This window comes from Amia ocellicauda, chromosome 3 (assembly GCF_036373705.1).
Source record: "Amia ocellicauda isolate fAmiCal2 chromosome 3, fAmiCal2.hap1, whole genome shotgun sequence".
NCBI classification, from domain to species: Eukaryota; Metazoa; Chordata; class Actinopteri; order Amiiformes; family Amiidae; genus Amia; species Amia ocellicauda.
In genome coordinates, this window is record NC_089852.1 from 32261035 (window position 1) to 32333123 (window position 72089).

The 72089-nt window shown below is 40.9% G+C and overlaps 3 protein-coding genes and 1 long non-coding RNA gene across 6 annotated transcripts; 2 read left to right on the forward strand and 2 right to left on the reverse strand.

The window, feature by feature from the left end:
- Nucleotides 1–5149: 5149 nt before the first annotated feature.
- Nucleotides 5150–9354, reverse strand: LOC136746544 (olfactory receptor 10J5). The gene is made up of 2 exons (XM_066699116.1): nt 9043–9354; nt 5150–8698 (listed from the first exon to the last, which is right to left on the reverse strand). Exon 2 carries the CDS (start codon nt 6405–6407, stop codon nt 5451–5453), a length of 957 nt encoding a protein of 318 aa, XP_066555213.1. The 5' UTR covers nt 6408–8698; nt 9043–9354; the 3' UTR covers nt 5150–5450.
- Nucleotides 9355–14057: 4703 nt separating this feature from the next.
- On the forward strand, nt 14058–15006 carry LOC136747314 (uncharacterized). The gene is made up of 2 exons (XR_010816475.1): nt 14058–14506; nt 14949–15006. It is a non-coding gene; the product is annotated as an uncharacterized LOC136747314 (long non-coding RNA).
- A 5166-nt stretch (nt 15007–20172) lies between these two features.
- On the forward strand, nt 20173–31273 carry LOC136746546 (olfactory receptor 6N1-like). Of its 3 annotated transcripts, none has more exons than XM_066699120.1 (6): nt 20173–20228; nt 21249–21361; nt 26785–26912; nt 27055–27115; nt 28128–28183; nt 30361–31273. In XM_066699120.1, exon 6 carries the CDS (start codon nt 30405–30407, stop codon nt 31179–31181), a length of 777 nt encoding a protein of 258 aa, XP_066555217.1. In that variant the 5' UTR covers nt 20173–20228; nt 21249–21361; nt 26785–26912; nt 27055–27115; nt 28128–28183; nt 30361–30404; the 3' UTR covers nt 31182–31273. The 3 variants fall into 3 exon arrangements, with proteins under 3 accessions (XP_066555217.1, XP_066555215.1, XP_066555216.1); XM_066699118.1 differs by having other exon boundaries at nt 20197–20306; XM_066699119.1 differs by having other exon boundaries at nt 20197–20306; nt 26785–27115.
- Nucleotides 21125–22128, reverse strand: LOC136746545 (olfactory receptor 6Y1-like). The gene has a single exon (XM_066699117.1). It carries the CDS (start codon nt 22126–22128, stop codon nt 21202–21204), a length of 927 nt encoding a protein of 308 aa, XP_066555214.1. The 3' UTR covers nt 21125–21201.
- Nucleotides 31274–72089: the final 40816 nt, after the last annotated feature.

A 72089-nucleotide genomic window follows, 5' to 3' on the forward strand; every position in this document is an offset into this window, starting at 1 on the left:
GCTGCCACCACCAGGCCAGTTGAGCTCCAAGTGTGCGATTGAACCTCTCAACAAGGCCATCATTCTGGGGGTGCAGTGGGGTGGTTCTGGTCTTCTGAATGCTGAGGTGGTTGTACAGCTCCTTGAACATCTGGGACTTGACGTTTCTTCCCTGGTCCGAATGGAGCTGCATGGGGACTCCAAACCGGCTAAAGAATCCCTCCACCAGGGCGTCGGTCACCGTCTTGGCCTCCTGGTCCGGAAGTGCGAAAGCCTCAGGCCATTTAGTGAAATAGTCGAGGGCCACCAGCACATATCTGTTGCCCCGAGCTGAGCGTGGAAAGGGGCCCAGCACATCCACCGCCACCCAGTCCATGGGCGCTCTGACCACGTGCCGTTGGAGAGGGTGCGTGACTGCTCCTGGGGGCCCTTGCGGGCGGTGCAGGCATCACACCGGCGGCAATAATTGTTGACATCCCGCCAACACTGCCCAAAGTAAAAGGCCTCTCACAGGCGGCGGAGTGTCTTAGTCACTCCGAAGTGGCCGGCCCCTTGGGTGCCATGGTGGGCCACAAGCACCTCCTCCCGGAATGCCCCTGGGACCACAACCTGCCACCATTCCTCCCCGGTGGCTGGCTCCACCCACCTGCATCTCAGCACTCCCTCATGCAGATCCAATCCCAGCCACTGGGACCACAGGCTCTGTAGGCTAACCGTCCGTGCAACGACCTCCTCCCAGCTGGGCTGGCAAGCGCTGGCCACCCATCGTCAGACCCGTCTGAGCTCAGGGTCCTGTTCTTGGCGGGCCTGCCAATCAGGCCCCGATGGCGAAAGTAGGACCCAGCATGTGAGTGTCACCTCTCCCGTCAGCTCCTGCTCCCAAGTCTCCTTCCGTGTACAGCCAGCACAAGGATCAGCAGCACAGGGTCTTCTGGAAAGGCCGTCGGCGTTCAGATGAGCCACTACCTTCCAGTGCTGGATAGTGTATTGGAAGGTCTGTAGCTGCTCAATCCAGTGTGCCACCTGCCCCTCCGGCTCCCTGAATGACATAAGCCAGCATAGCGCTGCGTGATCTGTCCTAATGATGAATGGCAACCCACACAGGTAATGGCAGAATTGACGGGTGGTCTCCACGGGGGAGGTCCAGGGACTGTCCGAGGGCTTGATGATGCTGGTGGCCTCCATCTCCTCTAAAGCCTGGTCAGCGGCAGCTTGACGGGCGACTGGGATCCGACTGGGCCTTTGTTTAATGCGGCGGGCATTGCCGGTGTCAATGTGATGCTGCACAACATGAGTCTGGCCAGTATGTGCAGGGGACGTGGTGAAACTGTGACGGAACTCGAGTAACAGGGCCATACCTGCCTGGCGACCGCAGTAGCAGTGGTTTCGTCAGCGAGGGGGGGTCTCTGAGACATCATGGGGGCAGCCTGGGCCCGCTGCGCTTGCGCCCCTCCTGGTACGAGGTGTGGGCCCCCGGCCTGGACAGGGAGGACCAGTCCCTCTCCAAAGCGCACGGTGCGAGCTCGCAGATCCAATAGGCCTCCGGCCAGCTGTAGATAGTCCAAACCTAGGATAAAAGGTTCCTGGATGGCAGGGACCCAGACCTCGTGCAGGAAGGTCTGGCCCCCGATGTCCAAACGCATCCGGGCCCGTCCTTGCATGGTGGCCTGTTCGCTGTTCGCAGTGATGAGGGCAGCCCACGCTGGCTGCAATCGCTTGCCCTCCCTCAAGAGACCGGGGTTAATAAGGGTGACGGTCGAGCCGGTGTCCAACAGGGCGCAGCAAGGGACACCGTCGACACGGGGGATCACATAACAGTCATTGTATCCCAGGGACTCACCCAGCGACCAGCCATGCCGCTCCGGGGGCGTAGGCTGTTGACCCAGGGCACAACTAGGCAGGCAGGCAGCGAGGCCGACGAGGACAGGGTTGGGACATCCTTCTGGACCGGCAGCGTCCCTCTTACAATGGCCCCAGCTCGTTTCCCGACAGGGGACGTGGCAGTGCAGGTTGGAAGTTACAGCAGTCGCGACGGATGTGCCCTATTTGCCTGCATTGCCAACAAATGCGGGCGTCAGGTTTCTTCAGCACCAGGGGGGTGTCCGCTAGCAGCGGTGCAGGTTGCAGGGTTGCGGGGGCTTGGATGCGCCGGGCGTTGAAGCAGGGCGGCAACGAAACAGCCCGGGGCCACGGTGACGGTTCCTCCAGGATAACCTCTACCAGCTTGGCCTGGTTCAACGCAGCATCGAGTGTTGGGGGGCGGCAAGGCGGACCTGGTGGCGGACCACATCGGGAGCGAGGAGGCGGAGAAAGGCATCTACAGTTAGGCCCTTGTGTACTGCTGGGGGGAACTCGTTGTATCCCCGACGGGTTAGGTGGCGAATATCCGCGGCGTATTGGCCTAAAGGCTCCTCAGGGTGCTGTAAACGGGCAGACAGTAGCTGACGCAGGAGAAGGGCGGGTGGAGCCAAAGTGGTAGGTTAGAGCTTGACTGACCGCTTCATAGTCGAGGTGTTCGTCGTCACCAATGTCGAACAATATCTGCAATGCCTCTCCTTCCAATGTGGCCGAGAGCTGTGTGGCTTTTTGTTCAGCAGTCCAGGAATTGGCCCGAGCCACCATCTCAAACTTGGCCTTGTAGGCCTCCCAGGAGACCTTTCCTTCATAACGCCCCGCCTTCAGCTCCTTCCGGCCGGCCATCGGCACAGGGCAGCCCGGGGATGAGGTCTGCAGTGTAGGCCACGGTTCCGGGGCCTGGGCGGCACCTTGTGCAATCGGGGCCCAGACAGTCTCATGCCCTACTTCCCCGCCGCTATCGGAGGCTTATCTACCCCCCCACTAACACATGCACGCAGTGTTGTTCAGTTTCTGTTGTACAGTCTTTCTATTACCGGCTGTATCAGTGCGGGCTCGGTGGAACTCAATCTCTTGATCAGCTGTAAAAGCTGTGTATCGGCAGTCCACATGTCTTGTCCCGACTTGGTTTTAGGCTGCTCTTCTGTGGACTTACTGAGTGTCTTCCACAGGGGCCGCCTGGTCCTGCAAACCAAGATGGCCGCTCTTCCAGTGTTGTCAACGTTGTCCAGTGTTGTCAACATGGTGGACCCGGTCCCGTCCTGCACCTCCTGGTTGATCTCCTGTCTCCACTGTTGCACCTCTCTCTTCCTCTCCACCTCTCGCTGGATTTCCTCTAATATTCTCCTTGCACTCTCTCCCCTTTGGGTGCCTCCTCGGCGTGGCTCCCAGTAGTTGTTCTCCCTTTGTCGGTGTCATGGCCATTCTTCTTCTCTTCCGCAAGTGTAGTTTGTATCCTTTATTCTGACACCAAATGTAGTGATCTTGCTTTTCTAAAGATTGCTAATAAAATAAGGCACTCGAGATGGAATTTATCCAAAACAAAAACTGTGGTTTATTAATCTGGCACAGAGGTACTGCCCCACATGTAACACCCTTTCACACTCATGCACACACACAAATAGACAGAGTCCCCGAACTGACTCACCCACCCTGCATACACACTTTTACACCCTCCCCCCCACCTTTGGGCTGCCCTACTGGCACATACACACAGACACCCGCCAGGATCACTACTATACATATATATACATATATATATATATATATATGAGAGAGAGAGAGAGAGAGAGAGAGAGAGACAGGTGACGAAGGATAAACAAACAAAAAGTGTCACAGTAAGGTGTTGGGTCACCATGAGCCACCAGAACAGTTTCAATGCTCTTGGCACAGATTCTATGAGTCTCTGGACTATACTGGAGGGATGGAACACCATACTTACAAAAGATATTCCCTCATTTGGTGTTTTGATGATGGTGGTGGAGAGCCCTGTCTAACATGTCGCTCCAAAATCTCCCTTAGGTGTTCAATTGGGTTGAGATCTGGTGATTGCGAAGGCCATAGCATATAATTCACATCATTTCATACTCATCAAACCATTCAGTGACACCTCGCACCATGTGGATGGGGGCATTGTCATCCTGGAAGAGACCACTCCCATCAGGATAGAAATGTTTCACCACAGGATAAAGGTGATCACTCAGAGTAACTTTAATGATTTGTAGTGACGCTTCCCTCTAAGGGGACAAGTCTCAAACCATGCCATGAAAATCCCCCCACAGCATAACAGAGCCTCCAGACCCCCTCACCGTAGGGTCAAGCAATCAGTCCTGTACCTTTCTCTTCGTGTCGCCACACATGCACTTGTCGAGAATATGATGAAGGATGACTCACCTGACCATATCACTTTTTCCACATCTCTGTAGACCACTTCCTCTTGCCATCTTTATCCAAAATCAAGGTCAACTCAGCATTTTTATACATGCCACAGAGCATATGATGATAATTGCTTAATTGTATCATGCAGTACACCTGTTTGGAGGCATCTGCATGTGTTATGTTCCTCCACTCATGTATTCAGGTTTTTACTTTAATTTGTCACATGTCTGTATATATATATATATATATATATATATATATATATATATATATATATACACACACATACACATACATTGAATATGACAATGGTACAAAATCCTACAGCTGGTAAAAGCCATTGCATAGAAGTGGAAATATAAAAACCTGTACAGCATATGGCATGCCACCAAAGTCATATGACTGGTGGTAAATGCGGATGACCAATTGAAAATGTCTCTGTAGGGCCGGCCCCAACTGCACCGAAGCATTACAACCCTTCTGTCTGAAGTACAGTACTGCACATTTTCAAAACAAGTTGTGATGGGACTATCAGTTCAGGAACCACTACTTAAATGCAGTCTTTAAAGGGAAATAAAAAAACATTTAGAATGAAATTAATATATAGTAGTGATTCAGGGTATGCTTTGCATCTGTATTACATACTGTGAATTAGGGCCAGTGATGTGGGACAGTGCCCTGTCTAAATGCCAAACATTTTCACCCAAGGCCATTTGTTCTGCTTCTAACACATCAACTTTGAGGAGAGAATGTTCACTTGCTGCCTAAGATATCCCACCCACTGACAGGTGCCATGATAACAAGATTATCAGTGTTATTCACTTCACCGGTCAGTGGTCATAATGTTATGGCTGATTGGTGTATATATATATATATATATATATATATATACAGACACACACACACACACACACAATGACTTTAACAAAACAGGAGCAACAGTAAAATATTTATTTTTCAGTAATAAAACACCAATAAGCAGTATCTTAATAGATAGGTTAACCTCACCCTCCCATAAGCAAATTTGAAGTATACAAGAGCAATGCATTGTATTTACAGTATTTTGGTATAGTAAAGATGTTTGACAGCATTGTCCTATATGTCACAGAAATTATGTTCAGATACTTTAAATAAAATAAAATAAAATCTTCTGACAAAGTATTATTTTGACTGACAGTTTTTTAGAAGTAAATGTAATCCCCATTACCATGCATTTACCATTTCCTCTTAAAACTAAGTTAGTACCTTGTTGCATCTGGACCTTTGGTTTTCACTCCAATTTTCTTCCTTCTAATGTTAATAATCCCTTTTCGTATCTCAGGCAAGGTCATCCCATATATGAGGGGATTAAGAAGCGGTGGAATGACTAGAAATTCCAACGATAGAATCATAGACACTACCTTGAGGATATCCTCAAATCGACTCAAGGTTATATCAGAAAATATGGCGATGGAGTAGTTGATCAAGGTAATTAAATGTGGGAGACATGTTTGCAGAGCCTTCTTCTTAAATTCCTTGGAACTTTTATAGCAAACAGTCAGTATGGATATGTATGAAAACAAAATAAAACCCAAAGGCAGAAACACAGTGGTGCCTGTAACACAAAATCCCAAAATGTTGTTGGAAGTTGTTGGAATACAAGATAGCCTAACTACTGACCAATTGGAACAAAATACTCTTTCAATTTGGTTTCCACACAAAGGCAGTTTGCTAGAAAATACAATAACAACTGTCATGCAAAATGCTGGATGGAACCAGGAAAGAGCTATTAGTATTGAAATCTTCCTAGGTGTCATTATGCTATTGTATTGTAAAGGTTTACATATTGCCACATATCTATCATATGCCATCACTGTTAAAATGGTGAATTCCCATATTGAATAGGTGTATGTAATAAAAATCTGAGTGAAGCACCCGGCCCGGGAGATGGTGTGAGTGTCTGACAGAAGGTCAGCCAAGAGTCTTGGAAAGAAACCAGCAGTTCCATACAGAGAATTGACAGATAGGTTACACAGAAAAATGTACATAGGCTCATGAAGGCTTCTTTCCAGAAAAATTACTAAAACAAGAATTACATTTAAAAATATCATTAAGAGATAGCACACAAGTGCCAAGAAAAAATACACATATTTTGAATGACCCATGTCTCCAAAAACAGTGAGCAAGAAAGTATTTGTGGAAGACTCATTTTCCATTGCTGCCTTACGGAATGGGCCTGTTGCCTATTGAAGAATAACACTGAAATTAGGAATTGGATTTTGTCCATCAGGGTTTTTTCCTAAATGTATCTGGGATGTATCCATGTTTTAATTTAGAGTAACTGTACTGAAAAGTGTCAAGCAATCAAATCAAATCCAAACATTACATATTTACATACTGTTCTAAAGCTTCTGAAGGAAAGTATTTTCATTATGATTAATTAATTTAAAACAATGTATTTTCTGTATTGTATATATGTACTGAGGTATGCTCTAAAACGGTGCTCTTGAAAACCATGCCTGTTATTGGTTCCTGGCTGTATTTAATCATATAAAAGACAGCTTTTGACAATGATAACATAAAGATATAATTACCTGATTTGTAAAAGACATTGGTAAGGAGCTGATTACAATGACAGTGAAGATGTCAGTGAGCCTTATATCCTGGCTGCTTTGGGCTGCTCTAGTACAGCTGGGATTTTGGAACTGATTAAGGAGTCTATTCACATGTTGTCTGACTAATTTCATGAACTGCATCAGTATCAAAGCACAGGGAGAGTAATTTAAGTTTCTTTCAGTTTAACAAATTAAAACACAGTTAATTTGCCCTGCCTTGTTTACATTTCAAAACATCTACAAAATAAATAAATAAAACAACCAAAATACAATTATTTCCTAAACACACATGACATTTAATTACTCCTATAAGTAAATAAAGCTGTGACATATTTCATGGTGATGTTAAATATAGTTAAAGTGCAAAATATTAAGTCTCCGGTGTACACAGTCTACAGGTGGGTGAATACTTTTTTTCCCTGACTGTACTTGTGCTTTCACAAACTCCCCTCATTTCAAGTGTCAGAAACAACACGTTTGTGATTGTCATGCACAGTGATAACCCTTGCAGCGTGTGCAATCTTCAACAAAGATACAACACTTTTCTCAGTGCTTGTTATGCTCATGTTAGTGCTTCCGATTTCCATCTGCTGTATAATGTACACTAATTAATGCAAGCACCTCAGAAGGAATAAAGTTGAATAAAAGGTGAACAACTATTTTTTTCAAATGTTCTGCAAGATAATAGTTGGCATGTTTGTAAGATTCTATAGAGAAATAAAATATAACATTTACAGCGCGGGGCCAACCCCTGACCCCCTGGAAGTAACTAAACCGTTACATTAACATAACAGAATGAACACAAAACACATATCACACATGAACTTTTTCTGTGAATATGTATTTGTAGGTAAAACAGATGCAAGCCCCATGAGTATTTAGATTTTTAATTTTCTTGCCTTTCTTGTGAAACTGAAAGTTTATTTTTTTGTTGTATGTGGAACTGTAGTAATTATATATATTTTTAAACCTTTCATATCTCAGTCAAATGTATTAATACATTAGATAATTGCGATGCAGTAGAATTACTAGAAATACCCATGATTCGATGAAAGATAATTAATTTGTTGATTTGAGAATCTTGAAAGTATTAAAATCTGGGAGACATGTTTGTAGAACCTTCTTCCTTATTTCTTTGGAACTCTTATTGCATTTGCTACCAATCGTTAACCGAGAAAGGAAGCACTGCCCAATAGGGAGGGGTTACAGTACAACCGAACCGTCACAAGCGAGGACACGCCAAGCTGGTAAGGGAGCCTTCTCCGAGGTGTACCTGCTAGGGGGGGTCCCCCTCGATGAACCAGATCTCGATAGAGGCTCCAGGTGCCCCTAGGGGCCACATCTGGGCTACCCAGAAGCGAAGACCTTTGTCATGCTAAACTGGGAATGGTAATTCAAGGATGGTGTACAAAGTGGGCTGGGTGCTTCACTCAGATATGGTATCTACACTTGTGGAATATGGGAATTTACCATTTTAACAGCGATGGTGTCACTCTTAAGTTTATAGCTCCGACTACACCACTGGGGATTTGCACCCCAGAAATGTTTCCTTTCACCAAATGCTGCCCAGGTTCAAAGTAACTTTGAATGGGAGCCACACCACCGACCAAACACCCCAGCATAGGCAGCACGAGTCTCAAAGCACCAGTAGTTTATTCTCAGATAAGAGCTCTAAAACACAAGTAAAAATTTCACAAAGATAAAAAAAATATATAAAATGGATAGCAGCAAGGGTCCAGTGTATATCTGGAAGTGGCAGTCCAAGAAATCAAGTTGCCAGTCGATCAAATTGGAGTCTCTACAGTCTTGAGCAAGTCAGTCCTCCACAGGCTCTAGCGTTTCCGTTTAGGGCTCCACTCCAGACCATTAGCTGCACTCTCCTAGGCACTCTCCTAAGACAAAAATAAAACCAGCAAATCACCGTTCTTAAGATTATAAAAACCCTGGTTAAAATTAAAATCTTTAAAACCAATCCTAGATTCAGCAATATTCATCAATACGATACGGGAAATAAAACGGTCACTATCATAGTACAACATGCGTGTGCAACACTGGGACCAGCTTAAAACAAATAGCGGGTCCTTTAGTCGTATTGTGTCAGTAACCGTCAGTTCATTAGCATTAAGCCAAACGACTCCCGGGCTGCATTAGCGCTCTCTATATATTGCACAAAAACACCACACATGAAACAAGGGGATAACTTAACTTAGCGGAAGGGCTCGCCGGCTTGCCCTACCTGCTGTATTTAATCGCCTCCCCTCGTATGTTGCAGTCGCCTCGCCGTCGACTGCGCTCTGCTCCGCTTCTCACTCGCGCACCCGTCCGTCCGGTTGGTCGGTGTCAGTCAATCCACACGTGGACCTACAGTGTCTGCTCCGTGCCGCGATACGCCTCTCTTCCTCGTTCTGGCTGCAGTTGCGGACTTCCAGTTCCCCTCGGGTTCCCCTGATGCTCTCCTCTGGTCCGTCGCGTCTGTCGTGTCTATCCCGCCCGCCCATTCTTCCCCGCTTGTCTGTTCCAGTCTTCCCTTCTAAGCCTTTTCCCTATCCTATCCCTCTTGCTTTCTCTCAGAGGGCAATTATACTCCAGGGGGCGGGACAACCCCCCTCCGCCATCCAATCCCCACTCAACAGGACTGAACCAGTATGTCCCATTGGTTCATATTGGCTCTGGGGAGAGCACACCCATTACAAGTCTCCAGGTGTGGCGTATAGTGCATTCAAGTCAGTGGAATTAGTGTTACAAAACAAATCTTGTGAAATATAAGTATACAATAACGAACCATAAAAAAACAATAGTAATAATCAAAATATACAAATAAGTGCAAACGTGAAATAAAGAAAAGTGTTTAATTAATTATGCACCAACGTCACCCTGTGACACTGGCATATGATAGATCTGTGGCAATATGTAAATCTTGACAATACAATAGCATAATTACACCTAGGAAGATTTTAATACTAATGGCTGTTGCCTGGTTCTATTTGTTATTGGTGGTGCGGTGGTTAGTGCTGCTGCCCCACAGCTCCATGGTCCTGGGTTTGAGTCCTGGCTCCCTGTGTCCGTGTGGGTTTTCTCTAGGCACTCTGGTTTCCTCCCATTGTCCAAAGGCATTCATGTTAGGTTAATTGGTTACTCTAAATTGCCTTTAGTGTGTTTGTGAGTTTGTGTCTGTCTGTGTTTTGGGCTGGCATTCCATCCTGGGTGTATTCCTGCCTTGCCTGCCGGGATTAGGTCCGGCATCCCCGTGACCCTTCGCCAGGACAAGCAGTATAAAAAATTGATGGATGGATCATATTTTCTAGCAGACTGCCATTGTGTGGAAACCAAATTGAAAGAGTATTTTGTTCAAACTGATCAGTATTTAGGCTATCTTGTATTACAACAACTTTCAATAACATTTTTTTTTGTAACAGTCACCAGTGTGTTTCTGCCTTTGGGTTTTATTTTGTTTTCCTACATGTCAATACTGGTTGTTTGCTATAAAAGTTCCAATGACTTTAGGAAGTCTGAGGATATCCTCATGGTAGTGTATATCATTCTATCATTGTAATTATTAGTCATTCCACCTCTTCTCAATCCCCTCATCTATGGGATGAACTTGCCTGAGATACGAAAAAGGCTTATTAACATTAGAAGAAAGAAAATTGGAATGAACACAGTAATTCCATGTGCAATAAGACACTAATATTTGGTTTACCAAGAAACATAAGAGACAATTGAGAGACAGACAGTAAACAATAATGGGGCTCACATTTACTTTAATCTAAAAACCTAGCAGCAGAAAGACAGAGGTATTAGAAAGTATCTGGAAGTCATTTCTGTGACATACAGGACAATATTGTTAAACATCTTTACTGTATTAATACGGTGGCCCTGAAGTGTAAAACACAACAACAAAAAGAAAAATGAATTCACAAAAAGAAAAACAACAACAAGAACAAAATTAACAAAAAGAAAATCAACAACAAAAAGGAAAATTAACAAAAAGAAAAAACAAATTAACAAAAATGAAAACACAATGACATTAACTCTAAACCGGAAAGGGACATTATCTTTCAATTCGGACACACTGCCCAAGGGGGAGGGGTTTCTGCGCACTTCCGTAGGAACCCGATCAAAACGTTACTCTATCAAAGCTGCCAATTGGCCCCTGCGCTCGTCACTCGGAACAGGTCCCTTCCACTTCTTGTTCTATAAAGTGTAACGTCAGCGCAGGTTCATCCTCTTTTGCCAGGAGCTAGGACTCCCATGTGACCTTGCAACCCTTGGGCATTTCGCTGGACCCGAGAACATGAGCTCTCTGTATCTGTGATTGTAATAAACATTCAAACTGCGTATTTCGGCTGGCTGGCTCACTTCATAGTGTTGTTCACCAACGTTTTCGCTGACGCTTGAGTTTCTCCAGTGCACACTGTAAGAGCTGTAGTTGCCCTGCACTTGCTGTGCTAGTTGGCAGGTGTCAACTGCTCCTGTGTCTTCAGGTGTGGCGCATGACCCGGCTCCTGCGCCCCGTGATGTATATAGTTTGTTTGTCATGACATGGTCAAGCTGTTGTGGCCTTGCTTCTAGCTGTGGTAGTGGAGCAAGTGGCCACTGCTCTGATGTCCCACATGTGGTGCATGAGCAGGCTCCTGTGCCCTGTGGTGTATATAGTTTGTTTGTACAAAATCTACTTGTCAGTACAGTGGAGCTCTTCCACTCTGTACTATGTTCCTGCTGCCACCCGATATATATTGTTGTTCATTTGTACAACATTGAAGAGTTTGTGTGGCCTCACTCCTAGTTGGGCTAGTGGAGCAAGCGGCCAATGCTCCCATGTTATGCGAAGAGTGCATTAACGATTTCCTGCACACCGCAATGTTATGGTTTGATGGTCATGGTAGAGCCTGCTGTTGTCCTGCATTAGCTGTGCTAATAGGTGACAACTGCTCCCGTGTCACGTGGTGGTGCATGATTTGCGTCCTGCATCCCGCGATGTGTTTACAGCACAGTGGAGCTGGATGCTCTGTACCATTCAGTGAACATGATTTTCCTGTGCTGCGTGGAGGCAGCATGAATGTTCCTGCTGCCACGCTGTGTATACTGTTATGTCCAGTTGTGGCTACTCAGTGAACTAGCCAGCTGTGTGTTATTCAGTGGGTCTGTGGCCCCGCTCCTGCAGGATCAGGGGTTCACTGCCACATGAATGCGCAGAAGGCGGACAAGTTGCCATATTTTGTGCAAGTAGATATACGGCCTCGCTCCTAGATGCATTAGTAGAGCAGCTGGCCTTGCTATTGTAAGCAGAGGGCGTAAGAGTTGACCTCTGTAGTCCCGCTTTGTATATGCTGATTGCAGACAGTCCCCGGTAAAGCGTGACTACGGTCCTCACTCCTGGACAGCCCAGTTTGTTCCAAAGGGGCCTCTGTGACTCCTGTCTGTAGTTGTGTTGCTGAGGCCTCTAGCGGTGCACCTCAGGGCAGGCTCCCTTATCAGCTTGCTGCCTCCTCCCTTGCGATGACTTGGTTATACATGCCCTCCCCCTTGGGCAGTGCTTCCGACTTGAAAGATAACGATAGGGTATTCAACCCCGGTTATCTGAAAAAGGAAGCACTGCCCAAGGGTTGCAAGGTCGTACGGGAGTCCTAGCTCCCGGCAAAAGAGGACGAACCTGCGCTGACATCACGTTTTATAGAACCTGTTCTGAGTGACGTGCATAGAGGCCAATGGCAGCTTTGATAGAGTGACGTTTCAATCGGGTTCCTACGGAAGTGCACAGAAACCCCTCCCCCCTGGGCACTGCTTTCTTTTTCAGATAACCGGGGTTGCATACGGAACCTATCGTTACATAGGCAATGCTGTAGAATGCTTCTGATTGGAGGAATAACATTTCAATCATTGTGGAGCAGAACTGTTTGGACAAGAGCACTTGGAAGCTTATGGTGAGTAATATTTATCTTATTTGACAATGTGAATAATGTGTAATATTTGTATTTTGTCAAATTCTATTCACTAATGCAAATAATGTAATTATTAGAGCGTAGGTTGAGGCAAATTGAAAGAAATTAACACGTAAACAAAGACAGTTTGCAATGTGAAATTATGGACAGAAGCAAATTAAAATTAACTATATGGCAAATCACTTTTCCTGGTCCACCCTAACAAACTGTACATTGTATTAGTGTAGCGTTCCTGAGGCCTTGCTAAGGTTGTAGTGATGGGGTAAGGGCACTGCACTGTGGCAAACCCAGGTTAGTTTCTCACGGAGGCCAGAACCCCTGAGGATATTGTATTATTTTCAGTTATTAATAATTGAAGACATGCGAGATGTGAATATTGTTTTTTCCATATTAAAATGTATTGTCCATTGTGGTAAAACCTATTGAGATAGCAAATTAATTCTGCAGTCACTGTGGTAAATCAATCCAATTGTACACAGAGAAAGCAGAACCCTTATGGATGATATTAATAATAATTATGTTTGTAGTGATTTATGTGTTTAAAAACTCTTACTGTGTAATTGCCTTCTCATGTTACTTTATCGATGGATGGCATGAATATATTGCCTATAATATGATATAAGCAAATGTAAAAAATGTGATGCACAAGAGACTTCAGTGACTGCAGTGTTAAATTAATTTTTCACCTTGAATTTGTACTTAATCATAGGAATACCATCGTTTTATTACATATTTGTTATTTAATATGTAAATTTCTTAATTTGGGAGATTTCCCATCTGATTTGTTGAACCCTTCTTGGAAATAATTGGAAAAGTTGTTGAGATAAAGCAAATAGAAACTTTATTAACAAGCTAGCTTGCAGGCACCATGTCAGGGAATTCCTTCAGTGAGAACTTAGTTTTTACAAACACGAGTGAAGCTTTATAAGAAAATTACGTGGAGTGTTCTGGACGTTTATCCAATCAAAAGGTGAAAGCCTGAGTCCGTTTACGATCTGTCTTCCCAGGGAGAGGTGTGGAATCCGCAAACCAGATGGCTTTCTTTGATGTATTTGGTCCGATCCCACAGTCATCTTTTACCAGTGGCGTTGTTAGGCTTGGGCTTCCGGTCTTTTGATCCAATTCCAATAATATATTTGTACTCCGATTATTTACCATAACGGCATTGCTGCATGATTATATACAGACGTCTACTTGCGTGTCTTGCAATCATACAAATGCACCGCTTACTTATCACGACTCCTCCCCTGACCAACCCACCCCCCGCGCCCACACACACACACACACACACACAGCCAAAGCACCTGCCAGTCCAGATAGAGCTGTGAATGTCCCGTTATCGCTCATCATAATGTCTGTCAAGAGTAGCAGCATAAGACGAAGTGGGAAAATAAATTACATTTGTAACTTCTTTAGACAGAAACAACGAAAATACAAGCATTTAGAACAGGAATCGGTAGCAGTGGAACAAAAGGCCAATGAAATGACACGATGAGGACGACACAATCAAGAGCATAGTAAGGCTTCCGAATCCAAAATGGATGGTGTTAGCATATCTTGGGGTGAAGGAGCCGAAGTACAATTTGTGCTTACACATTACTGGGAAGTAATCAAAATCTTTATATTACAAGAACAACTTTGTTCAAACACGAATGTATGACTCACCGGTTCTACAAATTCAAATTTCTTCTTCTCTTGAGTTTGAGAGGATGCCAGAAACTCAAAGTGTAGCAGCAGAGGCAGAGTTAGCGGCTACAGGTTTGTGCAGGGTTTGTTTGCTAGCTAGCTAACCTTAGGGCTCAGCTTAACAATGGTTAAGTAAGCATTTCTTTGGGAGAACACGAAACAACTCAGTTAACCTACTAACATTATATAAACCACCTAGCTAGAACTTTATATCATTGCTGGTTAGTGTATGTACACACACGACAAAGTGTGAAAGTTTGGTTTAAATCTAAAACAGTTTCCTTTTAGTGACAAAATGTGTTCATAAAAATAATATACATACAGTATGTTTATATCTAATCCGAATATTGTTTGTTTTTTATTATTAACACGGATAATACAAATAAAAAAATGTCATGTCACAGCATTGTACTTTAATATGTAGGTAAAAACATAGTGTAGGCATATATGTTGCATTAGGTACGTAGGATATCTTATTATGAGTCTAATTTACGTTTATTTCATGGTTTTGCAGAGGGTAGCAAAGATGAGCTACAAACTGAAGAGCCGGGATCAGCAGCTGAATCAGTCAGGCATGGAAACTGATAACTATTTGGTCTTACTTTGTGTATTTGTGTGTCAGAGAGAGTGATTAATGAGTGAAGCAATTTTGATTAGCTAACATGCTAATGCTACTCATCATGCCTGTACAGAGTCAGACTGCAGCAGATTATGGAGAGGTGAACAGTCCACCACTGCACTGTATGAACTGTATCTGAGATGTGTGTGTGAGTGAGATAAAATAATAGTAATATTCCAACAAACTAATGTTAACATAAATACATGTAACAGTTTCTCTAGTTTGGTAGTGTAGTGTGTCAATAAATGGATCCCCCCCCACCCCCCTACAGACGTCAGGGCTAAGCTCCAGATGTCCTCATATCCTTGCAACGCCCCTGTCTTTTACAACTGTCAATCAATCATTATCAAAGACAGCTCCTGCCTGTCTGGAAAAACAAATCTATGAACAGACACTAAACAAACTGGCAACTGTGGGCTATTAATCTGTTTGGGTGTTACTCTTATCATAATAAACAGAAGTCAAAGTGGAGAGAGGAATGTCTAGAGGGTATGCCCTGAACAACTGCCTTAGTGGCTGTTTGCTAGCTTAATAAATCTATTTTGCTCAGTCTGCATGCTATTATTAATATAAAACCTAATACAGTCTCTTCAGATTAATTACAGATTTCCTCATATCATAGAGTTTCATATGTTTATGAAATACCTACAGTGAGGGAAAAAAGTATTTGATCCCCTGCTGATTTTGTACGTTTGCCCACTGACAAAGAAATGATCAGTCTGTAATTTTAATGGTAGGTGTATTTTATCAGTGAGAGACAGAATAACAAAAAAATCCAGAAAAACGCATTTCAAAAAAGATATAAATTGATTTGCATGTTAATGAGGGAAATAAGTATTTGACCCCTTCGACTTAGTACTTGGTGGCAAAACCCTTGTTGGCAATCACAAAGGTCAGACGTTTCTTGTAGTCGGCCACCAGGTTTGCACACATCTCAGGAGGGATTTTGTCCCACTCCTCTTTGCAGATCCTCTCCAAGTCATTAAGGTTTCGAGGCTGATGTTTGGCAACTCGAACCTTCAGCTCCCTCCACAGATTTTCTATGGGATTAAGGTCTGGGGACTGGCTAGGCCACTCCAGGACCTTAATGTGCCTCTTCTTGAGCCACTCCTTTGTTGCCTTGGCTGTGTGTTTTGGGTCATTGTCATGCTGGAATACCCATCCACGACCCATTTTCAATGCCCTGGCTGAGGGAAGGAGGTTCTCACCCAAGATTTGACGGTACATGGCCCCGTCCATCTTCCCTTTGATGCGGTGCAGTTGTCCTGTCCCCTTAGCAGAAAAACACCCCCAAAGCATAATGTTTCCACGGTGTTCCATGTTTGACGGTGGGGATGGTGTTCTTGGGGTCATAGGCAGCATTCCTCCGCCTCCAAACACGGCGAGTTGAGTTGATGCCAAAGAGCTTGATTTTGGTCTCATCTGACCACAACACTCCTCTGAATCATTCAGATGTTCATTGGCAAACTTCAGACGGGCCTGTACATGTGCTTTCTTGAGCAGGGGGACCTTGCGGGCGCTGCAGGGTTTCAGTCCTTCACGGCATAGTGTGTTACCAATTGTTTTCTTGGTGACTATGGTCCCAGCTGCCTTGAGATCATTAACAAGATCCTCCTGTGTAGTTCTGGGCTGATTCCTCACCGTTCTCATGATCATTGAAACTCCACGAGGTGAGATCTTGCATGGAGCCCCAGACCGAGGGAGACTGACAGTTATTTTGCGTTTCTTCCATTTGCGAATAATCGCATCAACTGTTGTCACCTTCTCACCAAGCTGCTTGGCCATGGTCTTGTAGCCCATTCCAGCCTTGTGTAGGTCTACAATCTTGTCCCTGACATCCTTGGACAGCTCTTTGGTCTTGGCCATGGTGGAGAGTTTGGAATCTGATTGATTGATTGCTTCTGTGGACAGGTGTCTCTTATACAGGTAACGAGCTGAGATTAGGAGCACTCTCTTAAAGGGAGTGCTCTTAATCTCAGCTCGTTACCTGTATAAAAGACACCTGGGAGCCAGAAATCTTGCTGATTGATAGGGGATCAAATACTTATTTCCCTCATTAACATGCAAATCAATTTATAACTTTTTTGAAATGCTTTTTTCTGGATTTTTTTGTTGTTATTCTGTCTCTTACTGTTAAAATACACCTACCATTAAAATTATAGACTGATCATTTCTTTGTCAGTGGGCAAACGTACAAAAACAGCAAGGGATCAAATACTTTTTTCCATATATTTTACATTAGTAATAAAACCACAACTTTTAAATTCTGGACTACAGAAGAGCAAATACTGCAGAAAGACTTAGACTAGATTTTTTTTCTTAAATCTAGTTACTAATTCCACAATAAAAATAAGTAATTATGTCCATTACCATTTGAAAATATGGTGTGTGACATCTAAGGGGTTATACATTTGTAGTGTGACACTTGGATGTATTTCAAGTATGTACTGTAAAATGTTTAAATGATTATGAAAGGTGTCTTTCATTTCTGAATTTCAGAAAAATGAAGTCCTGCATCCCTGGACAATGTCCTGATGTTTACAACAGGGCTGAGATCACTACCGCCATCAGTAATTCAGCCATAGCCTTCCATATAATTTTTTAAGTAGTTCAGAGTTCCCAAAGTCCAACACCTGTGGATATATTATTAGACTGCCTTTATCAGATACCTACATTTCATTTAAGACTACCATGCATTTCAGAAAACAGAATTCCCCAGGATTTGGGTGCACATAGATCACTGATCCTCACCTCTAGAGCCATTGGCTTTGTATGCGTCACGTGTGCCTCAGGGCTCAGGAACAGAGGACCCAGGTGCAGTGCTGGATCGTGGGATCGTCTGGAAGTCGTGGGTTGGGTGCTGGCAGATCAGGGTAAGAAAGGTAAGGCAGAGTCGTGGTTGAGGTCACAGGCGAGGGTCGTGGGATCAGGCAAACAAAGCAAACAAGGGCTGGTCGAGGTCGAGGTCGAGGTCGAGGTCGAGGTCGAGGTCGAGGTCGAGGTCGAGGTCGAGGTCGAGGTCGAGGTCGATGCTCGGAGGAAATGGGTCGGAGTCGTAAGCAGTACTTGACGACTTCGCCCCAAGTGAGGGCAGTGAGGGGTTTAAGACAGGGAGCAGGAACTGGGAAGAAAGGTGCAGAGCCAATGGAAACAGAGGAAGAGTGAACAAGTGCACATGGGAGACCGGAATGTTAATAAGGTGATTGATAGGTAAGAAAAGAGCAATGAGGGGAAAGGAAAGACAGGGAGACAGCGGCCTCTAGTGGAGAGAGAGGGTAACTGCTTAAAACCATGACATTATGCAAATCGGTTTAAGTATGTCCAGTGTGTCAAAGTCAAAGATTTCAAAAAGCAAGTATGATTAGATTTCATGTACAACATGCTTTCCTTATTAAGTTTGAATCTGATTATAAGAATGTATTTAATTGTTTCTCGATTAATTTTATATGATTCCATATTATCATTTTTAAGCCTCTTGTCTGTAGTCCTTGAATACCTACACAAATCATGTTCATAAAACTTTGTTTTGTTTTATTCAGACAATGACACGAATGCCAGAAATGTGACTGTCATGTGTGTTCTGTGCCAAAATAAATTGTACACAACAAGGTTGAAGTGTAATCATTTATTTGAAACTTTATGAAAATACTGTGTTATTTAATTGGTGTCAGACACTAAGCAGAATGGGTCAGAGCGTGAGGGACTTCCTTCTTGGTGGGGTGGTTGGTGAGTTTCAGCAGCACTGGATGAGCCACAGGTTTGAACAGAACATAATCTGTTCAACACAAAACACAGTATCTGAAACAAAAGATCAGATATATAGGCTGACTTCTACATGGTTCTGTATACAAAGATTTGAATGGTTCCACTGTTAATTTTGTCTGTACATTTTGTTAAACATAAATAGATTAAAACTGCAGGTACCCAAAACAAAACTACTTAGAAATGTTATGTTAACAATACTTATTCAATTATTAATGTTTAATATGTAATATTTGATAATGTTAATTTAAAAACACTATTAATAGTATGGTAGAGTGGAACTATAAGAGGGTAAAAAGATAAACACGGTTGCAATGGATGCTTCTGGTGTGCAATGCCATAGTATATCAAGCAAGAGATGCTATCCTTAGTAGTTTTGCAACTGCATACTCACATATACAAGCATATACAGGCATTTCATTTAGCATTCGGAGACATGTTCCTTTCTCTTTTAAGACAATAATGCTACATTTAAAATTAAATGGTGTCTGCTTAACATAATGGTTGCATTTAATCGATGATCAAAACACTCAAATCATAAACATAATTAACTTTTCTTCTGAAGCACTAATCACCTGGTTGCATGCTTCACGATCTAACAAGTTGGTATTTTCCCTTTACAGAAGACAATTACTGAAGGTCTTTAATATTTTAAAATGTGATCACCTGATCCCACCTGGACATAAAACATAATATGATTGCACGTCTGCAAGTGTAATTGCAGTGCATGACAACATTTGGCAGCAGTTTGGAGTACAGATACAATAACTATTACTTATCTGATCAAATTATCAGTGACCATATTACAGATAATATTAATTTAAGTCACAAACATGTCAAATTTGCAGTTTACATTTGACTATTTTATTAAGACTTTACCAATTGACTTTGCATCTTGTTAGAAAATTCACCGTAATAGATGTAGCCTTGGCAAAATGCTGTGAAAAAGCTAAACATATACATGTTAATTTATCTCAATTCACCTCAGCCTACCCTAATATAATGTACAGTTTGTTAGAGTGGACCAGGAAAAGTGATTCGCCATATACTTCATTTTAATTTGTTTCTGTTCATAATTTCACTTTATTTACATCTTAATTTCTTTCAATTCGCCTCAGCCTATCCTCTAATAATTACATTATCTGCATTAGTGAATAGAATTTGACAAAATACAAATATTACACATTATTCACATTGTCAAAAAAGATAATTATTACTTACCATAAGCTTCCAAGCACTCCTGTGCAAACAGTTCTGCTCCATAATGATTGACATGTTATTCCTCCAATCAGAAACATTCTACAGCATTGCCTATGTAACATCCCTTTCCGGTTTAGAGTTAATGTTATTGTTTTCTCTTAATGTCGTTGTGTTTCTCCATTCATCCATCCATTTTGGAAATCGCTTATCCTGGTGAGGGTTGGGGGAAGCCAGAGCCGATCCCGGCAGGCATAGGGCACACGGCAGGAATACACTTGGGACAGGATGCCAGTCTGTTGTGTTTTTCATTTTTGTCAATTTGTTTTTCCGTTGTGTTATTTTTTACTTTTTGATAATTTGTTTTCCTTTTTGTTGTTGTGTTTTGCACTTCAGGGCCAACATAGTATTAACCAAAATACTGTCAACACAATACGCTGTGGTAGTTTTGTCTTTCAGGTCTTTTCTTCTACAAGCGAGAGTGCACGCAGTGGCAGTAAAACTGAGGCCCAGCTGCCTGGCCTAAGCTTACTGCTAATTGTTGTTTTATTAATGTTTTCTACATATTTCACAGAAACATAAGAGTATAAGAAAACAATATAGAAGCAAAATTTCATTTTAATAGTAACACTTAAAAATTTGTTCTGGAGATGACAAATCATAACACCAGGTTCAGAAGTAGTTTTACTATATTTTAATATTGTATCTATAAAACATTATATATATATATATATATATATATATATATATATATATATATATAATAATGACTTTTATAAAACGGCAACAGTAAACTATTTCAAATTCAGTAATTGAGCACCAACAAGCAGGAACTTCATAGATAGAGTTAACTGCTCCCACCCCAATACAGAATTGTGCAATATATAACAGCAATGTATTGTATTTACAGTATTTTAGTATTTTAAAGATGTTTAACAATATTGTCCTGTATGTCACAGAAACAACTTTCAGATACTTTCAAATACCTCTGTCTTTCTCCTGACACATATTTTATTCTATTCTATTCTATTCTATTCTATTCTATTCTATTCTATTCTAGCTGCTAGGTTTTCAGATTAATGTAAATGTGAGCCCCATTATTGTTTACTGTCTGTCTCTCAATTTACTCTTATTTTTCTTGGTAAACCAAATATTAGTGTCTTATTGCACATGGAATTACTGTGTGCATTCAAATTTTCTTTCTCCTAATGTTAATAAGCCTTTTTCTTATCTCAGGCAAGTTCATCCCATAGATGAGGGGATTGAGAAGAGGTGGAATGACTAAAAATTCCAGTGATAGAATGATAGACACTACCTTGAGGATATGCTCAGACTCGAAACGACTCAAGGTAATATCAGAAAATGTGGCGATGGAGTAGTTGATACAGGTAATTATATGTGGGAGACATGTTTGCAGAGCCTTCTTCCTAAAGTTCTTGGAACTTTTATAGCAAACAACCAGTATTGACATGTAGGAATACAAAATAAAACACAAAGGCAGAAATGCACTGATGACTGCAAGAAAGAATCCCACAGTGTTGTTGGAAGTTGTTGGAATACAAGATAGCTTAACTACTGACCAGTTGGAACAGTAGACTCTTTCAATTTGGTTTCCACACAAAGGCAGTCTGCTAGAAAATATGATAACAAGTGTAATGCAAAATGCTGGATAGAACCAGGCAACAGCCATTAGTATTACAATCTTGCTAGGTGTCATTATGCTATTGTATTTTAAAGGTTTACATATTGCCACATATCTGTCATAAGCCATCACTGTTAAAATGGTAAATTCCGATACTCCATAGGTATAGATAACAAATATCTGAGTGAAGCACCCGGCCCGGGAGATGGTGTGAGTGTCTGACAGAAGGTCAGCCAAGAGCCTTGGAAATACAGCAGCAGTTCCATACAGAGAATTGACAGATAGGTTACACAGAAAAATGTACATAGGCTCATGAAGGCTTCTTTCCAGGAAAATGATTAAAACAAGAATTACATTAAAAAATATAATCAAGAGATACCCCACAAGTGTCAAGAAAAAATACACATATTTAGAATTACCCATGTCTCCAAAAACATTGAGCAAGAAAGTATTTGTGGAAGACTCATTTTCCATTGCTGCCTTACGGGAGAGGCCTGTTGCCTATGGAAGAATAACACTGAAAATAGTTATAGGATTTGCATGATGATGTATCCTAGATGTATCCTTGTAGAGTAGCTGTACTGAACAAAGTGTCAAGCAATCAAATCAAATCCACAACAGTAAATATGTACATACTGTTGTAAAGCTTCTGTAGAAAAGTGTTTTAATAATGATTTTAATTAGTGTAAGATTAGTTTCCTTATTTCATGGATGTATTTATTTTATATATGTACTGAGTTATGCTTTAAAGCAGTGCTCTTTAAAAACATGCCTGTCATTGATTCCTGACTGTGTTTAATCATATTAAGGTCTGTCTTGAGATCAAAACATTACCTGATTTGTGAAGGACATTGGCAAGGAGCTGATTACAATGACAGTGAAGATCTCAGTGATGTCAGATACACCTGCTGAGAACCTTATATCCTGGCTGCTTTGAGCTGCTCTAGTCCAGTTGGGAGTTTGGAACTGACTAGGGAGTTTATTCATGTGTTTGACTAATTTTAATTTAAGTTTCTATCAGCTTAAGCAATACAAACACAGTTGACCTGCCTTGCTTGTTAAAGAAAATACTTTTTCTTTGTGTTCATTAATAAAACAACACCACTTATAAAATATAAAACATTTAGGTCCCTATCAATGATATTGTGATGACACAAAATAGATCAGAAAGAATAGGGCTTTTAATATAAAGGTTCACAAAGAAAAAAATGGGGGGGGGGGGGGGGGGCACACATTGTGTGGACTAAATCAGGCTACAAAAAATGTGCACTACTCATGTGAAAATTGTAATCTAACTCAAACTACTGAGCAAGGACTGCTCAACACTGATCGCCAGGGGATACAAATAAACATTAGAGCTCCACAGTAAACAGGTAGCAGAAAACAGATATGTGTTCTCAAAAATAATTGGTTCAAATTGTGTGGCAAATGCAAACTTACTTTTAAAGGTCATGACGAAACAGGGCTCCATTAATACATTTTCTGTAGCATTTTTAAAACAATTTGTGATGGGACTCTCAGTTTTGGAACCACTACTTAAATGTAGCCTTTAAAGGGAAATACATTTTGTTTTAGAATGAATTTAATATATAGTAGTGATTCAGGGTATGCTTTGCATCTGGTACTACATACACTGAATTAGGGTGAGTGATGTGGGACAGTGCCCTGTCTAAATGCCAAATATATTATATTTGCACCATTGTTGTAGCAAGATTGTGAAACCTGAGTATGAATTTAAGCTTTGTGTATTGCTCCGGAGAGGCCAGCTGCAGTAGTTCTGTGTAGCTGATTTGCAGAAATACATTTTCACCCAAGGCCAAAGATAGAACAGAAGACAAAGGAGAAGTGTGTGATAACGTTTGGGGTTCCTCGTTGACATAATGTTGTTGCCCGTCTACCAAAGGGAATAATCTTCTATTTGAAAGTATTACTGCTTCAATGCAGCATTATATAAAGGGACATAAAAAAAACCATCCAGAATGAACTGAATGAATTTGCATGTGTCGGGTGTCTCAGGACATGCCCAGCAAAGTATTTGTAGCCAACTACGCCACCTAGTGGTTGGGTACTAGAATGCAAGATGACTGTCTACAACAGGGGTGGAGAACCTTTTTCCTATCAAGGGCCATTCAAGTGTTCACAAATGTATTCACGGGCCACAACCTTAATTAATACACCTACATCAAAACATTAATACAGATGAAACTTACATTCTAATGCAAGAACAAATCACTTTTTTCTAAACACGCACACTGCAGTCAAAAAACATAAATAACTATATAGCCTACAATAAGCAAAAAGCTCAAAAATGGCATACAATAAGATAATGAAACAAGTGTAAATGTAAATATTGGAATAATGCTCAAAAGTAATATTTTATAGTTCAAAAATAACTATTGCATTTATCAAAACGTAACTGTACACTAAAGTAAACATTTTCAACACTGTGTAAACTTTGTTTTCAACACACAAAGCTACAGTGAATAAAATCAGTGTATTTCAATAAACTATTTATATTTACAGTTAGGCACGTCCTACTATGAATAAAGGATGGATATGTTTTTACTAACATAGACAATATGATTATGACCTAACTCTGCATATAATAATTCACTTAGGTAAATATCACTTAGAAAATGCTCAATTTGACTTACTGTACTAAAACATAGCCGTTTACATCCCATCTATAAATGACAAGACTGACACTTTCCAAACTGGTTACACAAAAGATTGGATGTTTAAAATGACATTAAAAGCATAACTGTCTTGTCTTTTCTAAGCCATATTGTATTGTAGCAAAGCTGCATTGTGCTTAATGTGGTTTACTGTACTTAACCATTGATATCCAGATTTAATAAATTACAAGACTGACATGAAGCTGATACTGACTGTGGTAAGTTAAACGCCTCTTCATTTGTATAGGCCTGGTAGCTTTAAATATGAAGCACAATTCACACTTGGCTACAGCAAGGCTTAACAAGATACTTTTGCTTTTAATATAAATTTGAACATTACATATTTTGTCTTATCAGCCTGGGTGGTGCCAGTCTTGTTAATTATAAAGTTTGAATATACACTCACCTAAAGGATTATTAGGAACACCATACTAATACTGTGTTTGACCCCCTTTCTCAGAACTGCCTTAATTCTACGTGGCATTGATTCAACAAGGTGCTGAAAGCATTCTTTAGAAATGTTGGCCCATATTGATAGGATAGCATCTTGCAGTTGATGGAGATTTGTGGGATGCACATCCAGGGCACGAAGCTCCCGTTCCACCACATCCCAAAGATGCTCTATTGGGTTGAGATCTGGTGACCGTGGGGGCCATTTTAGTACAGTGAACTCATTGTCATGTTCAAGAAACCAATTTGAAATGATTCGACCTTTGTGACATGGTGCATTATCCTGCTGGAAGTAGCCATCAGAGGATGGGTACATGGTGGTCATAAAGGGATGGACATGGTCAGAAACAATGCTCAGGTAGGCCGTGGCATTTAAACGATGCCCATTTGGCACTAAGGGGCCTAAAGTGTGCCAAGAAAACATCCCCCACACCATTACACCACCACCACCAGCCTGCACAGTGGTAACAAGTCATGATGGATCCATGTTCTCATTCTGTTTACGCCAAATTCTGACTCTACCATCTGAATGTCTCAACAGAAATTGAGACTCATCACACCAGGCAACATTTTTCCAGTCTTCAACTGTCCAATTTTGGTGAGCTTGTGCAAATTGTAGCCTCTTTTTCCTATTTGTAGTGGAGATGAGTGGTACCCGGTGGGGTCTTCTGCTGTTGTAGCCCATCCGCCTCAAGGTTGTACGTGTTGTGGCTTCACAAATGCTTTGCTGCATACCTCGGTTGTAACGAATGGTTATTTCAGTCAAAGTTGCTCTTCTATCAGCTTGAATCAGTCGGCCCATTCTCCTCTGACCTCTAGCATCAACAAGGCATTTTCGCCCCCACAGGACTGCCGCATACTGGATGTTTTTCCCTTTTCACACCATTCTTTGTAAACCCTAGAAATGGTTGTGCGTGAAAATCCCAGTAACTGAGCAGATTGTGAAATACTCAGACCGGCCCGTCTGGCACCAACAACCATGCCACGCTCAAAATTGCTTAAATCACCTTTCTTTCCCATTCAGACATTCAGTTTAGAGTTCTGGAGATTGTCTTGACCAGGACCACACCCCTAAATGCATTGAAGCAACTGCCATGTGATTGGTTGGTTAGATAATTGCATTAATGAGAAATTGAACAGGTGTTCCTAATAATCCTTCAGGTGAGTGTATATAGTATTATGAATATGCCAACAACACTCCGGGATCGATAACGTAAGCTAAGGTCACACTACATGATTTTTATACCGATTTAAGCCTGAGTTGCCCTCCAGACAAATCTGCACTGTTCATGATAACTAGAAGCTTCGTCGGGGTGTGTGCCCACTACTGATGACCGTGTAGTGTGAGTCGGTCCATGATGCAATCGCTTGTCCTATGATTTTATCAAATATGTTCAATATTTATGACTTGTTCAGCACCAATTGCATAGGGTGACATGATCAGTGTCACACAGAGACCGGCAGCAGCCAATGAGAGTTGAGCTGATTGAAGAAAAAACAGGAAGAATAAACTTGACAAGAGTATTTGATTTTCATAAGTATTTATTCAAATACTTCAAACAATAATGTGTTTATCCACTGATCCCATTGGTGGAGCAGGGCAGATCTGAGAAGATCTGCGGATATCTGCACTACACAAACGTGACCCGTAAATGTCCAGGTTCATGTTTGTTTACTTTTTCTCTGAATGGATCAAGCATGTTTCAATGGAATTTGGGGAGTTTTGAGGCTGTGTCAGAAAACCCCACAACAAAGAATTTCAGATCAGTCATTAAGTGTATGTGTCCCTATACTTAAGTGATTGTATAGTGTGCACTCCTTCATGATGCAAAAGACATATATTAGCTGAAAAACGGTCATTAAGTGTGAATAATCCAGTTTAAATTATCTATTTTATCATTAGCATTAAAAGTAATACTGGCATGTTAAGTGTTAAAGAAAATACTGTTTGCACTAGCTGTTCTGCAAATTTCTTGTGTCCGTTTGTGGTTTTCCTTTTTTTCAGCTCAAGGTTGGACGTAAGCACAAAGCAGGATACTGTTTTAACGACACAGGAACCCAAAGGCCAGAGACCAGACCCCAAGGCAACACTTCTTGCGAGCACGTGACTGGACCCTGCCCACAACACCATAAGTATTTTTTTCTATAAATGCTGTTACAATCTATTGTTTGGAGAGACTAACTGATGGTACCTTCCCAAAGATATTCCTGTGCTGGCACGTTAATAAATAAATAATTGTCTAAACTTCGAAAGCCTTCTTTACTTCTTCAAAAGGTTCTTCACTTGGTGTCACAAACAGGATCTGCTGTAGACTCGACTCCCGGGACCAAAATGGGTGAGTATTTTTATTCTACCATGCAGTTAGATTGGTCTCAGGATCTTTTTAGGCTCTCAGATGTAATTGAACCTGTGATGTAGGAGAATCGAAGGTGAATGTGTACTGTACGGTTTGTGTGTTAAGACTGTAAGTTATAGGTTTAGAGGCCAGAGACCACATACAGAGACCCCCGTAGTGGCAGGTCAGTTTGTATGTTAGTGACTGCGCAGCAGAGAAGCCAAGTAAGGGGAACTCCAGTGTACAATGGTGTATGACAGATCTGCGGGGATTGACGCCAAGGGAACTGAATGGCCTGACAAGGCCTACTGATCCCTATGTTATGCAAGGAAATCCTTGTACGCTAAGGCCAGTGTTAGTGGCAGTCAATAGCCAGACAGAACCTGAGGTACAGTTAAGCCCAATGATTAGCCCCATCATTGGCTAAAGATAGGATTAACATAATGGCATCACAGGACGTGTCTGTATGTGAATACCTACAAGATAAGTTTTAAAATGTTAAACTTAAAATGGAAAAGTCAGAGTGGGATCCTGACTGGACTCCCAGACAACAGAGTGGTAGAATCAAGAAAAACAAAATAATACCGACAAAGTTTCCATCATTCTTTGTCAGAATAATAAGAACTTAGAGAAGAAATTGATCGCCATGGATCAAGAAAACAGAAATACAGAAATAGTGAAATAATTGAGAGAGATTATTTTACATTTTATTGTAAATAATAAGAAGCTTCATGAATAAATAAATGATAAGGGCTGTTTGAGACACTGCAGGGTCAACAAATCATGCTACAAATCTGGTATCTGAATTATCTTTGGATATTAATGTGTATATTATTTGTGTGTTTATATATAGGTATAGTCTGAAGGTTACGTAAGGTAAATGTTTATGTTTTCTATGCATTTTTAATATTTTGCAATTAGACTAAGAAAGGAAGTAACCAATAATTTCAAAATTATATTTAAAAACTATGCAGTTATTTATGTTGTAATTATTATTTTAATTTCTTGGCAGACGCCCTTATCCAGGGCAAGTGCAAAACAAAGTACAACAATACAGTTAAGTAAAAGGTATGAATCATTACAAATTCAAATTATTATTATTATTATTATTTTTTTTTTTTATTATTATTATTATTTTTTTTTTTTTTTCTTGGCAGACACCCTTATCCAGGGCGACTTACAACATAAGTGCAAAAATACAGTTAAGTATAAGGCATCAATCATTACAAATTCAATTTAGCTAAAACATAGCAATTCAAAATTATATATTTTACAAATTCCAATTTAAAGTACAGTAAGTGAGGTCCTACATCCTGGACAGTGAAAGCTAAGTGCTGTCAAGATGTAGGGTCACAGTCAAGGGCTACGGGAAAGAGAGCAAGGAGGAAAACAATCAAGAACGCGAGAAGCATAATAAAAACTGTGAAGTGCTATCTAGCAGGGATAGAGGACTAATATTACAAGTACTGTCGGAAAAGATGCGTCTTGAGTAAGCGCCGGAATGAGGTCAAGGACTCTGCTGTTTTGACTTCGGTGGGCAGGTTGTTCCACCATTTAGGGGCCAGGGATGAGAAGGAGTGGCTCTGGAGGAAGGAGAGTGGAGAGGAGGTAGAGTTAGTAATGACAGATTCATGAGAATTGTAACATTTAACTGTATGTAGAATGCCTAAGGCATCAGCAATAAGAAATAGATAATATATTGTAAAAGTAATACAAATAAACACAAAATAAATATATCAATAAATCATAGGAAGAAATAAATAGTCATGGTGTCCTCTAACACTCACAAGGACAAGGATTTGTTGTTCAAAGGCTGGAATCCACATTAGCCAGCCAACAAGCAGAGATTGGTGGCTTTGGAGCCCTGATAGCTTGTGAAAACAGGAAGTAAGAAACAGACAGCTTCATGTAAAATCCACGGCAGGAAAATGCAAACAAAGTAGTGACATATTATAGTATTACTTTCAGAAATGTTTGGTTATTGGTGCCAAGCATAAAATACCTGAAATAAAAGTTAAATTTGAATAATGCCACAGAAGCATAATATTACAAGCATAGAATAAGTGAGCTAAATGAATATTAAATAATTTAAAGGAGAAAAGGAAAAGGGAAGACCACAAACGGACACCGAGAAGTTTGTAGAACAGCTAGTACAAACAGTATTTTGTTTAACCCTTAACATGCTAGTATTACTTTTAATGATAATGATAAAATAGATCATTTATACTGGATTCTTCAAGTGTGCGCTGCCTATCATTCTCAAAATCATGTTGGATTGTAGAAATCGCATAGTTTGACTTTAGCATTACTCAAACTGTTTTTTTTTAAATCAAATTCAGTGTTAGCATTTTTTCCTGGATAACCTCCAAATAAGCTGAATCAAGTGTCACAAAATAAATTAATCACACTTTAACCAGGGGTCCATAAAGTGCGGCCTGGGGGTGAAATGGAGTCCTCGAGGATGTTTGGTGCGGCCCCCAAAAGCCAACCTTCAACCACCCCTTTTTTTAACCTTAACTATATTTCTGAACATTTTGTCTTACAAATTGCACATGTAATTTGGGAGAAAATAATAAATCAAAGTTCATAAATAAAGAAATAAAATGGTTTAGGACATATCTCATTTTCATGTGTGTTTCATTTTCCACTGTGGCCTCCCTATCCCATGCAAATTCGCCCTCCATCACTAGATATTGGGAACCCCTGCTTTAGGTAATACCGTGTCCTGACACCGTCGCCAATGGAACAGTTAGTGATTGAATAAATCACACATTTTTCGATGTAGTGATTTATTTCTGAATTTGGTACATTTAAGAATCTGCCTATCATTTGTCAAATTTTCGTTGCTTTCACAGGCAACTGACCTACTCTGATGCACGCACACTCAGTGCCTTTGGTTTACCATCTATAATAGCATTATTGTATTACATATAGTTACCAGAAATCACTTCTTCATGCATTTTTAAATTTAATTTAGATTTTTGTGGAATATGCGTACACTTTATTTTTATCTCCCAGAATTCAACTACTACTTCTGCATTAATTTCCCCCCCAAAAAAAAACTTAAACTCCCCCCAAAAAACTGTAAATTAAAGCTTCCATTGAATGTAGATGGAAAAGCTCCTTGTATAAAGCTAACGAAACATATCCCAATATTTCATGTCTGAATGTGTCTACAATATAATATGATGTATAGTGTTTCTGGTTTCATCCTTGTGTATACATTTTAATATGCTTTCTTCCAGGGGTTCAGACAGAAACCATTTGATCCAGGATTCCTGAGGACATCATGGACAATGTTTCCCATGGGACCTACTTTACTCTTGATGGACATGTGGAAATGCAAAAGTATCGATATGTTTATTTTGCAGTTACTTTGACATTGTACTTGCTCATCATTGGTTTCAATAGCATTCTTATTTCTATTGTATGTTGCAGCAAGAAGCTTCACGAGCCCATGTACGTGTTCCTTTGTGCTTTATTTTGTAACACTCTCTTTGGCACAAGTGCATTCTATCCTAAACTTCTGCAGGATTTCCTGTCAGACACTCAGCTCATCTCCTACTCTGGTTGTATTGTCCAAGCCTTTGTTATTTACACTTACGCTGCCTCAGAATTCACACTTTTATCAGTAATGGCCTATGATAGATATGTGGCCATTTGTAAGCCATTACAATATAATACCATTGTAACACCTTCCTCTGTGACAAAGTTGTTGCTTTTTGCCTGGATATTGCCTGTTTGTGAGACAAGCGTTATGCTTTCATTGACAAGCAGACTAACTTTATTCGATTACAGACTGAACAGGGTCTACTGCGACAACTACTCAATTGTAAAGCTGTCTTGTGAGAACACAGCTGTAAATAATATCTATGGCTTGTTTGCTTTAATAATCACTGTATTTCCAGCATTATTTTTCATCATCTTTTCCTATGTCAGGATTCTTCACATCTGTCTGAACAGTTCTGAAGAATACAGAAGAAAGGCCTTGCAAACATGCCTGCCACACATTGTGATCTTCATCAACTTTTCTGTCAATTCTGTATTTGAAATAATCCATAATTGACTGCAAGCAAATACACCACACCTTGTCTGTATCTTTAATGTCAGTCGAGTTCCTGGTTATCCCCCCTCTGCTGAACCCTATAGTTTATGGTCTGAAACTGCAAGAGATTTGGAACAGGTTGAAAATAATATTTTGCCGAGGCAGAAGTACATTGGTAGACATTTCCAAATGTTAGAGGAGAACTTTGGAGTTTTATGACGAAATCTCAAGGGCAATCAATAATTTCTTCAGAATTTGTCTGCTTTGGTAAATTTTGCATGGGTCATTGTTCAGATGTTTTGTGTTAAATGCTTAATACATGAGCTTTTATATTTATATATTTTATATATAAGTGCAATAACTCCAGTTTAAGGCAAATACATACCCAGGCCCAGACCGACATATAACTGAGTATTTAATGTATTTTCTACTAATATTGTGTATTGATCATAATAACATGAAAGGCCAAAAAAGATGAGTTAGACAGCAGGCATCACATTAGCAGTAGGGACAGTACTGATACTGTAGATGCTGATGGGAAAAATAAAAGATGGTGAACACTATGAACACCTGGCTCTATTTTCATCGTAAAAGGAAATGTGGTCTGGTTAAGTTTGATCTCCCCCTTGACTTTGTGGTCTACACTTAATCTTCAAGTCTGTGGATAAACAGGTATCTAATTACATCCTTCATGTTAGAATGCAACCTGATCCTCTCCTCAGACAAAACAAAGTGGTCAAAAAACAGAGAGACCTTAATATAATGGCTGTGAAAAGGATGCATTATATTTTAAAATAGGGCTTTCTTTTCATTATTTTAAATGAACATAATTACTATCCTGTATATTTTATAAAGGTCTACTGATTTATAAAGCACTCACTGAGCCAATACTGGAAAGAGTATACAGCAACCACTAAAAGTAAAATCTGAATAAAAAAATAAAAAAACCACTTAAAACACTTGTACTGCTCAATACTCCTACTATTACATATTACTGAGAAAGTTACAAGAAATAATAATACAAAAAGAACAATATGTTTCACAATAGAATACAATTTATTACTTAAGGAAACATTATAATGGTGACCATTATTTGCTGGAAAAAATACAGTACAGAAAATGTGTCCAATTATTTAAATAAATCTTTAGCATGGAAAATACCTAAAAAGATATGTTTTCAGGTATTTTCAAAATCATTTTCAAATTCTAATACATCAGAGAAATTAATTGTTGGGTTTTCAGTAGTGATACTAACATACCTCTGTCTCTCAAAACCACACGTTCAATTTTTTACTTTAAAATATCAGGCCTGTTACACTGTAGTTTTTTTTTTTTGCTTTATCCATGATATTACCTATTAGCTCTTGTGTGATTTTGTGCTGTGCAAATTTTCTTGGTCTTATTATTCTTTATTTTTACTCTCTGTGGCCAAACCATAATGGGCTACTTCCAGAAAGAAAACATGTTTTCAGAGACTGCCCATGGATAAATTCCCACCTGCGTCTAAGTCATTGGCAGCATTTCAGACCAAATACACAGATAATTGACCTTTGGGGAGAGATACACTCAGATGGTTAATTACTGTGTGACTGACAGCTACCACAATGAAAGCAGTCCTCAGACCAATTAATCCCTAACTGTTCTCTCTGAGTGGTTTCCCAGACTAGATGTTGACATCCACACTCTCAGTTGGATTCTGTGTGGCTGTTACACTGGGTGGCTACTTATTTCAGTTTTTTTCTCACTTCTTTAATTCCCTAAGTCTTCCAAAAACTGCAGGCCAAAATGCTTAATTGTTTCTTTCAAATATGTATCTGTACTTTTTCCCTCACCAATGTTCACACAGCTTATAGACCTAACAGTATGATTTGTTGAAATACAAATTTCTCTGTCTGCGGGTAGCACATGTATACCCTCAAAAGCATTGCTGGGATATCAAGTATGAATCTCTTCTTAAAGGGCCATAGGGTTTCAGCTCTTAGTTGATAACGTTTTTGATACACTGAGATGAGTTCAATTGTATTGATAAGTTCAATATGACTGCTGAACCATATTTACCCAATATATTTATTCCGGTTTTAATAACAGGCTTTTTACAGGGGCTATGGAGCTTAAAGTAGATGAGAATATTCAAATTTTTACCTGATATCTATGCTCATGATAATCTATGTACCGATCAATCTAATCTATGGGCAGGATTAAATAAAAAATGTTTGCAAAGTGCAAACGCGAAAAGTTGCAGAAGAGTCGCAGGAGGGAATCTCTCAGCTCAGCTCCTTGCTGAGTTACAAATGAGTAGAAGAAAATATATAAAATAAAAACTGAAGCCAGCATTGATGAAAGCTGTGTAGTTATTATTATTATTATTATTATTATTATTATTATTATTATTATTATTATTTATTATTATTATTAGCAGACATAACAGAACAATGTAAATATTCTATTCAGCGTCCACTTCCCAGTTAACACACAGCATTGCCACAATATTAAATTACGTTGCTACAACGTTGTGGCAACATTATGTGTTAGCTGGGTTATGTGTAGTGGTGCAGACTAAAAACAAACTGTGACGCACCAGCTACAAAACTCATAGTGGTTACATTTATCATTGGAAGAAACTAGCAACTAAAAATACCGCCCACTTCAACAGATCTACCTGATTGGCCTAGGCCAAAATTGCCATGGCACCGTGCCTCCCCCCTACATACAACACTGCTGGACACGATGTTGTGATATAAACAGCTCACAGTACAAAGTACATAATTTTAATATTGCTCGATGCCATCTACTGTAAAAAGCAATAAGTACAAACTTTACACTCGTTGTCTCAAGGTGCAGTACTGACAGTAGACCCTGTGGTGCAGCGCGCCTGCGCACTAGCTATATCTCGCCAAAGAATGTGTGCACTGCGCACACTGACAAAATATGTAATAAAGAAACTAGTGTTCAATGTTTACACATACATGTTAAATATATGATTGTGTTACACATATATATTTACACTTGTACCATTGTCTATATTGCATTTCCATACATAAATACTCTTTACAGTACACCTTTATAATAAGTCCATCTGTGTGTGTGTGTGTGCGTGTGCGTGGGATCCGATCACACACCGAGTGTGTCAATGTAACATGTATAGTTATCACTTCCACTTTGTATAATGTGCCTGGGATTAAGGCAAATCATTGACCACCCCATAGAAGATTATCTGTTCAGATTATTTTTCTAGGATAATATTTGTTTCCAATCCTAAATGTATCCACTACATTGTGCAAGTTTGCCTTAAACAGATTATTTATTTATGTATTTATTTATTTAATCAACCCAATGTGCAGTGCACAAACCTCATACACTGGATGTGTTGGCTTGTAAATTACGCAACCATATATGCCTGTACATATTCCATAAATACCATCCAGACGTCTCGATGCTTTACCTATCCTTGTAACTGTGAATAACTGCAATTATACTGTATGTTTACGCTACAGTCGCTTTGACAGCAGTGTCCGTCTCTTAAAAGTTACCTTCAGTCCATATAGAGAGAGAGATGCATGAATTATTGAAAACCTGATATGTCCGAACTTCGATTACAAAATGCATATATTAGATACACATTCAATCCGCGGTGAGTGCGTTACTGCATGGGCTTCTATGGTACAGACACACTGTAAGAAAGGAGATTTACACGGGTTTCTAGGCTGTATCTGGATGTGAGTGACAGTGGATGCTCAATTCGTGAACTGCTGGCTGATATATTTTAACAACACTATGCTTGCTAACCTAATATAAACGGTTACTGGTGGGCATACGTAAAAAACATAATCGAAACACTGACACATTCTGAACAAAATATAAAATGACATTCCAAAGCATATTTTCTCTCTGTGCACGAACAATAGGCAACATTTCGTTTGTGTGGATGTTGGCCGCAACATGTAATTTGTTCCGCGCACTGTACAGCTGTATTGTAGTTACTGTAACAATAATCAGTTATTTCCACTGAACACACAGAGCCGCGGAGGCTGTGAATAAACCCGGAGCTGCGCCTGCGCAAACCTGGGCCGATCGGACTTTCTTTCCACTGTGCATTAACCGCGAGAGGCTTAATACAACTCCGAAGAGTCTAAAACTTGGGGAGCTGCGAGAGCATTGTTGAAGAATCCCCTTTTAATTGCTCTCAGAAAATTCAGACTGTAGAGTAGATTCAAGTCGCTTGGAGAAAAGTAATACACACAGACACGCAGGTCTCTGTTCTTACTTCCCTAAAATCACAGAGCTTACATGATGTTATATACATACTCGATATTCTGGACAGGGTGAGTTTGAACCAATAAAGGGGAGACAACTCCCTATCTTATGATATCCTCACTATCTTCCTGATTAAGCTTAAACACAATGTTTTCTATTTCATACGTCTCTATATACCCCAATCTGGCCTAAACTCTGAAGTCGCACTTCTGAAGTGACAAATATCTAAAGTCCCACAGTAATTGTGAGGGATTTAATTTCTTCTCATTTTTAGCTGAGATTTGTATATCACTTGGGGAAGTTACATAATGGTTTCCCTACACTGCAATGGGATGCTTAGATTCAGAGGGGTCACTGCCCCAAACACAGAAGATCTTTTCTGCTTTGTTATTGTTTTTCCACCACTTTTGCCATTCTGCTTTCCTATGTGAAAATACTAGCGGTCTCCATTACATTTTCAAGGTGAAGCTCGTTCTAAATCGATATTAGCATGTGTCCCCCATTTACCTTTTCTGTGATCTTTTCCATTTAAACCCAAACAATAGTTTTTATGGAGCATGTGCTAATCAAATTGCGCATCATTTTGTCCAGTTCGGAACCCTGTTATTTTTATGGACCCTGGTGATTATACTATTTATATAATTCTGCACTGTTATCATTTACCAGTCTTATACAGGCTCTGTGTTTTAAATATTATAATAAAATAACGTATTTAACTTGTAAAAATGTAGGACTTTCATGTTTAGCTGTGAATTAAATAAAGGAACAAACCTGTTACCAATTACACTGTACTTTAAGACTTTTTACCAGCTTATCCCTTATGAACATTGCTACTTTGTTACCAACTCTTCTAATAGGCACTTATCTCCTTAGTGTCTTAAGAGAGGTTAACTTCATCACTTGCAATACCAGTGGGTTTACATTAGCCAAGTGTCTTTAATTCCATCCCCAGGTTAGGTAATGCTGAAGTGATAAACATGTTTATCATAGGTCATTAGTCCACTGTAACTCACCATTCCTAAGTGGTATCTCAGAAGCTAATTCTTAATCACACCCTGAAGAGATGAAGCAACACTGAGTCACTATGCGGATAGGTCCAGAGGGAGAGAGAAAAAATTAGGACAGAGGAAATTAGCCTTGGCTGATTAATGTGAAATAATGATGTCCCTCTGGCAAGTGGGCAGGTGTTCCCTTTGTGGATCATGAAGACAAAGGTGTCAGATTCACAAACTTGTCCACGCCACAGTCTTAGCCATCATAAACAATATTATGTTATTTTTCTCTGGAGTACGAAAAGTTAGAATCAAGTTCAAGTTAAATCACAGACACATTTGGATTCTTGCACTTTTTAGATCAAATCAGGCCATGTCTGAATTAAATCTGAATGCATATCTCTGACAACCTGTGATTTTGCATGAGGCTCTGAAAGAGAGCAAACCTGATACAGTGCAATCTCACTCTACTGGGGCAAATATATATTTTAAATTGTAGTCATTAATGGTTGCAAAACATAAATTAATAAATAGAAAACCATAATGCAATTATTATTGATCATCCTGTAACTGTCATATTAAATTAAAAGTATAAATCCATTTGCAAATTAACACATCATGTCTGAGGTAGTAAAGCTGAAACAGTTTTCATGTCACAGAGTAAAGTTGCATCAGATCTTCCTCCATCATATTAAGGCCTGCACCAAATCAAAACTCTGACCTATATTCCTATATTTAATAATTGTATTTGTCCTTCTTCCTAAAGTAGACCTGCCATCAAATACTGAACTTTTAATTTGCAGTACCTGAGCATGTAGGAGTGTTGATTTGGTCTGGGTTTGGGATGGAAAAAAAAGAATTCTGTCTACCCTTTTTCCTAAATTTCACTCAGTTGGCTAGGATGTATGTCTGCTTTGTGTTTTGTTTCTCAGCTCTTGGAACAGTGAGAAAATAAGAAGTCATCAACCTCTTATTTAATCTTTACTATTCATATATACAGACGGTTTACAAATTAAAGGAAAATATAACATAAAGTGTCTCAGTAAAGTGTAATGCTCAGTAATGCTCTTGGCATAGATTCTACAAGTCTCTGGAACTCTACTGGAGGGATGAACAACCATTCTTCCAAAAGATATTCCCTCATTTGGGGTTTTGGTGATGGTGGTGGAGAGCGCTGTCTAACACGTTGATCCAAAATCTCCCATAGATGTTCAATTGTGTTGAGATCTGGTGACTACGAAGGCCATAGCATATGATTCACATCATTTTCATGCTCTTCAAACCATTCAGTGACCCCTCGTGCACTGTGGATGGGGGCATTGTCATCCTGGATATGAACACTACCATCAGGATTAGCGGTGTCACGGTATCACATTTTGACGGTATGGTAATCGTCTAAAAAAATACTGCGATTATCGTCGTATCATGGTATAATGTATTTTTTTGTAATCTGTTTTTAAATGTGTATTTAAAGAAATACATAGTGCACAATTAGTTTTTAATAAAAAAGTACTTTAGTTAGTTTTAAAACAAATCTTAATGTTAAAGTGTACTTACATGTTTGTACAAAACTGATTGAGGGGAAACATTTTTTTTTAACAAGAATAAAGTTTGCTATATGTAAAATTATGTACTGTTAACAGCAACATGACTGCATACTTGTTTGATTACAGTATCTGAGTTAAACAGAACAGCAAGGCGGGCATGTTGTAGATATGACTAATTATTTTACATTTTAAATCGTTAATTTAACATTTTTGTATTATTAAAGACAATGCAGGCATTGTCTAGATCTGCATAAAATGAAATTCACTATTAAAATGCCCTCTTGTTCAGGTATTTAATCACAATGCATACTGTTTGTTCTATGTCAGAACACTTAAAACGTGTTTTACCGATTAAAAGATAAAGATGGGGTGAAAACTAAATAAAGACTGACTTATTAGTTATGCTTACATGACACGACTTTAAATAATGTTAAACAGTTTTATGGCCACAAGTTATCAGATCGCCACTTAATTTACTATTAAAAATAATTGAACTTTTAATCTGTATTGGTTGTACTGTATTAATTTAATTAATTATCTTTACATTAAATGATGAAATAAAAAAAATGAAGGTTAATTTTCATGTACAGCAACTGTACTGTTAAATCATTTAATCTAATTAGCAGTTTTTTCTTGGCCAATTGCAACACAACGTGCTCCTTGTCAATTTAGTTTTAATTAGCATTTCAAGTTTATACCAAACTGTGCATTTTAAATATAAAACTTAGTTATGTGCACACTAAGAATGTACATACTTGGGCTTCTCTATAATGGGATGGGTGATGCTCTTGTAGGTGGGCAAAGAGGTTGGATGTATTCCAATTTTTCGCTGCTACCCGAATCCTGCACTCTCTGCAAATTGGTTTTCCATCCTCAACAACAGAGCCATATCCAAAATATTTCCAAATGGCTGATTTGATTCGTTTGGCAGGAAGAAAGAGGTCTCCTTCACATTTGTGTTTACTATTTGACTTTTTTTTTTTTACTTGTGTCATAACTGTCCTGCTGAACACCTTGCCGTTTAAACGTCAGCAGCACTGTTTTTTTTTATGACGAAAGATTGTTTAAGTTCAAAAACCGACATACAAGTGGTAAAGAAACAAAAACATAGGGTGCTTTTTTATTATCCATTTCTCCACAGTTGCCCCATGTTTATTAGTTCTAATTATCAGTGGACAAACGTTTAAAAAAATGCGCTCATACCACCTTAAACCGTGAACACTCGGTAATCGCGGTGTAGAAAAACGGTTACGGATGCAAAACCAAGGCAGTTTGTACAATGGTTTACCATGAAACCGTGACAACACTAATCAGGATATAAATGTTTCACCATAGGATACAGGTGATTACTCAGAATAACGTTGTAATGATTTGCAGTGACCCTTCCCTCTAAGGGGACAGGTGAACCCAAACCATGCCCCTCACAGCATAACCCCTCACTGTATGGTCAAGCAGTCAGGCCTGTACCGTTTTTGGTGTCGCCACACATGCACATCGCCCACTTGTCGAGAATATGGTGAAGAATGAGTCATCTGACCATATCACTTTTTTCCACTTCTCTGTAGACCAGTGCATATGGTTTTTGTATCACTGAACTCTCAAATGTGCATTGGTCTTTGCAACAGATCCTTTCCTCTTGAAATCTTGATCCAAAATCGAGCTCAACTGGGCCTGCTCAGCATTTTTATACATGCCACAGAGCATGATAGAATGCTATTTGCTTAATTGTATCATGCAGTACACCAGTTTGGAAGCATCTGCATTCATTATGTTCCTCCACTCATTTATGTGTGTGTGTGCGTCTGTGTTGGGGGTGTTTGTGTAAGGGTGTGTATATTTTTGATCAATCTTAAGATGAATAACAGCATGAAAAATTTCAATGGCCTTCATGTGTATGTATTGTGGGTGAAAAATATAGAAATCCTTTCCTGCCTTTGTCCTTTGTGTGAAGTTACTCCTATCTTGGTTTTCAGCAGTTCACATTCCTTTCTTGCAATGTATTAACTGCAAATTACCTTCCAATGCAACTGGTAATTCAGAGGTTAATGATTATTATTCATGAGTAATGATTATAATATTGATGAGATGGGAAGGCTTAGTTTATAATGCCAATGAAATCACTGCTGGTTATTGGAAATACCATTCAGACACTGTTTGTAAAATGTCAAACCCCTTGAGGGTATGTCCCATAGGGGGTATAAAAGCTTTGTTCTATCTTAAAACTTTTGGGAAACAGTGTCATTCTGGCCTAAAATCCTTTGAGTTCTGTTTTGTGCTGTTCCTCCCGTGCACGTAATAAATTCTGATTAGAACTCCCGACTCCAAAACTTTTTTCCACCACAGTATTCATACTATAGAAAACCAACAAGCTGAAATTCTGAACAGCCATAGAGTGATAAACCTTAGCTAGCAGCTCAGGTTACACCATCGATACAGGGGCTCAAAGCTCTCCCTGCACAGCTGCCTGTCATTGTGTACAATGCCAACAGGTAATTGTATAGTACATCTACACAATTGTGCCATAAAACATGAAAGCAACACTGTTTAAAATTAGAAGCATAACATTAAACAGCAAAAACAACAAAGCCAAGTATGCAGAAAGGGTAAATAAACAAACACAAAAGACTAGGATACATGGGACCAGAAAAACACAGGTGGTCTCTTATTACATTAAGGAGAGTTTATCATTTTCAGCAGGCATCTTTTAATTCTTGAAAATGTATCTTACAGCTGTATGTGTAATGCAAACTATATTTCATTGTCCTAATATGATTCAGATACAGGTTATATTATTTTAGTATTAACATGAACATAGCCATCCCTTGTATGATTACACATAGGGGCCTAAACTGAAAGCTCTTTAGTCTTTGGTCATTTCTGCTTCTGTATATATTTTGCATTTGCACTGAAGGATTTCATTTAATTTAAAAAAAGAAAAAAAGAAAACTTGAAACATAACATCAGTATCTTTTATTGATATAAGAAAGCACCTTACATATGATTGTACATACAAAGAACAAATAAACATATCTGTTAACCATTACAAGAACAAACACTAAACACATCACATGAGTAAACATGGTGAGTTGTATAGATGTTAAAAAGCAAAACACAGCTCTGAGCTTGTATGTTTAGTAGACATATTATTATGGGGCCTTCTCTATTCTGGAAAAGCAACAGATGTCCCCTCATTTCTGTAGGTTTCTATGGAAATACATTGCTCTCTTAATACTCAGTCATACAATTACAATGGAGTGGTTTTAGCAGAGCACCAAGCAAATGTAACTTCTCCTTGTTTTGTGACCCTATTATATTTAAAAATAGCAATTTCCCTAAAATATATATATATTGCAGCTCACCACTGAAAATCACAGAGGAAGATATTGAATGCTCATTGTACAACTAATATTAACTGTAAGCTGTAAGCAAAAAGTGGTGCTTAAGGAAGATTTACAGGGGAGTTTATACATTTGAGGTGTCCATGGGAAGAATGAGCAATGCCCATTTTGTAAAATTGAGAGTTTTGACATGCATGTAATTTAACACAAAGATGAGCACAAGCTGAATCATGTGTCATTTGGTATCATATAAAATGCATGCCAGAGCCGGATGGTTTTGAAATCTGTTTTTCTCAAAACAACCAAAAATTACAGTGGACTGTGAACTGCAGACAAAAAGCAAAAACCCATCTGCCAGATGAGACGATTATGAACTTGCCTGTGTGGCTAAAAGCAACTAGAGCAACAAAGAACAGACTGTCTCCCTGGAGAGTATCGTTGATTGCTTTTAATACCTAAGGGTGTGTAGTAGATGAGTGTCTGCAAATTAGACCACTCTGAGCCGATAAACATGTTTAATAAAGGTCATTAGTCCATTGCATCACTTCATTCCCTGGATTGCCCCTTGACAATAATTTAAAGCCTCATGCTGCTGAGACCAAAAGGGTGAAAAATAACAAAAAACTAAAGTACCACTCCAAGGACAGTGTGTGGAGGATGAAGGGAGGTGATTAGGACACATGGACAGCACACTGACTGATACAGGAGATATAATTAGCTCCCAGTGGACAGCAGAGATGATGCATATCTTACACAATTCATAGGGAAACAATATCTTACAGTATGGACTGTGTGAGTCTAAACTGCAGACACTGGCAGCAGGCCTTTCCACTCATTTCTTTAAATGACTTGAAAATGGTATTTTAAAGCAGTGCATCTGAACAGTAGCCCTCTCAGGCCAGTTCAACATTACAAAGGAAACCAATAAACTATACATGTAAATCTACAATGCATCTGGAAGTAAATATCATGTATCCCATCAAGTAAAGCATTTAGTACAGTCAGATGTAAAGGTGACACCTGCAGCAGCATTGCAAGGCAAATCTGTAACTAGCCTAAATGAAAGAATGCCCACAGATCTTTTAAAGTTTTAATGAAAAACAGTATGGGAGGTTCACTGCCATTGACCAGAGTACAAAATACATTCCTCTTGGTCTCCCCATGGACAAAAGAGATTAAGTGTACGGGTAATACAGTACAATAATTTAAGTCTCCCTTAAGAGGGACAGGTATATTGAATATACTATTAATTGAGAAAATGAAAGTGTAGGAGTGGATAGCTTATGTTTCTAAACAAGGCCTAACAAAGAGCATGGGGTCATTGGAGAGTGTAGTACGCTTACGGGGGGTGTGGGGGAGTATTAGGCACAAAAGAGTGACACAGGTGATATCATTCAACATCCACATGTTAGGGACCTTCAGAGCAGAAGTATTTGGCAACTCCCATTCACAAGTGGGAAACTGAACAATGGCCCAGAGATCATCTGATCTGACAATGCTATTTGTAAAGATCTGCAATAGTTCCAGACAGTACAAATATAATAATGTGCAAAATGAAGCTAATTGTGTATTTGTGTGCATTCTGAACAAGGGTTTACATTTGATCTAGTTACTAACCTCAAGTGACTATATCCAGAGTCTTCTCCATGTGACTCTCCATACAGTGGCTGTAGGAAGGATTCAACCCCCTTGGACTTTTTCACATTTAGTTGTGTTACAACCTAAAATCTTGATGCATTTAAATTGTATTTTTTTTTTGCTGCTCTACAGAAAATACTCCACATTTCAAATGTGTAAATAAATAAGGGGGTGAAAAAACAAATTAATTAACAATTTAAACCTGAAAAGTCTTCATTACATAAGCATTCAATACAAAAAGATTTACATGAAAGAATGAGAGTTTATTTAATTATGTAAATGTAGTGGAGGGTGGAAACCCCACATATATTGTAAAAAAAATAAAAAAAATAAAAAATATATATATATATATATATATATATATATATATATATTGGTCTGGTTTTGGGAAAGATTATTATTGATTTTGGGTTACTAGTGCATTTTTATTTCTGGCAGCACTACGCATTATATCATTATATATTTTTGTGAAATACAGGGACAGATGAATAGACTGTTCCGTGCTGCAAATGATGCCATGTTCATGGGGAAAAGAAATGCGGCAAAGCTGGGCTGGGAGTGAGTGTTAGATTGCAAGCTAGCTGTTGCCTTACAAGATTAAACTATCTATGATGTAATGCATCATTGTATAAAATATGATACAAACCAGTATCAGATAGATAGCTAATTGTTTCAGTATGAATAATATAAATTGAAATATTTATATTGCATTACATAATTTGTTATGCAAAAATTCTACTTAGTTTGTGTTACAGGACAATATTGAAAGAGATGGGACTGCGGGGGAAGCTGTCCTACAGGAGCTCGTCTTTTCATCACACACTTTTCATCACTAGCCACTGTTCATCGCGCACATTTCATCACCAGCGTCAGTTCATCACCATTTGGCATATTATTATTATTATTATTATTATTTTTATTTCTTGGCAGACACCCTTATCCAGGGCGACTTACAACATAAGTGCAAACAAAGTGCAAAAATACAGAGAAGTGCAAGGCATCAATGATTACAGATTCAACTTAGCTAAAACATAGCAATTCAAAATAATACATTTTACAAATTCCAATTTACAATTTACACAAGTATAGTAAGAGACTTCCTACATCCTGGATGGTGAAAGCTAAGTGCTGTCAAGATGTAGGGTTACAGACGAGGGCTAAGGGAAAGGGAGCAAGGAGGAAAACAATCAAGAACGCGAGGAGCATAATAAGCTGAAGTGCTATCTAGCAGGGATAGAGGACTAATATTACAAGTGCTGTCGGAAGAGATGCGTCTTGAGTAAGCGCCGGAATGAGGTCAAGGACTCTGCTGTTTTGACTTCGGTGGGCAGGTCGTTCCACCACTTAGGGGCCAGGGAAGAGAAGGAGCAGCTCTGGAGGAAAGAGAGTGGATAGGAGGCAGAGTTAGTCTTCTGGCACTGGAGGAGCGCAGTGGTCTGGAGGGGATGTATGGAGAGACGAATGACTGAAGGTAGCTTGGTGCAGTGTGGTCAAGACAGCGGTAGGTGAGGGTCAAAGTCTTGAACTGAATGTGTGCTGCTATCTGGAGCCAGTGGAGGGAGCGGAGCAGTGGTAGCGTGTGCGAATCGTGGCAGAGAGAATACCAGACGAGCCGCAGAGTTCTGGATGAGCTGGAGCGGGTGGGTAGTAGTTGCAGGTAAGCCAGCCAGGAGGGAGTTGCAGTAGTCCAAGCGGGAGAAGACCAGTGACTGGATGAGCAGCTGAGTTGAGTAGAGTGGGTGAAAAAGAGCAGATCTGATTTGGAAAGGTTGAGCTTGAGGTGCGAGTGCATCCAGGTGGAAATGGCAGACAAGCAGGAAGAGATGCATGAAGGGATGAGAGGGTCAGAAGAGGGAAAAGACAGGAAGATCTGGGCATCATCAGCGTAGAAGTGGTAGGAGAAACCATGGGAAGCAATGAGGGGGCCCAGGGAGCGAGTGTAGAGAGAGAACAGGAGCGGGGCCAGGACGGAGCCTTGGGGAACGCCTGTGAGGAGAGGTTGGGGGGTGGATGAGGAGCCTCGCCATGTCACTTGGTAGGACCAGTCACTGAGGTAGGAGGAGAACCAGGTGAAAGCAGTCCCAGAGATCCCAAGGTCAGCGAGGCAGGAGAGGAGGATGGAGTGATCAAGGGTGTCAAATGCTGCAGAGAGGTCAAGGAGGATGAGGACTGAGGAGAGGGAGGCCCCCCGAGCACGGCTGAGGGAGTCAGTGACAGGCAGGAGAGCCGTCTCAGTGGAGTGAGCTGTGCGGAAGCCGGATTGCAGAGGATCAAGGAGTGAGTGTTGGGACAGAAAGTCTGAGAGCTGACGGTGGACCGCCCGCTCGAGAGTCTTGGAGAGGAAGGGAAGTAGGGAGACAGGGCGGTAGTTCTGAGGAGAGGTGGCATCAAGGGTTGGTTTCTTGAGCAGTGGGATGACAGCAGCTTGTTTAAATGCAGAGAGGAAACAGCCAGAAAGGAGTGAGGAGTTGAGGAGGGAGGAGACGAAGGGGAGAAGATCAGGGGCGGTTGCTTGGAAGAGACGAGAAGGGAGAGGGTCCAGGTCGCATGTTGTGGGTTTGTGACGTAGGAGGAGAGCAGAAACTTCAGCATATGAGAGAGGTGAGAATGAAAAAAAGGAAGCTTGGTCGGTGGGAGGTTTCGGTGTGATGGGAGATGAGGGTGGAGTATTGAAGAGCCTGCGGATGTCTGCAATCTTGGAGGAGAAGAAGGAGGCGAAATAATCAGCAGTGAGAGATGGGGGAGGAGGAGGGGGAGGGGGGGCAAGGAGGGAGGAGAAGGTGGAGAAGAGTTTGCGGGGGTTGTTGATAGTGGATTCGAAGAGAGATTAGAAGTAAGACTTCTTGGCTGAGGTGAGAGAGGACGAGAAAGTGGACAGTAGGGAGCGACAGAGTTCGAGGGCAGCTGGGCAGTTTGGTCCTTTTCCACTTTTGTTTGGCGGCATGCAGACTAGTTCGGGTTGCACGGAGAACAGCAGAGAGCCAAGGCTTAGGAGGGGAGGGACGGGCAGGACGAGACATGAGAGGACAGAGAGAGTCAAGGGAGGAGGTGAGGGAGGAGAACAAAGAGAAGGTAGCACAGTTGACAGATAGATTTGAAAAACAGTCAATGGAAGGCAAGAGAGTGAGGGCAGTGCAGGCAAGGGTGGAGGGGGAGACAGACTGGAGATTACGGCGGAAGGTGACAGAGGAAGTGGGTGGAGTGGGGAGGGGGGGGAGTGAAAGGGAGAAGGAAATGAAGTGGTGGTCCGAGATGTCCATGGGTGTCACGGAGAGTGTTGAAGGGGAGCAGCCTCTAGAGAAGATGAGGTCAAGCTGGCGGCCAGCCCTGTGAGTGGGGTGAGACGGGGAGAGAGAGAAGTTAAAGGAGTGAAGGAGAGGAAGAAATCCAGCACAGTGGGAAGGGTTGAGGAGGTGAATGTTTAAGTCTCCCAGGAGGATGGTAGGTGAGGACAGTGAGGGGAGAGAGGAGAGAAGAAAGTCGAGTTCATCCAGGAAGGAGGTGAGCGGACCAGGTGGGCGGTAGAGAACTAGAAGGAAGAGGTGAGAGGGAGAGGTGATTTCCACTGCATGGAATTCAAAGCTGTGGGTTGAGATAGAGGAGAGAGAGGGGGGGAGAGAGAAGAGGAGAGAAGGGGAGAGCAGGAGCCCTGTTCCTCCTCCCCGCCCGGTAAGACGAGGGGAGTGGGACAGGACTAAGAGAGAGGATAAGGCAGCAGGAGTGGTAGAGTTGTCCGGGGAGATCCAAGTCTCGGTGAGAGCGAGGAAATCCAGAGACTGGTGGGAGGCGAGGCAGAGATGAAGTCGGCCTTGTTGGAAGCTGAGTAGCAGTTCCACAGGCCTCCAGAGAGTGGAGTAGAGGAGAGGGAGGAGGAGGGGGGTAGAGGCAGAGAGATGAGGTTGGAGGGATTAGGGAAACAATGGCGCGCAGGTGCACGCCGAGAGGAAGGAGAGAGCAGGACAGGAATTGGAGAGATCGTCATGGTTGCCTGTGTTTGCTGTGCAGCGTCTCCTCGCTGGAGTCCCCGCAGCTAGAGTCCCTGCCCTTTGTAAGTGGGGCCCTTCGGAAGGGGGGCACTGAAGGCTGCTGGCGCTGACTGCTGGCGCAGGGGGGTGGGGGGCGGTTAAATACAACACCTGTAACTAATTAGGACAGTGCACACCTGTGTTGCATTGAATGACACAAGGCTGGTCAGGATGGCCCTCCCTCCCACGCAGGACTGCTAATAGCACAATTACTGGCCGCTTAATATCTGAATACAAAGACAGTTCCAGATACACACAGTTACACTGAACAATAGCTCGTAGTAATGTTAAACAAATGCTAAATAATCACAGCCTACACAGTGTAACGCTTCTGATTGCAGACAGGGCGTGTCGAGTGCGCTAGGTTACTGGCTAAATTCACTAACAAACTAACAAACAGTCGCTGCTTTCCCGACAATACAGGTGCAAGATATACAATTCGTAGCTAAACAACAAACCACGTAAACAGTCTATGTAACTTAACTAAAATATTCATCAGCAATATGCATATTCAGTTACAAATTACACACGGTGTATTCCTTAATGTCTTACGATTCTAAAACAGACTTTTAGACCCACAGTTGTAGTCAATTTTTCAAAGTACATATTCAATTCATTAAATAAATACGGAGGGTAATTTGTGCAATCATAAATACATAAATAAATAACTAAATACATAGGCCTACATTAATGAATAAATAAAAACATGAAATAAATACAAAGATAATATATATATTTTGATTTATTTAATTTTTTATTAATCTATGTATTTTTATATTTCGTTGTTCTATATATAGGGGAACAATAAAATGAAAAACTAAATAGATGAATACGATGTTGGATGTAAATGAAATAGAGTATTTAACAATACTGAAATCACCCCACACAGGTCCCCTTCGGTTAAAGTAAGAATAGTGTAATTCCAAAGATGCCCGAAAGAGCAGTTTATTCACATAATAGAATACAATGATTAATAGGTCATATAAAAGGAGCAGACAATAACATTAAAAAACAGTTTTACACTAGAACCACCATAGCCGATCTGCGGCTTTGGCAATTTAAAAGTAAATATCTCTGCATATGTGATTTTCTCCCTCATATCCTTTCTTATATGTTAATACAGTTTTTTACAATCACTTTGGCACTAATTTCAGAACCTTGATGTCACTTTTCAAAACTCTAGACCAGGGCTTCCCAACCTTTTCCATTCCAAGGCCCACTTGATCTACATCATAAATCTTTGAGGCCCACTACCCACAAAATCCATAATAAACACATTTAAATACATAAAAAACATTTGCATAATTGTCAATGATGTCACATTAGCTAGTAAGTGTATAGAATTGAATGAAATCCTCCTTTTTTTTTACAATTAATCCATATTAAAAAATAAAACATCCCCTTTAAAATGTGTTATGTCGAACAGTAATCGTGTTTTAATTTATTTTTACAAGCACACAGTAAATATATAGGTAGGCTATTAATTTAACTTGCATGAAACATGTTAACCTTCCAGTAAAAGCACTTTACTCTTAATAAAATGTAAGTGTGGTGATGTATGCATGTTATCTTTAATTTGTATATTATTCAATAGAGTAAATAGTGTTGGAAATAACGAATCGGTATGAAAACGATGTAAAACCCTTGATGAATAAACCCCGGTGTTCAGTAACATTAAAGAAGGACAACTATACTGAAAGTAGTAAATACGAAAGACACTGGAACACAGTAACCTTAATAGTTGGGTTAACTAAAGAAAAAGACTCCCTTCTATAGATTGTGTCAACATTATATATTTTTCAGTATATAATAATAATAATTATAATAACAATAACAATGGGTAAATTGCAATGAACTTAGTACGGAGCTGCTTACTAACCATGGGATCATCTCCAGTTAGTGTGCTGCTTTCAGTTCGTTGCAATTGACCCATTAATCCTAATAAATTATGCATACTAATTTAATTTTACATTGATTATATGATCCCGGAGATTGGTAGTTCCTCCGTGATATACAACTTTTCAGTTGTACAGCTTACATTCAACTTTTTTGGTGTCTTCTGTGCATTTAGCAAAAAATCCCAAACAGCAGATGTCTTTCGAGACATTTTATTTATTTATTTTTTGCACGATGGCAGATAAAGAAACAATAATGCAGAATAACACAGAGTGGTCCACATGCATGCTGATAGATGGGGGCTAGTACTCTTTCAGAAGAAAAAAATAGTTAAATTATCAGTGTAATCGTACAATCTGGTCCAATACCTTCTGACACAAAGGGTTTTAACTTTGTTATATTCCACAAATGTTTTAATGTAGATAGACTACGAGTCTGAAGTCAATGGCTGTATTTGAAACCGCATACTAACCATACTATACATACTATTATTATTGTCATTTAGCTGACACTCTTATCCAGGGCAACTTACATTTGTACACATTTATACAGCTGGAGCAATCTAAGTGAAGTACCTTGCTCAAGGGTACAACAGCACCCAGGATTTGAACCCACAACCTTCCAGTCATGAGTCCAGAGCCCTAACTACTAGCCAGAACTACTACTCCACAGATTTTTTTATGACATTATTTCCTAATTTTGGGGTAGCACAGATTACTAAAGAAATCCACGCGATTGCATCAATGCTAGAAACTGTTGCCAATGATACCATTGATGCTTTGTCTAACATCACCACTGAAGTGGTGGCCACCAGGACAGTCACACTGCAGAACCGTGTAGCTTTAGATTACATGTTAGCTGCTCAAGGAGGTACATGTGCCCTCATAGGTAAGGAGTGTTGTACATACATACCCGACTCTTCTGAACATATCTATGATTTGGCTGATCACATACGTAAAGTGGGTAACCAATTATGGGACACCAACCCCTCCACAGGAGGGTGGTGGTCCTGGTTAACAAATCCACTACTCCACAGTGCTGCCATACCAACATTTCAGTAATGTTGAAATGTTGGTATGTAGTACATGTAGTATGGGTAGTATGCGGTTTTGAATACAGCCAAATTCTATCAATAAGAGAAAAAAAATGATGTGATTGTCACGTGACAAACCTTCAAAACCTCTGAAGGTCTGGAGACTGAATGAACCTTCGAACCTTCCAAGACAGGCCTAATTATTATATTTATTTTTTTTAACAAAAAAAAAAAAAAAAAATATATATATATATATATATATATATATGGCGTCTGCCATATACGACCCACTAGTGGGCTGTAGCCCACAGGTTGGGAATCACTGCTCTAGACACAAAACTCACAACCGTGGATCAAAATGCAACATTTTCAAAACTCTAACACTTTTTTCAACTGCTTGGATACAATACACATAAACCTAAGATAATTTGTTGATTGAACAAAAATCACCTGTTCAACATGACACAACTTACCATCAAAGTATTACTATTTCAAAATGCAATTCACACATTACATCTGAGATGACTGTCTTTTAATTGCATTACAATGATCTAACTATCAATTGATACAACTGCTCCAAATTACTCTTAATGCATAGTTTTATGGAAACTGACAAACAATATTCCATCTTTAGATCTTGAACGTTTCACGATTACAAGATCCATTGACACCAATTACTGTAGAACATGAACCAATTGGACTACATTATCTATGGATGTAATATTTCATCATCATTCTTTATCAGACACTGTTTCTATGGTCCCATGTACCACTTTTCCAGACCATGTTTTCAGATTTGACATTACTATATGTATGCAGGCCCTTGTAATTGCTTTTCCAATACTGCCAACTTGTTACTGATAATTGATTTCACATTGTGATACGAGTATATAGTGAAATGAGTGGTATCCACCTACAACAACATAGCGATAACATGGAGCCGGCAGGTGATCCAGGTCACAATAGTGTTCAAGCAGTGGGAGAAGGAAGATGAGGAAGATGTGGTGGTCAAAGGAATGGCAGGGCACAAGCACCCCTTCTGAGAGGTGGCCGTGGGCCTCATCATAGAGGAGGGTGTTGAACCCGTCTCAGAAATAATTTGAAACGTTGTTGAGATAAAGCAAACAGAAACTGTATTAACAAGGTAGCTTGGAAGCAACACTGAATTCCTTCAGTGAGAACTTAGTTTTTACAAACATGAGTGAAGATTTATAAGAAGCTGATGTAGAATGTTCTGGCCGTTCATCCAATCAAAAGGTACGTTTATGATCTGTCTTCCCTGAAGGAGATGTGGGATCAGGGGAGAGGTGTCTTTTTTTAATGTTTTGCCAAGAAGTCCAGTCTCATGGGTCGTATTTTACAACTGCCCCTCAATCATTATAAAAGGCAGTTCCTGCCAATCTGGGGAAGCAATTTAAGTCCACAAACAGACTTTCAACAAACAGCTGTGGGCTATTTTGGCACTGTGTGATCTTTTATTACAAACAGGAATTTCTAACAAATGTATCTTGTTGACCTTTTGCTTAGCCTGATAAATCTAATTTGCTCAGTCTGTATACAAGCTATTTCTAATGCTAGTATTAATATAAGACATTATATAGTTATCCGAGCAATAGTTGTAGACCATGTTGTAAATCATGGCATGACAATGACTGAGGTAGCTACAATGATTCAACCAAACCTCAGAAGATCAACCATGGCCTCAATCATCAGAAGTTTCCGCAATGAGAACCGGTAAGTCTTCAGTATGCACTAAATATTAGGCTACTCTCAATTGTCAAATGACTGTATACTGCATGCCAATGTGTACCACAGAATAGGTGACGTGACTAAATGTGTTCTTACTGTAATTTCCACTGCAGAATAGAGACTAGGCCAAATAGGGGAGGCAGAGGCAAAATTCGGACTGACCAATAAGAGTGGGCTGTGGTCAATTTGGTTCGGGCCAGAAATGATATTTGCCTTACAGACATTCAGAAGCACATCTTTGACAATGACAACATGTTCAACAACGTGGAAGCCATAAGTTTGCCGACTATTGCACGCACCCTGAAAAGGCACCAGGTGTCTCTAAAACAGCTATTCCGTGTGCCTTTGATGGAAATGCAGACAAAGTGAAGCAACTGAGGACTGAGTATGTTCAGGTATGTCCAGTTTTCATTGTAATCAGTAATTCTCTTTCCAAAATGTCTTTTTAGAAGGTGATGGAGCTGGAGGCTGAAGAAAACATCACAAATTCATCTTTTTGGATGAGGCAGGAGACGTAGGAATTTAATTTAATAATGCAGCTCACTTTTTAACCTTCTTTGATGAGCTAAACCAGGTCTGTAGAGCTGATGGTGTGACCTATGTCATTGTGTGGGATAATGTCAGCTACCCTGTACTTACCCCCATACTCTCCTTTCCTTAACCCTATTGAGGATTTTTTCTCCACATGGAGGTGGAAGGTATATGATAGGCACCCTCACGAACAAGTCACCCTTCTCCAGGCCATGGATGACACATGCAATGACATCACAGCATACCAATGTCAGGCCTGGATTCGCCATGCCCGAAGATACATCTTCCCAAGATGTTTGGCTAATGAAAACATACATTGTGACCTGTGGTTGATGGAAATATATAAGTACAGTAATCAATCCTTTTGTTTTTTTACAGTAAGCCAGGTGAGGAACACTGCCGTTTTACTGTAGTATTTTTATTTTTTGTAGCTAATTATTTTTGCTTTGATTCAAAGAAACCTATTTTGTGATTTTATTGTATTTCATCAATACATTTAAGAATTTGTTCAATGATTCCACTGTGTCTGTAGTATTCTCTCTACTAGTCCTTTTACAGTGATGTATTTACGTGTAGTACCATAATGAAACGTATCACATATTTTGAACTACAATATTTAATGATTGTACGAACAACTACACAGTGAAACTATCGGTATCATGTCTAAATCTAAATTAATTTTCCTATGGTATCTCATGATACATTAGTTATTTGAACCAATGAAGTGCAAGGTTTCTTTAATGATATGAATGCACAATGGACATTGGACAGCCTGTGTTACAAGTGATGATCGTTTTGAGTTTTGAGTTTTGAAAAACAACATCAAGGTTCTGAAATTAGTGCCAAGGTGATTGTAAAAACTGTAATAATTTTAATTAAATACATGTAGTACATTTCAGCTGTAAATACCTGAAAATGTAATAAGTTATAAATACTCCAACCGCCGGACATGCAGTTTATGTGGTAGGGTATAGACAACTGAATATAATATATACAATCTTGTAATAGCATTAGTCATTGTGAAAGAGTTATAATCGTGTTGATTCCTGAAACACATGATTTTCTACACATCATTCATATATTATTATTAATTATTATTATTATTATTAATAATAATAATAATAATAATAATAATAATAATAATAATAATAATAATAATAATAATAATAATAATAATAATAATAATAATTGTATTAGCAGATTTACACCTGATCTCTTCAGCCTGTTCTGATCGGCTCAGCAAGTTTCTAACTTTCTTTTGGAATTCACACTTGATCACGTTGCAAACCCAGGCCTCTGGATCAATGCCTTGATCAGTCACCTGTTTGATCATGATGTTAACTATTTTGTATTAGTAGGGCACTGTAGTGTTGAAAAGCGCATTTTCTGCATTGATACGCAGCTGTAAGAGAGCCATTTCAAAGCGCTTTCATGTTATGCTATTTTATAACTGGTTATTTGTTTTCTAATTGTACAAGTCTGCTAAGATATGTGCATACCAATTATACACCAGTTTACACAGTTTATTGCTAAAAGTTAATTATTCATTTTCTTGTTTATGTAGCCTTTATGTGCACATTTTGATAAACAATTGAATAATGGCAGGTGATCTAGCTCATCTGTCTGTCCTCTGATCGGCTCAGCAGGTTTCTAACTGTCATTTTGAATTAAATCTTTTGTATCGGTGCAGGGCAGGCGACAGGCTTGCTGGTTTGGCATTTAGACTGCTGTTGGCTTCAGCATCGATACAGAACTGAAGGAGCCTCTCGCCTTCAGTCAGCTGCCCACGGGCACACAGAATAAAGACACTGCCATATACTAAATGCTACACAATCAGCCTGTTGAAAAGCCGTTTTCTGCATTGATGTACGCAGCTGTAATAGACAAGCAGATCCATTTCAAAGCGCTTCACATTGTATAAAGTAAAAAGTTATATATATATATATATATATATATATATATATATATAGAGAGAGAGAGAGAGAGAGAGAAAATAAAATGGTTTTATGTCAATAATTGTGCTATATTAAACACCCCCTCCTGCCAGTCTTGCTTTCTCTTGACTAGTTAATAATAATAATAATAATAATAATAATAATACAACTAAATCCCTCTTCCCCATTTTCAGGGCTGGTACCGAGAATGACAGGTACAAGTGCGATCCTGTGGCGGTGTCAGGTAAATCAAGAGGATTTAGCCAAGGAATAGTCGGGGTCATGGAAGGTCGAACGAGCAGGTAAACAACAATAGCAGGGAAGGTCCAGAGCCGTAAAACAGAGAGAAGGCAAGGTTCGCCACACTGGTAAACTGCTTGTAAGTTAAGGCAAGACTTTGTGTTTAGTGAGGGGAACAAATAAGTATATATACACGTGGTTTAATGAGTGGGTGAAACAGGAAACAGGTGGAGAGGATAAACAGGGAAAGCCGGCATGATAATTGAATAATAGATTGATGGGAGTTTAATCAGGGTCCTGGAATGGAATCTGGGGAAAGGGTGGCTCAGGTAATCTCAGGATTATTATTATTATTATTATTTTTATTATTATTGTCACGGTCTCCCCTGTTTCTACCTTAGTTCACCACCAGAGGTCTCCCTCTCCCGAATACTAGTTTAGTGCTTCTCCTTTCCTTTATCCAGTCAAACCAGTCTTTCCACATTCTTCCCTACCAGGTGCACCTGTTCTGTCCTCCTCTCCTATCATTGGTCAATCCTTCATTCACCTTGTTCAATCCCTCTCTCCTTCACAGTACCCCCCTGTTTCCTAGATTCATTGTGAAGTCTTGCATTCTCTCCTGGATCATTTCTAAGCCTTGTTTCTTGATTGCCTTCCTGTGTATTTTTGACCTCTTGCTTCCTTCTCTCGTTTACCCCTATCGGATCTCCCTACTAGCTTGTTTGCTTGATCGTTTGACCTGGACTGTCCCTGTTTATGCTCTCTCGTTTTGCCCTTATTGGATTATCTGCTTCAACTCTAAAAGCCTGCACTTGGATCCTTTCCTTTGGTACTAGAGGACGTCACAATTATTATTATTATTATTATTATTATTCCACTCCTCACCATCTTTCTCGTGACTAATTGTTATTATTTAATAATAAATACTTAAATAAATAACATAAATAACAATAGTAAATGCAATATGTACAACAAAAAACTTTGAGTGACCACAAACAACAAATATTCACCTGGTGTACTGCATATTATGTATTCATGCTGGTTCATAGGTAGGTATTCCTCCCAATATGTATTACTGGAATTTTAGGTCATGTAATGTAATGTAACAATCCGACTGAGTGATGCACTACTCGAATTAAAGAGGAGAAATTAAAGTGTTGGAAAACATTATAACTAAGGGGTGGGTGAAATTAAATAGTTGAAAAATAGACTACAACTGCTATCACTGTAGGACTCTGTTTTGCCTGGTGGAGCGCTGTCTAACACCTCGGTCCAAAATCTCCCCATAGGTGTTCACTTGTGTTGAGATCTAGGAAGGCCATAGCATATGATTCACATAATTTTCATACTCATCAAACCATTCAGTGACTCCTCGGGCCCTGTGGATGGGAGCATTGTCATCCTGGAAGAGACCACTCCCATTAGGATAGAATTGTTTCACCATTGGATAAAGGTGATCACTCAGAATAACTTTGTAATGATTTGCAGTGACACTTCCCTCTAAGGGGACAAGTGGAACCAATCCATGCCAGGCAAATGCCCCCCACAGCATAACAGAGCCTCCAGACCCCCTCACTGTAGGGTCAAGCATAAGAACAACAATTAAGACAATAATGACATATTGAACTACATTAAAATTATGTGTATCCACAAAGATTTCTAAAGTTCGAATACAATAAATCTGATCGTGGATGTTGAACCCGTCTCGGAAATAACTGGAAAAGTCGTTGAGATAAAGCAAATAGAACTTTAATCAAGCCGGCTTGGAAGCACCACGTCAGGAAATTCCTACAGTGAGAACTTAATGTTTACAAACATGAGTGCAGCTTTATAGGAAAATGACGTAGAATGTTGTGCCCATTCATCCAATCAAAGGCTTCAAAAGATGCCATATCTGCAAAGTTTGTAGGCTTCCCTTCCCAAGGGAGGAGGTCATCATGGAGGCAGATGTCTGGTCTTGTTACGGCATACAAAAGGTACAAGGTTGTGGTTTTCTTAACAATGAGGTAACATCTTTAGCTTTGAGAGGAGAAACAGGAAATCCACAAGCGTACAAACCCATGGGCCATTTCTCTTATCACACAAAAACAGAAGTCAAAGTGGAAAGGAGAATGTCCAGAGAATATGCCCTAAACAACTGTCTGTTGCTAGCTTGATCAATCTACTTTGCTCAGTCTGCATATTATTATCAATATAAAACATAATAAAGTTTATATAAAACATTAATAACGGCTCTACAACAGTGAAATATGCATAGGTGGTAAGTGATCTATTGCCCAGCAAAGGTGAGATCAGAAAACAATAGATTTACAATAATGTACTCAAGAATGTATATGGAATGGTTTTGTTTCTTGTGTGAAAACCTGCTTCAATAACATACACAGGACACTGACTGACACTGAAAATAAGAATGCTGACACTTTATTTAATTTTTTGTTAAACAAGAGCAATTAATTTTAACGTGTGTAAAATAGGGAAATGTTCCAAGATAAAAAAATAATTATTATTATAAAAATCATCTTCCATCATTTTCTTTCTCCCTTGAAAGCCCTGGGTCGGAGTACTGATGATGTTTATCTCTGTTGAGGAAATGGTCAAGAAACAGTTTACAGACAGCATTTTTTTCTTTCCCTATAGAGTACAAGCCAAAGAGCTCTTGTCCAGAGCATCATGATAGACTTATCATGGTAAGACTAAAAAGTCATGATAGGCTAATTATGATAAGTGTTAATCAGACAAAGTAATTTAACTACCATTAAATAATGAAGTAATGAAGTAAAGTTTTTTTTATTGAACTGAATCATTATATTAAAACATCATCATGTTATATTAGGTTTAGGCTGTTTATTTTGAATTAATATAAAATATTTGTTTAATTAAAGATAGCTTAAATAAATGAAAATGAAAATTATGATTACAAAAGTTATTATGTAAATAATAATTTGTATTTTATTTTAGCTTTTCTGCAATTTGAATTTGGATGATTATGACTTGTAGCAAAGTTTTGCAGAGTCATGTTCAATTTGATAACCAGGGTTCCCACGCAAATCAGATTTTTTTTTCTCATGACTTTTCCATTATAATTTTCTGATTTTCCATGACTAAATTATTTAACAAAAATGCTGGAAAGTTGGAAATGCACACAGAAAATAATAAGGATATTGATAATCACAATAGGAAAGAACCACATAATCAGCTTTTCTCATGACGGCTTCCTACTCCACTTACAGCCATCCAATCTACCCAGTTTAATAAAACAAGTTAACATCAACTAATAAAGAGTACAGAAAGATGTAAATGCAAAATTAAACCTAGTACTATGTGATCAATGTATATGTAGTTTAAATGTTAATTACAGTAGAAACTATACAAAACAACATTAATAATTTGTATTTTAATCATTTTAGCAGTAATACCAAATTGCCTATAAATCAGCTAAATTAATAAAAACATACATTCAAACATTACGATATACAAATGGTCAGTTCAGTAGGGGCCTACAGTTATCCTTTCCTGTACGCTGCTAAATAAGTATTTTAGACGACTGGTTTGTTACAAACTTGAATGCTTTTGATTATTATTTTTTTCGTTCAAAAAAAAAGATAATTATTTTTACCAATAAATTACCAGATTTTTGCATTTGAGGAGTTTGGATTTTACTGATTTATACCCATTTTAAAGACACTCAAAATTATTTTCAGTTTATCAGTAATTATTTTTTTATGAAACACTACCTTACAAGCTTGTTTGATATTACAACATTATCTTGTCAGCACTCACATCGAAGCTGTTCTGCAGTGTACAACTCACACAGATCCTTGCTGTTTAATATTGCGTGCTATGATTGGCTCACACACGGATGTTGGTAAGCATTGAGGACAGTGCTCACGCTGACAGAATAAAGCAGCACGTAGAAAGCAAACGGCACAAGAAACTCTTGGCTACTTAACTTAAATGCAACAGACACTTCATAAAGTTTGAGCATTTAATGTAGGCAGGGGTTCTCAACACTGGTCCTGGTAAACCCCTGTGTCTGCTGTTTTTTTGTTACAGAGCGCTCACTTGTTTAATTGAAACCTTAAATGGAATTATCAACCAACACATGAGAGCTGAAAATCACAGGAAATTTCAAGTTAATAATTTAATTTGTTCAATAACAGGTTTGCTTAAATAACCAAGAGCTGAAAGGTAAGTGAACATTAGAAGAGACAGTGGTTTGTCAGGACCTGGGTTGAGAAACACTGATTGTAGTAAAGTAAAAATAGTAAAAAAATAGTTGTATAGTAAAACTTTTTTTCATCTTATTAAACCCGATAATTTATTTTGCACCAATTTTCACCTGGTTAGTCAGAAGCACTGCCCAAGGGGGAGGGGTTTCTGTGCACTTCCTTAGGAACCCATCGAAACATCACTCTATCAAAGCTGCCATTGGCCCCTGCGCATGTCACTCAGAACAGGTCCCTTCCCACATCCTGTTCTATAAAATGTGACATCAGCACAGGTTCGTCCTCTTTTGCAATTTTGCTGGACTCGACAATGTAAGCTCTCTGTGTCTGTGTTTGTAATAAACATTAAAACTGCGTATTTTGGCTGGCTGGCTCACTTCATTCGTTACACATCGTCTCTGTCTTGTGTGTGTTTAGTTATTATTGATAGCTAATCCCGATTCTGTCCTGTCCACACACCGGAGGTCCGGCTGTTTCTGTTTCATTCACAAGCAGAGCCTTTAAAAAAAAAATAGTCATGTTTATATAGTGCTATATATATTCCGACTGCTTGCTGTCCTCTCACCCCCACACTGTGCCACTTGCAGCCAGCGTACCTTGCCCGCCTAGAGCCCAAGTGACTCACCTGCGTAACACTGAAAGCCTGCTGGCCCTTTACCTGGCTCAGCTGGCTGAGGCCACGGACTCAGTCACTGCATCACAGGGCCCGCCCCCTATCAGAGAGATAGCAGTGGCGGCTGACCTGCTGGTCAATGTGATGCGTCACGGCGCAAGGGCAACTGGATGATCGTTGGCAGCAATTGTGGTGGCACGTCACCAGCTCTGGCTGTCACAGGCAAGACGAGTGCCTGTCACGAACAGGACCCGCCTCCTAGACGCACCCATATCGCCGGGCTTTACTTTTGGCCCCTCCATGGAGGAGATGCTGACGCACACTCCCCAGGAGAGGGAACAGTCCCTGCAGCGAGCCAGGGTCTACCCAGTTCCACCCTCAGCCCAGCCTCGCAGGCAGCCTTCAGGAACTCAATTTCTCTTGACCTTGGCTGATCTTCGAAACGGCAGGCAAGCGGCCCACATGGCAGCCGGGTGCCAGCCCTTATGTCCTGACCCCCAGCAGTCCGGCATGACATGCATCAGGAGGATGGTTGGTGGACCTGCGCCCCTTCCCCCTCCTGCGCCTTGACCCTGTGATATTCCAGTGGTCTCTGGCCCACCCGTACACCTCCCAGCAAATCCAGCTATAACAGCGTAGTTGCAGTCCTGTCCACCCTCCTTCTGAGGCGTGGTGTGACTGTGAGTGAGGGACCCGTGGCAGTGTGTGGCACTTCGCGTCAAGATCTCCGCACTCCTGTAAAAGCGAGCAATTTGCGAAGCGCCCCCACTGGAGCAGCACGGGGGATTTTAAACATCCCCAGACTTCCTAGTTTCCGCCTCATCTTGGATTGGAGATGCCTGAACCGCCACTTCAGAACCACGCTTCAGCACGATCAACCTGCAAACCATATCCCAGGTCGTCAGGCCCGGCGACTGGTTCATTTCAGTGGGTCTGAAAGTTGCTTACTTTCACATCCTTATTGCACAGGTGCACTGGAAGTTCCTCGGCTTCGCCTATGAGGGCCGAGCGTTCGAGTTTGCTGTTCCCCCCTTCGGCCTGTCACTAGCCCCAGTCACTTTTTCCAAGTACATGGATGTTGTGTTCGGCCCCTTGCGTTGCCAGGGGCTCCACGTCTTCAATTATGCGCTGGCGTCAGTAAGAGTTGTCTCTATACACGCATGTCTCTCTCTCCAATGACTGAGAGCTTGCGTCAGGGTGTCCCCTTGCCAGAGGCTGCTGGGCCTCCTAGTGGTAGCATCACAGACCCTCCCCCTTGGCCTCCTCTGATTGAGGCAGTGGTGGTTCAAGTCTTTACAGATACATCCTCCCCCCGATTATGCATGCTGAGTCACAGTCACTCTGGCGTGCTGGAAGGCGCTCTGTTGGTGGTGGAGCCCTCAGAATTTTACCCTTGTTGTGCCCCTGGGGCCAGTCTACCACCGAGCAGTTATGATGACAGACGCCTCCAAGCAGGGTTGGGGAGCAGTCTGCGACAGATGTGGAGTCCGAGGCAGGTGGACGGAGCCAGCACGGTCCTGGAGTTACAAGCAGCACTCCTTGGACTGTCTCATTTCCTACCAGTCCTGTGGGACAGACGTGCTGGTTCGGATGGACAACACAGCGCTGGTCGCCTATATCAACAGACAACGAGGTCTCCGGTTGTGCCGACTGTAATGTCTAGCACGCCGTCTGTTTCTGTGGGCGCAGCCACGGTTCCGCTCCATCAGAGCAGTTCACCCCCCTGGCCTGGCCAACATGCTGCCCACTATGGTTCTCCGTCCAAGACCCCTCAGGAGCCCTAGGGGCAGGGGCCAATGGCAGCTTTGATAGAGTGACGTTTCGATCAGGTTCCTATGGAAGTGCGCAGAAACCCCCTCCCCCTTGGGCAGTGCTTCCTTTTTCAGATAACACTATAGATTTGCTGTGTAACATCATGTAAACACGGGCATAAGTAAAAAAAAAAAAAATCTAAACACATTTTTTTCTAAGTAAACTAAAGTCTTACCTCTTCAGTGTCTCCATCTTCAGTCCTTCTAAACTTTCTGCTAGGTGGCCCAGCATCTTCATCAGCAGGGTGATCGTTAGGGGGGGTCTTCTTAGCAGGTGTTGCCATAGTGCGCTGTGATCCTTCCACCGGTTACCACTGAGCTGGTTGTACCGATCTGGCAACATGTTTACAATGTTTACAAGCGTGTACTTTACACAGTAAATGGGGGGTGGTGGTTCTTTAGATGGGGCGGGGAGTAGGCAGTGTCATGAGGCATTATGCCCCATGATGTTCATGTCCAGAACGAATGTGCCAAACGGTCACCCCACCCACACCCAGTGTGCACCTTTAATTTGTTTTCACAAAGCCACATGTAGACACGTGTGCTCCTCATGTTGACTCTTACCCTAGGATGCCCAGATACAGATGTATGTTAAGATGAATTTTATTGGGGTGTAATGGACTCCAACATACTACCCAACAGAATTATATTATGAGAAAAACATTTTTTGGCGGTTTCTCTGAATATGTTATGGAATAAAACTTTGTGTGTGTGTTTCTTAGAATAAATATGAAATACCATTTTGCCCCCAATAAATAAGCAGCACCGAGCATCTAATTTACACGTCAGACACAACCGTTGTTATACGTGACACATTTTCAAAATAATATATTAACCAACACCATCTTCATCATGGCATCTGGGACCTCTTTGACGAGACAGAACTAATAGAACTGGTATCCTGTATTGATGGTGATTATGGTTTTATAGTAATAGAGTTTGGTTCAATAGTGTTAGTATATCGTGCATAGTTAATGTATATAGTTTGTATTATTTTCAGCAGAAATACTGGACTTGCAAAGAGCTGAGATACTACAGCGTAGAATAACAGACCCGTCACTGTTGGACCGGGCACCCAACTGTACACCCCGCAGAGTGGAAATCACAACCCCCCAGGTGTACGTGCTGAATAGTGCCTTCCAAACCGCAGGAGACACGAGTTCTGAAGGTAGTCCAAAGCTAAATGTTCAATGCAACGTTTGATACAGACTTGATGGTATGGAATAGAACAAGGTGTTTCATATTATGAATTGATTATACACTGCATCTTCTAAAACATAATAACAAACAATGTGTAAAGTTATGGTACCAATGTCTGTTTTCACTTTTCATGTTGACAGTTGTGTGGGATAAACACACTGATGATAAACAACAGGCATTTTTAAAGAGTGAGAGGGAGGCCAGCGAGACATCCTTTAACCCACATAACTATGCACTCCCCCTGTCCAAGTCACAGAGCAAACTTTTAATGGAGGTAAAGTTTAATGGAATAACATTCACTGTTTTTTACTGATGTTATTTTTATTATTATTATTACATTTTTTCAAAATGCAGTGAAAAGTCACTGTACAAACTGCAATACCATGACATAATCTTTCTGTTTCTTATAGCTGAAAATGCTGTGCAGCCAGGGCAATCAGACCCCCTAAAGACTCCAGTGAAAGGGGGGTCAAGAGGCCCAATGCTATAGAAACCTGATCATGTTGATAAGGGAGCGGCCGGTGTACAGCGGGACAAACAGCCACCAGCAACCCAGTACGCCGGTACTTTGAGAAAAAAAGTACAGAACCAAGAAAAGCACTCCGTAAGACAGCCCGTGTTGCTCACAATTCCTCTGATGACGAGCAGGTGGTGACACCTAAACAGAACCATGCTTGTAAAAGACAATGGGTTATTGATGACACCTCCGAAGTGGAGGGGCACTGTGTGAAAGTGATCAAATCGAACCCCACTACTATAAAAAGAGGTATGCGGGCAAATAGCTCTGCTAACACCAACCCGAGTAGGGATAAAGAGAGCAAATGTGATCAAATACCTATGTAGACATTCAGACTTCTGGTGATTCTTTGGCCCTGTTGTTTAGCAAGATATACCACATAGAAGACTTACACACAGCTCAGAGAAAAATACATGTAACCCTAGGTTTACCCCTTCAGTGTGGTTACTTCATGTTGACCGGCTTTGTCTTTGACAAAAAGGCCTGCAGAGTATTGTGTGTTCAGAGTGCTTTCACCGTAATTCAGAATTGATTCTATAATAGCTCTGTACGGGTAACAGTTGTTGCTCTGGCTAATAAGTTGGTCACTGCTTGTGATGTCAACCTGACTGAAAAGGGATGCCACGGGGTAATTTACCAGGCCCACCTGATCATCTTAGGCCAGATCGGTGCTATCATGCTTAGTTATTTTACAAGTCAGATAGATCACTGTGTTGTACAGATCTAGTCTTCGCCATTTCCAGTGATGTAGAATTCCAGTTGGTTGTTGTCAGAGAGTGCTGTGAGGGGCAGGACCTCAACATAGAAGCTCTTTTCAATACTGGTCTGTGTGGGGGCCCACTGATAAAGGTCCAGTTCAGATTTGGTACACTCCTCAGAACTGCAGTGAACGAAAGCCATGTTTAAAATATATCCCCGCGATGTTGTCTGTAACTCCTGTTCTTGCAGGCACCGTTTCTTTTATGATTGCATTTCTTCTGTACAGCCTTTCTTTTAACCGGGGGGTGCCGGGGGACCTGTGAGCCCTAGTGCTAATGTTCTTTTTCTATTAACGCATCTGCTTATATACATTAGTCCTGAACCCTATTGTTTCAGAGCATTTATTCTGTTGGCCACAGCACTTGTAACCTGACCAACCACATCTTTAGCAATGTTTGTGGCAGCCGATCTGACGTGTGGTTTGACAATTTCTATCCCACGTCTCAGAAAAGGCATAGCTTTTTTGAATAATGCTCTAAATATTCCGGCCACCCCTGCACCGTATTGTACCTTGGAGGCCATTACCCACCTGATGCTGGTAGTAGTTCCTATACATGTGTGGGTCCCCATAGTTTTTAACAATAACCATGATTTAAAGTAGTTGTAACAGGTCGGAAATGTAACTTCACTACTACCTTGCCGTATGCGAATGTGACATGTTCGTTCGTTCTTTATTTCAATGCTGATGGTATCAAATTGATCCATGCTCAGAGGGACATAGTGGGGCTTGTCATACAACATTTGCCACTGGACACTCGGGCAAGCCACTGTAACAGAGTTAAAAATTACATTCATTAAAATGTGAGTTTCACCAAAATTAGTCCAGTATTTGTGTTTTGTTTTCTATTGTAAATCATTTGTTATTAAAGAAAAGGTTTTGGGCGACCTCTTGTGGGTTAAAAGGGTAACCGATGGTTTGAGCATAGCGTTCTGATGTAACTTCCTGTCTTCAGCAGAAGCATTGTTGTTGTTTCTGGAGGTAGGTGTGTTAGTTTTGTCTCTGTAAACTATGTATTTTTCTATGTGAAATATCATGAGTTACTTGGTATACAAAGCTGAAAAATGAACGTAAGATGTTTCTACATGTAATATGAGATTTATTTTACCGATTTCTTTTAAGATTCAAATGTTATACGGTTTTGTTGTTAATACCACGTTGTAGCACTAGACCACATTACCGTGCAATTCCATGCAATGCAATTTTACGCTGACTACTACTGCTAGAGACAGCATACGGTTCTTGTAATAAAGTCGGTATTTATTTTTATTTTCTTGTATAGGAGAAAACATGCCCAAGCTGGAAGTTGCCTAATTATTATTATTTTTTTGTATTTTTACCAGGTATGTTACTTTTCTGAAGTTTTCAATTTTATTTCTAACACGAGGTCTTTGTAATTTTAAAATGGGGGAAATGCAAAACGCTATAAAATGGCGTACAAGGTTATTTGTTTTAACAAAATTCAAGAATGTTCTCGAAGTGTTTTGTGAAAAAAAAATGCTAATCCTTAAAAATGGAATGGTTGAGCATGAACACAAAGCTGATATTTGTTATTATTTTGCAAAAAAAAATCTTAAACTAAAACTAAACGATCACTGTTAACATGTATGAGAATGCTTTTATGTGATACTATGCATTGCTTGTATATTGTGTTAATGTTGCGAGCAGAAGCATTGTTGTTGTTGCTGGAGAAGAAAACATGCCCAAGCTGGAAGTTGCCTAATTATTATTATTATTATTATTATTATTATTATTATTATTATTATTATTATTTTGGTATATTTTTACCAGATGTTTCAAAACACGCAAAGAAAATAAATAATAATAAAAACCAGATAAGGAAAAGCAGCTCTTCTGGTGTGCAATGTCGTCCTTTGGTACTGACCGGGCCTACAGAACCACAAAGGTTACACCAGCTGAAGTATCGCTTTTTTTGTTTTTGTTTCTTAGTTTAGTAAAGAGTTACATTGATTGTTTACGTGGTTACTTGTTTAGCTAAGAATTATATATCTTGCATCTGTATTGTAGTAAGAGCAGTGACTGTTTATTAGTTAATTTAGCAACTTATGTAGCACACTTGATTATTTAGCATTTATTTAGCATTACTACGAGCTATTGTTCAGTGTAACTGCTTGTGTCCGGCTCAGTCTTTGTCTGTATTCAGATATAAAGCAGCCAATAATTGTGCTATTAGGAGTCCTGCGTGGGAGGGAGTGCCATCCTGACAGCCTTGTGTCATTCAATGCAACACAGGTGTGCACTGTCCTAATTAGTTACAGGTGAAGTATTTAACAGCCCCCTGGACCTCTGCGCCAGCAGTTAGCACTAACAGCCTTCAGTGCCCCCCTTCCAAAGGGCCCCGTCTCCAAAGGGTAGGGACTCTAGCTGCAGGACTCCTGCGAAGAGAAGACTGCGAGGAGACGCCGAACAGCAACAACAGGCAACCATGACAATCTCTCTGATTCCCATCCTGCTCTCTCCATCTTCTCAGCATGCACCTGAACGCCATTGCTTCCCTAATCACTCTAACCTAATCTCTCTGCCTCTCCCCTCCTCCTTCCTCCCCTCTACTCTCTGGAGGCCTGTGGAACTGCCACTCAGCTTCCAACAAGGCCGACTTCATCTCCACCTTTGCCTCCTACCACTCCCTGGATTTTCTCGCTCTCACCAAGACATGGATCTCCCCGGACAACTCAACCACCCCTGCTGCCTTATACTCTCTATTTGTCCTGTCCCACTCACCTCGTCTTACTGGCCGTGGAGGTGGAACAGGGCTCCTGCTCTCCCCTTCTCTCCTCTTCTCTGTCCCCCCTTCTCTCTCCTCTATCATGACCAACAGCTTTGAATTCCACGCAGTGGAAATCACCTCTCCTTCTCAACTCTTCCTTCTAGTTCTCTACCATTTCCCCGGTCCACTCGCCTCCTTCCTGGATGAACTCGACTTTCTTCTCTCCTCCCTCCCCTCGCTGTCCTCACCTACCATCCTCCTGGGAGACTTCAACATCCACCTCTCCAACCCCTCCACTGTGTCGGATTTCTTCCTCTCCTTCACTCCTTTAACTTCTCTCTCTTCCCGTCTCCCCCAAACTCACAGGGCAGGCCACTTGTCATCCGCTGCAATCTCCGCTCTGTCTCCACTCCACCCACTTCCTCTGTCACCTTCCGCCGTAATCTCCACTCTGTCTCCCCCTCCACCCTTGCCTGCACTGCCCTCACTCTCTTGCCTTCCATTGACTGCTTTTCAAATCTATCTGTCAACTGTGCTACCTCCTCTTTGTTCTCCTCCCTCACCTCCTCCCTTGACTCTCTCTGTCCTCTCACATCTCGTCCTGCCCATCCCTCCCCTCCTCAGCCTTGGATCTCCGCTGCTCTGCGCTCAACCTGAACTAGTCTGCGTGCCGCTGAACAGAAGTGGATAAGGACCAAACTCCCAGCTGCTCTCAAACTCTACTGCTCTCTACTGTCCACATTCTCCTCCTCTCTCACCTCAGCCAAGAAATCTTATTTCCAATCACTCCTTGAATCTACTGTCAACAACCCCCACAAACTACTCCACCTTCTCTTCCCTCTTTGCCCCCCATCCCCCTCCTCCTCCCTCATCTCTCACTGCTGATGATTTTGCCTCCTTCTTCTCCTCCAAGATTGCAGACATCCGGAAGCTCTTCAACAGTCCCCCATCCTCTCCCATCACACCCAAACCTCCCACCGACCAAGCTTCCTTTTCTTCATTCTCCCCTCTCTCGGACTCTCCGCTCTCCTCCTACGTCACAAACCTACAACGTGTGCCCTGGACCCTCTCCCTTCTTGCCTCCTCCAAGCAACTGCTCCTGAGTTACTCCCCTTCATCTCCTCCCTCCTCAACTCCTCACTCCTCTCTGGCTGTTTCCCCTCTGCATTTAAACAAGCTGCTGTCATCCCACTGCTCAAGAAACCAACCCTTGATGCCACCTCTTCTCAGTACTACAGCCCTGTCTCCCTACTCCCCTTCCTCTCAAAGACTCTCAAGCGGGCGGTCCACCATCAGCTCTCTGAATTTCTGTCCCAACACTTACTCCTTGATCCTCTGTAATCCGGCTTCCACACAGCTCACTCCACTGAGACTGCTCTCCTGGCAGTCACTGACTCTCTCAGCTGTGCTCGAACGGCCTCCCTCTCCTCCGTCCTCATCCTCCTTGATCTCTCTGCAGCATTTGACACTGTCAATCACTCAATCCTCCTCTCCTGCCTCGCTGACCTTGGAATCTCTGGGACTGCTCTCACCTGGTTCTCCTCCTACCTCAGCAACCCGAACTACCATCTGACATGGTGAGGTTCCTCATCCACTCCTCAGCCTCTCCTCACAGGTGTACCCCAAGGCTCTGTCCTTGGCCCCCTCCTGTCCTCTCTCTACACTCGCTCCCTGGGCCCCCTCATCACATCCCATGGTTTCTCCTACCACTTATACATTGATGATGCCAGATCTTTTCCCTCTTCTGACCCTCTCATCCCCTCTCACATCTCTTCCTGTTTGTCTGCTATCTCTGCCTGGATGCACTCGCACCACCTCTCCAAATCAGATCTCCTGTTTTCCCCCCACTCTTCCTCACCTTCTGCTGATCTCTCCATCTTGATCCTCTTGGAATCCACCACACTCTCTCCTTCTTCCGCTAAAAATCTAGGAGACACCCTCAATCCTGCACTCTCCTATACTCAGAACATCACCAAACTGACACGCACCTGCAGATTCTTCCTGAGCAACATACGCCGAATCCGTCCCTTCCTCAGCAACTACTCGACTCAGCTGCTCGTCCAGTCACTGGTCCTCTCCCGCCTCGACTACTGCAACTCCCTCTTGGCCGGCCTGCCTGCAACTACTACCGACCCGCTCGAGCTCATCCAGAACTCTGCAGCTCATTTGGTATTCTCTCTGCCCCGATTCGCACACACTACTCCACTGCTCCACTCCCTCCACTGGCTCCCGATACTGGCACGCATTCAGTTCAAGATACTGACCCTCACCTACTGTTGTTCAATATCGTTATTGAACTTTGAGAACTGACCCATTTCCACCAGGTCAGCCTGCCATTGCCAGTCAATGTCTTGTACCACTGTCTTCTTTCTTTTAAACCACACCCTTTCTGGTTTGTGCACTGTGTATGTATATTGATCTGATAACCATTGTGAAACATGTTTGTGATGTCACGCGTGTTCGCTCTATTAGACAAACCTTATGTCTGAACTGCACACAAAACAATAGCATAAAAATTACAATGGTGAACTAATTTATCGCCAAATCATGTGGTAGTAGCTTCAAAGCTGTAGGAGGGGTTATGTTAAGAAAAAGTGGTCAGAAAGGAGAAGAATAATACAGAAAACAACCTCTCAATTTTTCAACACGGACAATAAGAAGAGGAAGCCGGAAAAATAATAAAGAAACCGAGAAAGAACAAGATCTGCGTTTTACAATGCAGATAAATATAATAAAGATCTAGTTTGCACAATACATGCTTCTACTGACCTTTTGCAAAGCCCCGCCCCCAAACGATCCTTGTCCAATCCTGTCTTAGTAACCGGTCACTACTTGAAGAAGGTCTGTCAAGCTCTCATTGTTAATACTCAGAATGGTGAAACGATGTGCCTACGGCACCTGCAAATCCTACAGCAGCTACCCCAAAGGTTTAGGTGTATTATGATTTGAATTGCTTCGTATTATGTAAATTTGAATTTGTAATGTTATGCCATGTACTGCACTGTATTTTTGCACTTTGTATTGTGCTTATATTTTGTAAGTCGCCCTGCATAAGGGCGTCTGCTAATAAATAAATAATAATAATAATAATAATAATAATAATAATAATAATAATAATAACAATACTAACGTTAGCTTAGATAGCTAGCAACCTGAAATATTAGCTTGTTGCGTCTGGGCACTTATAGGCAGGGGCGTGTCTAGGGGGGGCTGGGGTGGCCATGGCCCCCCCTGAAATGAGGCTGTCCCCCCCCAGCACCCCCCCTACGAACACTGTTAGCCCCCCCACCGCCAGCGAGAACGAAACACCGTCAGCACCCCCCCAAACAGCCCCCACATCGTGAATGACACTCCATCAGAGCGGTGATGATAGGATTGCCCCCATCAACGTGCCCTGACTTGGCCACCCCGTTGAACATTTTCTGGACACGCCACTGCTTGTAGGCTAAACTTTAACAGGTGACTTTCTGCTGAAGTTAACAGGATGATGTTGACTGATAGAAGATTTCTATAACAGCTATATAAACAGAACATACCCGGCAGTGCAAGAGCATGACTGCTTCAAAAGGCTGTGCTGGTCACATTTTAGGATGAGTTTATGGGGTTTCTCATTCTTTCATTGAGATCTGTATGCTTGAGCTTCAATTATTGTTGTGTCTCCTTGATTGTTGATTTGAATATTTTGAACATACCTTCCACTGCATATTGCAATCCCTTTTGCCTCGATCTGGAGGATATCGCGGAGGTATTACTCCAAAAAGAATCACTTACACCAGTGGTTTTCAAACCGGTCCTGGAGTACCCTCTGCCCTGCTGGTTTTTGTTCCAACTGAGGTTTTAATTGCTTAATTGAATCCTTAATTGACCTAACAAAGCAATATTATTATTATTATTTATTTATTTATTTTTCTTAGCAGATGCTCTTATCCAGGGCCACTTACAACAAAAGTTCAATACAAAGTGCAAGAATACAGTTAAGTACAAGGTGTAAGATATTATTTGTTAGAATGTATTTTTCTATGGGAAATTCTGTTCTATCTGGTTTGGTAGGGGAAACAGATTTCCTTCCTTTTATTTAAGTTCCCTGGTAGCCACTGGTAGCCTCTGGTAGCCCCATGTAACCTTATCTGTATGTCCAGAAGACCAAAGGACCCCCACTTCTAAATTACATTAGCATAAAACACCCAAGTCATGGTGGTGGCAAAATGCTATTGGTTGGAAGGAAACCTTATAAAAAGGAAAACAAAGAAGTTTAGTCTCTTAACTTATTCATTCTGCAACGAGACACAAGACAGAGCTGGAGAGGAGAGACAGAGAGACACATCGGTTCTGGCCTGACCAGACTGACGTAAAGCTGTTCTGTGAGAGGACAAAGCAGAAAATGGATAGTATCTGTTTCTTACTGTAATCCAGCAGAAGCTTAATATTACTTATTTTCAGTAATATAACTGAATGATATTAGTTTCCTATTTTTGTCAAAATAAATGATTATTGCACATCTGTGACTTGACCGCATCTTCCCTCTTAAAAGAATCTTAAGGGAGAAACCAATTGACCTATGAGTTTTCAGTTCAACTATTTATTTAGATTGACTGAAAACCAAGCATATCAAATTCTCTTACAAAGGCATCAACAGGTGTTAAAGGAGGTCAAGGACTGTTTTGACTTCAGTGGGAAGGTCATTCCACCATTTAGGGGCCAGGGATGAGAATGAGCGGGCTCTGGAGGAAGGGGAGTGGAGAGGAGGTAGAGTTAGTCTTCTGGCACTGGAGGAGCGCAGTGGTCTGGAGGGGATGTATGGAGAGACGAGTGTCTGAAGCTAACTTGGTGCAGTGTGGTCGAGACAGGTGAGGGTCAGTGTCTTGAACTGAATGCATGCCGGTATCGGGAGCCAGTGGAGGGAGTGGAGCAGTGGAGTAGCATGTGAGAATCGGGGCAGAGAGAATACCAGACGAGACGCAGATTTCTGGATGAGCTGGAGCGGGCAGGTAGTAGTTGCAGGCAGGTTGGCCAGGAGGGAGTTGCAGTAGTCCAGACAGGAGAGGACCAGTGACTGGACGAGCAGCTGAGTCGAGTATTTAATGAGGAAGGGACAGATTAGATGGATGTTGCTCAAGAAGAATCTACAGGTGCGTGTCAGTGTGGTGATGTGCTGGGTGTAGGAGAGTGCAGGATTGAGGGTGACTCCTAGATTTCTAGTGGAAGAAGAAGGAGAGAGTGGTGGATTCCAAGGGGATTGAGATAGAGAGATCAGCAGAAGGTGAAGAAGAGTGGGGGAAAAACAGGAGATCCGATTTGGAGAGGTTGAGCTAGAGGTGGTGCGAATGCATCCAGGCGGAGATAGCAGACAAACAGGAAGACATGCGAGAGGGGATGAGGGGTTCAGAAGAGGGAAAAGACAGGAAGATCTGGGCATCATCAGCATAGAAGTGGTAGGAGTATAGAGAGAGAACAGGAGCGGGCCCAGGATGGAGCCTAGGGGTACGCCTGTGAGGAGAGGCTGGGGGGTGGATGAGGAACCTCACCATGTCACTTGGTAGGTCCGGTCGCTGAGGTAGGAGGAGAACCAGGTGAGAGCAGTCCCAGAGATTCCAAGGTCAGCGAGGCTGGAGAGGAGGATGGAGTGATCGACGGTGTCAAACGCTGCAGAGAGATCAAGGAGGATGAGGACTGAGGAGAGGGAGGCACCCGAGCACAGCTGAGGGAGTCAGTGGCTGCCAGGAGAGCTTTCTCAATGGAGTGAGCTGTGCAGAAGCCGGATTCCAGAGGATCAAGGAGTAAGTGTTGGGACAGAAAGTCAGAAAGCTGACGGTGGACCGCCCGCTCAAGAGCCTTTGAGAGGAAGGGGAGTAGGGAGACAGGGAAATACTTCTGAGGAGAGGTGGCATCAAGGGTTGGTT

What these genes read in the sequence shown, in the direction of transcription:
- LOC136746544 (XM_066699116.1), bottom strand. Translation starts at nt 6,407, where the DNA reads ATGGAAAATGAGTCTTCCACAAATACTTTCTTGCTCACTGTTTTTGGA.
- LOC136746545 (XM_066699117.1), bottom strand. Translation starts at nt 22,128, where the DNA reads ATGGAAAATGAGTCTTCCACAAATACTTTCTTGCTCAATGTTTTTGGA.
- LOC136746546 (XM_066699120.1), top strand. Translation starts at nt 30,405, where the DNA reads ATGGACAATGTTTCCCATGGGACCTACTTTACTCTTGATGGACATGTG.